This window comes from Aquarana catesbeiana, linkage group LG13, assembly GCF_042186555.1.
Source record: "Aquarana catesbeiana isolate 2022-GZ linkage group LG13, ASM4218655v1, whole genome shotgun sequence".
Lineage (NCBI taxonomy): Eukaryota > Metazoa > Chordata > Amphibia > Anura > Ranidae > Aquarana > Aquarana catesbeiana.
The window spans coordinates 221,175,448-221,247,536 of record NC_133336.1 but is presented as its reverse complement, the minus strand read 5'-3'; the positions used below and the strand labels follow the sequence as shown (position 1 = coordinate 221,247,536).

Here is a 72,089-nt window from a genome sequence, read left to right as displayed (position 1 = left end):
CTTTAGACGATCCCTGAAAACCCTTCTCTTTAAAGAAGCTTATGCTGCTTCTAACTAATACACCGTTTCACTTTCTCCATCAGCTCCTCCCCCACAGCTATTACCTTTTGTATCAATTGACTCCCCTCCTAGATTGTAAGCTCTAGCGATCAGGGCCCTCTGATTCCTCTTGTACCAAATTGTAATGTAACTATAATGTCTTCCTTGATTTTGTTAAGCGCTGCGCAAACTGTTGGTTCTATATAAATCCTGTATAATAATAATAATATAATAATAATGTTCAGCAGCCAAAACGAGTACTGTCTAGTTCTTGGTTGTCAGCGGCTGGAATATCTCATATCTATATTCAGACTGGGAGGAAGCTGTATAAGACAAAAGCACTCAAGCGGAGTGTGGGACGTTTCCTTACAGTTATATTCTATTTTATTCTGTTCTATTCCTTTATTTGCTATTCTATTTTAATCTGTTTTACTCTATTCTTTTATTTGCTATGCTGTCCCCTTTTTTTCTATTCAATTTATTTATATTCTTTTATTTTGTATTCTGCTCTGTTTTACTCTATTATATTCTATTCTATTATTTCCTATTATATTCTTTTCTATTCCTTTATTTTCTATTCTCTTCAGTAATTCAAATACTATTTAAATTTGGATTTCGTCGGAAATTTAGGTTCGTCATATTGGTTTAAATTCATTAATTATTGTAATTCGGAAATTCAGATACATCCAAATTTCAGAATAACGAACAATTTCCCCCGAATCTCAATTCGGAGTGAAACGATCCGTACATGTCCATTAGTAAATAAATGTGAATGCAGACACAGAATAGGTCAAGATGATGAGTATGTCTATAGGACAGGGAATCCTCGCAGTGAGGATATATCAGATCAGAAAGATATGGTTAGTATTGTACCCTATAAATAAACAGGCAAACAAAAGATCCACAGTAACTCCCCGAGTAAACACCAAAATTACAAAAGTGACCAATTATGGTCTATGGCTGCAGGTCCTTCTGCCAAAACTGCACCACATAGAAGGTTCCAGAGTCCCCCCAACTACCGGCAATTATTTCTATCTTATCGGTAATAAATCTCCATGTGATGTTGGTTGATTTTAACATCACAATGTTATCAGAAGATCAAAATGAGGGCTTCGGATTTCAGAACTGAGAGTTGGATGTCATTCAATCTCCCCGATCTCACCCTCTGGAAATAATAATTATCTGATGATTGAACTTTCCATCAATGGCCCGGGGGGGACATCTTCCTGACCTTTTACAAAGTTCACTCCCAATAAGTTGATAATTACTCCTCTCTGTATTCATGAGAAGAGGACCGGCCACCACAAAGATGGTTATTCAAAGACCCAAACGTTGTACAATCAGATTACATAGTGTATGGTCTTACTGAAAGGAATCTTTCTGTGAGAGCTGAGAATGGTCTTCTCCATTAGGGAGATTCCTCCTCTATATTTGCCCTGGTGACCATGATCATTGAAAGTAACTTCGCAAAATTTTGGGTTGTCACCAGAACAAGAATAGAGGGAAAATCTTCCAATGGGGACACTGAGGATATTCTCTCACATCCTGTTTTGGATATGGAACAGGAAGTGAAGGGAAATCTTACCAATAGGATGAAGCCCCTCCCCCTTATTTTATCCAAAAACATAACAGAAAAGGTTTTGCCTTTAGTTCTCCTTTATTGAATTTGTAATTTTCATTCATTATTAATTTTCATTCCTTTGTATTTTATACGGTGGATTTGGTTGTTGCCGGGAGACGTAGTGGCACCTTCCGTAGCCGACCTCACTTTTGGGGTTAAGGGTGATTTAATGTGCCGATGTGTTGCATCAGAAGACTCACATCTTCGCTGCATTCTAATTCTCCGTCTTGGTTTTTATACAAAGATTACAAATTCCTCTCAACAAAATGCGGATCCTGAAGCTGAGAAGACACAAAGTATCATTCCTCCAATATACTGAATACACAACGTTACATTGCACCCTTTTCATCCACCGAGCCTGGGAACTGCAACATAGAAAGGGGGCTTCTCCGCTGAAGAGTTCAACTAGAGGCCCCAGAACAATGACACCCTGACACTTCGGGGTCCCAGAACAATGAAACTCTGAGACTTGGGGGTCCCAGAACAATGACACCCTGACACTTGGGGGTCCCAGAACAATGACACCCTGACACTTGGGGGTCCCAGAACAATGGCACCCTGACACTTGGGGGCCCCAGAACAATGACACCCTGACACTTGGGGGTCCCAGAAGAAGGACTCCCTGACACTTGGGGGTCCCAGAGCAATGACACCCTGACACTTGGGGGTTCCAGAACAATGACACCCTGACACTTGGGGGTCCCAGAACAATGACACTTGGGGTCCCAGAACAATGACACCCTGACACTTGGGGGTTCCAGAACAATGACACCCTGACACTTGGGGGGCACAGAACAATGACACCCTGACACCTGGGGGTCCCAGAACAATGACACTTGGGGGTCCATATTATAATGTAAATGATTTTCTTACTTTGAGGATCGCTAGAGTATTCTGATATTCCTCCAGCTCATTTTGATTCAAAGTTTTCATATTTCCTTCCTTGTTTGCTTTCTCATTTAATTCTTCTACCAAACTCTGTATACTCCTCTCCAGCAACAGGGCCTGTACAAACATATGAGGAGGTTCCATCATCTGATCTCCAACCTCCCCATCCACTAATATTATTATTATACATTTATATAGCGCTGACATATACCGCAGTGCTATACAGAGATCACTGAGCCAATCACATCAGTCTCTATACCAGAGGAGCTTACACTCTAATGTCCCCTCCACAGTCACAGTTTTCTATGCCTCCTATTAATAACAATTGTATTATTGTCCTCCGCAATGAGGAAAGGTAGGTACTCCCCCTGGTTACGAGGAGAGGTAGGGACTCCCCCTGTATAATGAGGAAAGGTAGGTACACCCCCTGTATAATGAGGAAAGGTAGGTACTCACCCATGTATAATGAGGAAAGGTAGGTACTCCCCCTGGTAGTGAGGAAAGGTAGGTACTCCTCCTGTATAATGAGGAAAGGTAGGTACTCCCCTTGTATAGTGAGGAAAGGTAGGTACTCCCCTTGTATAATGAGGAAAGGTAGGTACTCCCCTTGTATAATGAGGAAAGGTAGGTACGCCCCCTGTATAATGAGGAAAGGTAGGTACTCACCCATGTATAATGAGGAAAGGTAGGTACTCCCCCTGGTAGTGAGGAAAGGTAGGTACTCCTCCTGTATAATGAGGAAAGGTAGGTACTCCCCTTGTATAGTGAGGAAAGGTAGGTACTCCCCTTGTATAATGAGGAAAGGTAGGTACTCCCCTTGTATAATGAGGAAAGGTAGGTACTCACCTTGGTGCTGTAGGCAGAGAAGAGACTCAGAAAGATCAGAAGACAGAACATTTTGTTGGTGGGTTTGAGGATTGCAGTCTGGGGAGAAGAGAACACAATGATGATGGGTGAGGACGGGTAATATAAACTCTCTATAGGTAATATAACTTACCATGGTGATCGATGTGACGGCACACACTATGCTGGGTACAGGTGTGAGGAGACTTTTATATGAACTGAAATCTGGTCAGTCCCTCCTCTCCCCTCCTCTCCCCTCCTCTCCCCCCTCTTTATGTGTATTATATTCCTTATGTGGATACACCCAGCTCTGTACTGATACCTCTATACAGGTGATCCACACTCCAATGACTTGGGACTTCAAAGTCACATGACAAGTCGTTCCCCATGATTTCCAATGGCAACCATTCATATTAGTATGACTTCAAGTCATGCCGACTTCAAAGTAGTCCCTGCACTTCTTTGGTCCGACTTTGATGCGAGTTATACAGGCATTCCCTAAAATTGCATGACTTTTGAGTTGCAGTAGTGTGAAAGGGGCCTAACTAGCTTGCTAAAACATTCTTCTCACCATTGAGTCCAGCTCTATCTCCATGGGAAGGAACCTTTTATAGTGTGGGGTGAGACTATGAGCACTGAGCCATGATTGGACAAAGTCATAACTTTTCCCAATCAGAGCTCTCACAGTGCTCTTTGCCCTGACTGGGCAAAGCCTTGCACCTGACCGCTGGTCAGGTGAATTGCTTCAGCCAATCAGAGCTGTTAAAAACACACTGTGCGGCACACAGGTGCATTGTGGGTCGCTCGGTGGGAGAACATGCAAACACCCGAAAGGGCAATGTTTGGGGCTGAACTGATGCTTGGCCCGAACAGCTCATCTAAACACCATGGTCTACAGAACAAGCAGGAGAATAAGAGAGCTTGGTTTGGGTCAATTGACATCCAGTTGGCTTGCGTTCCAGTGGTGGTGTCTTTTCTTTTGCCGGCAGCCACATCTGGGTTTTACCTGGAGTGTGATGGCTGCATCATATGACACATCACCGGTAGAGTTGCCACCTCACCCCTTTAAACCTAAACACCTTTGAATTACATAGGTTCTGAGGCTAATTAAATGAAGATAAGGCACAAAGTGAGTTTAATTATCACCTTAATCAGCCACAGAACCTGTGTAATTAAAGTGTGTTTGGGTTTAAAGGGATGAGGTGGCAACCATAATCACGGGACTGCATCCTCTATTTGAAATCAAGTGGGACGTTGTGTCAGTGCTTGAGCATGGAGTCCATGTTCCTCTAGAACTTTTGTGCCTGCAACTCCCCTAAAAGGTACTGAAGCGTTCCCCTACAACTGTAAGACCTTTAAACCTCCGTAGCCCCCTGCAACTTCCACTAATCTACACAGCAGTCCCTTTTGCGTCTTGGCATTCCCATCTGCCATCCATTCTCTGCAGCACCACCTCTGTACCCGCAGTCTCTACTACATCCACAGTCTGAACCTGGACTACACCCAATACCAGGGCAAGGCCTTCTAGAACCCAAAAAAATTAAGCCAAAATGTGCAGTGGGACTACCAAGACTACACCGTATGACGTCAGCCTAATGAGGATGTTTTTTGCTCGGGATGTATGATTTTTGCAAAGGGCTCAATAAATCTTTATATGAGCATCTTGCTGTACTCAAAGTTCTACCGCCTGCTCCTGTTCTCCATTCCATAAGATAAATAAAACCAGTACTTACTGGGAATTAATGAATTGTTCTGCCTGCTCTTCCAATAATGAATGCCGGAGATTTGGCACCTCAGGCGAGTTCTGAACAATCGGTGATCTTTACCTGAACAAACTAATAGTCACAGTACAGGCCGGCCTCACAGTACATCTCATCCTCATTGAACTGTTTATCTGCGTTTGTCAACATCAACGTCATGCCACATGCCGATGTTTGTCTTTAACCCGTAATGTGGCCTGTATATAATAGAATGCATCTAAAAACCCAAGAGAATATGGGGCATTACTTTAACAAAAGGTTATAAGCCCTGTCACTTGGGGGTCCCAGAACCATGGCACCCGGGCACCCAGGGGTACCAGAACAATGACACCCGGGGGTCCCAGAACAATGGCACCCGGACACTTGGGGGTCCAAAAACAATGACACTTGGGGGTGCCAGAACAATGACACCCGGACACTTGGGGGTCCCAGAACAATGACACCCGGACACTTGGGGGTCCCAGAACAATGACACCCGGACACTTGGGGGTCCCAGAACAATGACACCCGGACACTCAGGAATGTTGGTATTGTATTATGGTCATTGGTATTCTATAGATATATTGATGCAGAAAAACAGAAGCATTTAAAGCATAAATTTCAAGTTTATTGAGATGTCAGTCTTTGTACAAGGGTCTCCTCCATGGCGGTGAAATGAACGATCAGAGTGCCTCAGCTGCTCTCGCAGAAGAAGGTGTTGCAGGCCAAGGTCAAAGAGGCCACCAAGATGAAGAACTCCTGAAAGTCCACCTCCCCATCTTTGTTCTCATCCAGCTCCTTCAGGATCTTGTCCACGGAGGTGGCGTCTTTTTGCTCCTAGAGAAGAAAGACTTATTCAACCATTGTTTTCCCACCTTTACCGGTTCCTGCCTACATTATACCGAGATTCCATTCTAGAAGCGTATCCCACAGGAAATAAAAAAGTGTATTTAGTTTGGAAATTTGAGGCTTTCGTAAAAATTCTACACGTCTGTTTTTTTCATCTTTGTAGTTTGTGTATCAAGATGATGTGGTCCTCTTTAGAATTAGTCAACGCTATGCAACCCTCAATATATTTTTTAGATAATGATTTTTGAATGTCAGGTATCAGCAAAAAGACTTTTCAGAGGGTTCCCCAATCATCAATTTGGCTGTTGATTGTGTGTGACTTGCTTTAGAAAGTAACTACATGCAATATCTGGAGTAGAGTTAAAAGATATTACTTTTTATTTAATTATTTATTTATTTATTTATTCTGGAGTCCTTGTCCCTTTAGAGCCGGTTCACACAGGGGGGCTTCAAAGTCGCCTGACTCTGAAACCACCCCGTACAGCACAACTTGCAAAACTACTTCTGTATAGAAGTCAATGCAAGCGGCTCTGAAGTTGCCCCAAAGTAGTACAGGAACCTTTGAGTTGAGTTTGACTTGAGTCGCTCCTATTAGAACGGTTCCATTGTAGAGAATGGAGAGCGACTTGTCAGGCCGCTAAGTCACCTGACAGGTCGCCCCTGTGTGAACAATGGCTTTCTTCTTGCCACTCCATAAAGGTCAAATTTGTGGAGAGCACAACTAATAGTTGTCCTGTGGACAGATTCTCCCACCTGAGCTGTGGATCTCTACAGCTCCTCTAGAGTTGCCATGGACCTCTTGGCTGCTTCTCTGATGAATGCTCTCCTTGCCCGGCCGGTCAGTTTTGGTGGACGGCCATGTCATCGTGAGATGTTCAAAGCTTGGGATATTTCTTTATAACCTAACCCTGCTTTACACTTCTCCACTTCTCCACAACTTTATCCCTGACCTGTCTGGTGTGTTCCTTGGCCTTCATGATGCTGTTTGTTCACTAAGGTTCTCTAAGAAATCTCAGTGGGCTTCACAGAACAGCTGTATTTATACTGAGATCAAATGACACACAGGTGGACTCCATTTACTAAGTACAGTACCTGACAGCGAGATTGTGTTTCCAGCGCGATCCCCGCCACTATCTTCTGCCGCTCTTTTGCTAGCAGTGGCCCGGTCTTCTGCTCTGTCTTGTCCCCTCTTCTCTTCTTCCGATGTTGACACGACGCTCTCTCCTGCTGGAATGCTGTGTGCGAGCTGTGCAATCATTTATATAGGCGGTGACCCTGCCCCCTGGTGACATCACAGTCCCAGCATGTGCAGGGACTGTGGCGACATCACCCAGTGACCACGCCCAATGCCTATATAAGTGATTGCGCACCACTCACACAGCATAACAGTGGGAGACAGCGTCGTGTCAACATCGAAAGAAGAAGAGAAGAAGAGAAGAAGAAGAGAAGAAGAAAAGAAGGAACAAGACGGAGAAGACCGGGCCACTGCTAGCAAAAGAGCGGCAAAAGAGCAGAAGATAGCGGAGGAGCCCGGCAGAAGAACCGGACACCGGGAGAAGAGGCCAGAGAGCAGGAGAAGAACCGGACACCGGGAGAAGGGGCCTGGAGAGAGCGGAGAAGTGGGAAGAAGACCCCTGAAGTCAGAAGAAGACCCCAAAGTCAGAAGAAGACCCCCGAAGCTGCCTAATAAATTACTTTTAAAACCTGTGTAGTGTGTTTTTTTATTGACAAATTTTTTCCTAGGTGAATGGGTAGGGGTACCATGTACCCCATACTCATTCACATAGGGTGGGGGACCGGGATCTGGGGGTCCCCTTATCAAAGGATTTTATGAAAGGATTTTGCTCCATAGTGACATGATAACATCACACAGTTGCTGCAGATTTGTTGGCTGCACATCCATGATGCAAATCTCCCGTTCCACCACATCTAAAAGGTGCTCTATTGGATGAGATGTGGTGATTGTGGAGGCCATTGGAGGACAGTGACCTCATTGTCCAGTGGTGAGATGATTGGAGCTTTGTGACATGGTGCATTATCCTGCTGGAAGGAGCCATCAGAAGATGGGGACACTGTAGTCATAAAGGGATGGACATGGACACCAACAATACTCAGGTAGGCCATGGTGATTAAACCCCATCCCCCACACCATTACACCCCCACCACCAGCCTGAACCGGTGATATCCCATCCCCCACACCATTACACCCCCACCACCAGCCTGAACCGGTGATATCCCATCAACCCACACCATTACACCCCCACCACCAGCCTGAACCGGTGATATCCCATCCCCCACACCATTACACCCCCACCGCCAGCCTGAACCGGTGATACCCCATCCCCCACACCATAACACCCCACCACCAGCCTGAACCAGTGAGATCCCATCCCCCACACCATTACACCTCCACCACCAGCCTGAGCTGGTGATACCCCATCCCCCACACCATTACACCCCCACCACCAGCCTGAACCAGTGATACCCCATCCCCCACACCATTACACCCCCACCACCACCAGCCTGAACCAGTGATACCCCACCCCCCACACTATTACACCCCCCCACCAGCCTGAACCGGGGATACCCCATCCCCCACACCATTCCACCCCCACCACCAGCCTGAACCGGTGATACCCCATCCCCCACACCATTACACCCCCACCACCTGCCTGAACCAGTGATACCCCACCCCCACACTATTACACCCCCCCACCAGCCTGAACCGGTGATATCCCATTCCCCACACCATTACACCCCCCCACCAGCCTGAACCGGTGATATCCCATCCCCCACACCATTACACCCCCACCACTTGCCTGAACCGGTGATACCCCATCCCCCACACCATTACACCCCCACCACCAGCCTAAACCGGTGATATCCCATCCCCCACACCATTACACCCCACCACCAACCTGAACCGGTGATATCCCATCCCCCACACCATTACACCCCCACCATCAGCCTGAACCGGTGATACCCCATCCCCCACACCATTACACCCCCATGACCAGCCTGAACCAGTGATATCCCATCCCCCACACCATTACACCCCCACCACCAGCCTGAACCGGTGATAGAAGGCAGGATGGATTCTTCCGCCAAATTCTGACCTCACCATCTGAATGTCGGAGCTGAAATCCAGACTCATCAGACCAGGTAACATTTTTCCAATCTTCTATTGTCCAATTTTGGCGATCCTGTGCCAATTGTAGGCTCAGTTTCCTGTTCTTAGCTGATGGGAGTGGCACCTGGTGTGGTCTTCTGCTGCTGTAGCCCATCTGCTTCAAGGTTTTATGTGTTGTGTGGTCAGAGATGGTATTCTGCATACCTTGGTTGGTTATTAGAGTCACTGTTGCCTTTCTATCATCTCCAACCAGTCTGCCCATTCTCCTCTGACACCAACAAGGCATTTTCCTCCACACAACTGCAGCTCACTGGATATTTTCTCTTTTTCCCACCATTCTCTGTAAACCCCGAGACATAGTTGTGTGTGAAAATCCCAGAAATACTCAGACCAGCCCGTCTGCCACCAACAACCACGCCACGTTCAAAGTCACCGAGATCCCCTTTCTTCACCATTCTGATGTTGGGTTTGAACTTCAGCAAGTCATCTTCACCACGTCTAGATGCCTAAATGCAATGAATTGCTGCCATGTGATTGGCTGATTAGCAATATTTGCTACCAAGCAATTGAACAGGTGCACCTAATAAAGTGGTATATATATATATACAGTATATAGTACATTCACACCAGTCACTGCCCTCAAGGATCTTACAGTCTAAGGTCCCTAACTCATATTAATACATACATTGGGGCTAATTAACCTCCCAGCGTGTCTTTGTAGTATGGGAGGAAACCCACACAGGCACAGGGAGAACATGCAAACTCCAGGCAGGTAGTGCCCCCTGGTTGGGATTTGAAGTGATGACCCCGAGTGCTGCCAGGTAGAAGTGCTAACCACTTATCAACATCGGAAAAGACTAAGAAATTCCAAAAAATGGACTTTGTAGGCACACACGTAGGATACAAAAATATTTTAATTTTTAATTGGATAAAGTTAACCACTTAAGGACCGGAGCATTATGCTGCTTAAGGACCAGAGGACTTTTTCCAATTTGGCACTGCGTCGCTTTGACTGCTAATTGCGTGGTCATGCAATGCTGTACCCAAACTAAATTTGCGTCCTTTTCTTCCCACAAATAGAGCTTTCTTTTGATGGTATTTGATCACCTCTGCCGTTTTTATTTTTTGCGCTATACACGGAAAAAGACCGAAAATTTTGAAAAAAAAATGATATTTTCTACTTTTTGTTGTAAAAAAAATCCAATAAACTCAATTTTAGTCATACATTTAGGCCAAAATGTATTCGGCCACATGTCTTTGGTAAAAAAAAAATGTCAATAAGTGTATATTTATTGGTTTGCGCAAAAGTTATAGCGTCTACAAACTAGGGTACATTTTCTGGAATTTACACAGCTTTTAGTTTATGACTGCCTATGTCGTTTCTTGAGGTGCTAAAATGGCAGGGCAGTACAAAACCCCCCAAATGACCCCATTTTGGAAAGTAGACACCCCAAGGAAATTGCTGAGAGGCATGTTGAACCCATTGAATATTCATTTTTTTTGTCCCAAGTGATTGAATAATGACAAAAAAAAAAAAAAAAATTACAAAAAGTTGTCACTAAATGATATATTGCTCACACAGGCCATGGGCATATGTGGAATTGCACCCCAAAATACATTTAGCTGCTTCTCCTGAGTATGGGGATACCACATGTGTGGGACTTTTTGGGAGCCTAGCCGCGTACGGGGCCCCGAAAACCAATCACTGCCTTCAGGATTTCTAAGGGCGTACATTTTTGATTTTACTCCTCACTACCTATCACAGTTTTGAAGGCCATAAATGACCTTATGGCACAACCCCCCCCCCAAATGACTCCATTTTGGAAAGTAGACACCCCAAGCTATTTGCTTTGAGGCATGTTGAGTCCATGGAATATTTTATATTTTGACACAAGTTGCGGGAAAGTGACAAATTTTTTTTTTTTGCACAAAGCTGTCACTAAATGATATATTGCTCACACAGGCCATGGGCATATGTGGAATTTCACCCCAAAATACATTTAGCTGCTTCTCCTGAGTATGGGGATACCACATGTGTGGGACTTTTTGGGAGCCTAGCCGCGTACGGGGCCCCGAAAACCAATCACCACCTTCAGGATTTCTAAGGGTGTAAACTTTTGATTTTACTCTTCACTGCCTATCACAGTTTCGGAGGCCATGGAATGCCCAGGTAGCACAAACCCCCCCCCCAAATCACCCCATTTTGGAAAGTAGACACCCCAAGCTATTTGCTGAGAGGCATGATGAGTATTTTTCAGCTCTCATTTGTTTTTGAAAATGAAGAAAGACAAGAAATTTTTTTTTTTTCAATTTTCAAAACTTTGTGACAAAAAGTGAGGTCTGCAAAATACTCACTATACCGCTCAGCAAATAGCTTTGGGTGTCTACTTTCCAAAATGGGGTCATTTGGGTTTTTTTTTTTGCCACCTGGGCATTCCATGGCCTCCGAAACTGTGATAGGCAGTGAAGAGTGAAATCAAAAATTTACGCCCTTAGAAAGCCTGAAGGCGGTGCTTGGTTTTCGGGGTCCCGTGCGTGGCTAGGCTCCCAAAAAGTCCCACACATGTGGTATCCCCATACTCAGGAGAAGCAGCAGAATGTATTTTGGGGTGTAATTTCACATATTCCCATGGCCTGTGTGAGCAATATATCATTTAGTGACAACTTTGTGCAAAAAAAAAAAAAAAATGTGTCTCTTTCCTGCAACTTGTGTCACAATATAAAATATTCCATGGACTCGACATGCCTCTCAGCAAATAGCTTGGGGTGTCTACTTTCCAAAATGGGGTCATTTGGGGGGATTTGAACTGTCCTGGCATTTTATGCACAACATTTAGAAGCTTATGTCACACATCACCCACTCTTCTAACCACTTGAAGACAAAGCCCTTTCTGACACTTTTTGATTACATGAAAAAACTATTTTTTTTTAGCAAGAAAATTACTTTGAACCCCCAAACATTATATATTTTTTTAAAGCAAATGCCCTACAGATTAAAATGGTGGGTGTTTCATTTTTTTTTTCACACAGTATTTGCGCAGCGATTTTTCAAACGCCTTTTTTGGGGAAAAAACACACTTTTTTAAATTTTAATGCACTAAAACACACTATATTGCCCAAATGTTTGATGAATTAATAAAGATGAGATTAGGCCGAGTACATGGATACCAAACATGACATGCTTTAAAATTGCTTACAAACGTGCAGTGGCAACAAAATTAATACATTTTTAAAAGCTTTTAAAAGCCTTTACAGGTTACCACTTTAGATTTACAGAGGAGGTCTACTGCTAAAATTACTGCCCTCGATCTGACCTTCGCGGTGATACCTCACATGCATGGTGCAATTGCTGTTTACATTTGACGCCAGACCGACGCTTGCGTTCGCCTTAGCGCGAGAGCAGGGGGCGACAGGGGTGCTTTTTTTTTTTTTTCTTTACTATTTTTTTTGCTTTATTATCTTATTTTTAAACTGTTCCTTTCATTTTTTAAAAAAAAAATAATTTTTATTGTTATCTCAGGGAATGTAAATATCCCCTATGATAGCAATAGGTAGTGACAGGTACTCTTTTTTGAAAAAATTGGGGTCTATTAGACCCTAGATTTCTCCTCTGCCCTCAAAGCATCTGACCACACCAAGATCGGTGTGATAAAATGCTTCCCCAATTTCCCAATGGCGCTATTTACATCCGGCGAAATCTAAGTCATAAAATGCTCATAGCTTCCGGTTTCTTAGGCCATAGAGATGTTTGGAGCCACTCTGGTCTCTGATCAGCTCTATGGTCAGCTGGCTGAATCACCGACTGCATTCTCAGGTTCCCTGTTGAGACAGGAGAGCCAGAGAAAAACACGGAAGACGGTGGGGGAGGGGGGCATTCCCTCCCACTGCTTGTAAAAGCAGTCTAGAGGCTAATTAGCCACTAGGATTGCTTTTATATGAAAGCCGACCGCTGGCTGAAAAGAATGATACCAAGATGATACCTAAACCTGCAAGCATCATTCTGGTATAACCACTCAAAGTCGTGAATGGCGTACCTGAAGACAAAAAAATGGTTAACAATAAAGCACAGTAAACGGTAAAGTATAAAAAATTGCATACCTGAAAAGCAAACATGATAAAACATAATAACAATAAAACATTGCAGAATAGAATACAGTAAAAAAGCAGAACAATAGAGAGAGAATAGAGAGAGAGAGAACAATAAAACAACTATTTTTTTTTATTTTATATTTTTGTTTGTTTGTTTTTTTTTTTTTACACTTTTTTTGTAACTAACTTTTATAACTGTAACCGGTTCCAGGTTCGGGTCTCTCAAAATGCGATGGCATCTTGGGAGACCCTGTGAAAGTGTGCCTAGTCTGTGCAATGCTGTACCCTAATACTCAACTAATGAATGGTAGCGTTCAAAACATTCACCAATGCAAAGACCAGGATTGTCAGGACAGGAGGGACAATAATAGCGGGTGTCACGCCTATATCCGCGTTTGCTGCAGACACGACATCTTTTTTGGGGGGGTTCGTTGGGTAGGGGTACTCGGGAGGACATAAAAATGCCTCTCATGCAGCCGACTGCATTTGGTTGGGGATGTGAATGGGGGAAGTACGGGCGCTGCAGAAGTGGTGGGTTCCCAATTAGGATTGGCGAATGCAGCAGGAAGGGCATTATGGGCACGACGGGCCTGTGTTTGTCTTTTTGGTGGCAGCGGGACACTACTTGTGCTTGCCACCTCACCAGCTTGAACTGCACTTATGGGACTCGCCACGTCACCACGTGTTACTGCAGTGCTGGTTTGACTACGACCGGGGTGTACTAGGCCGCTGGTGCTTGCCAGTTCACCAAAATGCTACCAAGAAAACTGTTAGCGATCGCAGGGATCAGGCCTGACTCTGCGAACGCTGCAGTTATTTGTTTAGTGTTTTGTAAGTGACAGTGATCGATCGATACTGCACTTGGGTGGGCTGGGCCGGGCGGAGGGGCAAAACGCAGATGCTAGCAGGTATCTGGGCTGATCCCGCTAACACTGCGTTTGTGGGAACCCTAAACTGCTGGGGACGCTAGTATAGATCTGATTGGATCAGATATTGATCCGTTCAGATACTATACCACTAAGGGAGGCGTATGCTGCGTGCGCGGGTGTTAGCGGTACTGGCGCTAATCTGACGCTGCCTGGGGCGATGCATATCACCGCCGGGCGATCAGGGGGCTAAACCTTTATTCGGTAAGGGCGGGTTCCCTGACACTATAAAAAATAAACGAACTAACCAGCGTCACCCGTAACAGTTATACGGTGATCAGTGGTGAAAGGGTTAACTAGGGGGCAATCAAGGGGTTAAAACATTTATTAGGTAGTATATGGGGGTCCCTGTCGCTATAAAACGCTGACGGCAAACCTAAATATTTATCTCACTAACTAGCGTCACCAGCGACACTAATACAGCGATCAGAAAAAGTATCGCTTAGTGACACTGGTGACGGGGGGTGATCAAGGGGTTAAAACTTTATTAGGGGGGTTAGTGGGGTACCCTAGACCTAAAGGGGGCTAACACTAACTGCCCTACCACACTAACTGTCACAAACTGACACCATGAAGTAATCAGAAAAAAAAAACTGCTTGGTGTCAGTGTGACTGGGGGGGAGGGGTGATCGGGGGTGATCGGGGGGGATCGGGGGGTAAAGGGGGGTGTAAAGTATGCCTGGCATGTTCTACTGGGATGTGTGTGTGTTGTGCACTCACATTACAGTCTTCTCTCCTCGGCGCCGGAACAGAAACTGCCGAGCCGAGGAGAGATGACATCACATCCTCTGCCTCTGTGTACTACACAGAGGCAGGGGAAGATTCCGATTAGCTGGGAGCAATCGCGAGGGGGGGGCCACGAATGGATGGCCCTTCCCCTCATCTCTGATCGCTGCCAGACCAAAGCCGACCGCCTCAGGCACCAGGGGGGTCCGATCGGACGCTACGCCCATGGGAAGGAAATCACGTACCAGGTACGTGATTTTGCCTGCCCGTGCCATTCTGCCGACGTATATCATCGTTAGGCGGTCGGCAAGTGGTTAAAAAATTCTTTAAAATCACAATAAACATTTACAAGAATTACGTATTACTTCTTTTGACATGTACAACCACTTCTTACTCTACATGTTTCGCTCAAAGGAGCTTCTTCAGGAGGTTTTTGAAAGTGTTGCATGAAGTAATATATACTATAAGAAAAACAACAATTGTAAATGATTATGTTTGAAAATTTCCATGAATAAAATTGCATGGCATGTCAATAGGACATGCCTATGTATATTTAATAGAGAAATATTCATACATTATACAAAATACATTTTATACAAAATAATGATGAACTGAAGATGAATGCCTACCGGATGCTTGTGTTCAAGAAGTATTCATTTTTGATTCCTAAACTGAAGCCAGGATTTACAAAATGAGAAGACCTTTGGTAACCAGAGAGAGAGGATAAAATACAAACATGTTGGATATGGTTGTCAGATATGGGAATTTACCGAGGCTGAGATGCTGAGAGCGGTAACCTCTTGCGACTAAGCGCACTCCACTCCTGGAGATGGTACAGGGGGTGAAGGGCACAAAGAGGCACGAGTCACCAGCAGGCAGGGCAGGTCTTGTGTGAAGGTCACCGGGAAGGAGACAGCTGTGCAGGACTGGGAGATGCTGAAGCTCAGGGAGGTAGATGAGCAGCTAGTCCAACAACAGGCCAGGGGTCAAACACCGATGACTGGCAAGAGTCTCTTAGATGGGCAGAACAGTCTTGTGCTGGAGACTGATAGCAGGTCTGTAAACAGGCTGATGATTAAATGCTGAAGACTGATAGGAAATCCATAAAACAGGCAGAGGGTCAAACACAGATAACTGCAGGCAAAGTCTGTGAGCACGCCAGGGGTCAAGCACTGGAGACAAATAGCAGAGTCTGAGAGCAGGCCGAGGGTCAACCACTGGTACAGGAAGGGATAACCTTAGACAGGCCGAGGGTCAAACACAGGAGGCAAGTTGGTCCAAGAGGCAAGATGAAGGTCAGAAGCAGGAAGAGATCAGTATAAATCAAGGTCAATCCGGATCACAACGGGTAATCAAGAATCAGGATACAAGCAGGAAACACACAGGAATCTGAAAGACAAACCAGCAAATTGGCCATGGCACAGAGTGGCTTTTATAGGCAGTGGGAGGCTCAGGTTGTGCGTGCGCTATTGCGTACGTGCATTCGCCGTTCCGCTGAATTGCACACACGCATTTGCCATTTCCCTGAATTGCGCATGCGCATTAGCCTTTCAGCTGTATTGTGCCCAGAGATGCGCCAGGGTACCGCTCTACTGCGCATGTGCGTAGGAAAGCGGTAATATTGGCGAGGCTGGTACTTGCTTCTTTCCTGACAATGGTTCAAAATAATAATACTAAAAAGTATAGGGTAGTGAGTAGGGCAAAAATGTTTACCTCAATTCTAGATAATGAAAAAAATAGAACCAATTTGATCTTCCATCCCTAAAATGAGGGGATGATCGGATGATTCGGACAGTAAACAGGAGGACCGAGAATGGTGAATGCCGCCCCTTATTTTTATCCCCACAGTGCCCAGACACGCACCCGTGGCACGCTTGCTGTTGGGTTCTACTGTTTAGGGAAATAACCTGTATTATCCTATAAGTAAGAAAAAAATGGAATTCATTTATGATGTTGTTGGTAATTCCTATATAGATTTAGTGTTTCTAATCGTTGTGGGCGATTAACCAAGGGGTCAGTTTGAAAGAGGGGACAGTAAAGGCAGAGCCCACGAAGATCAGATGGCATTTCAAATCTTTCAAGGCTCTGCAAACAATCCCCTCCTTGAGCTGCATAAGCAGATCACCAGTGGCGTGTCCAGCTTTCATATTTAGGGGGGGCACATGGGGGGACAGGGATAAAAGTAGGGGGGCAACCATAAAATGCAATATATATATATATATATATATATATATATATATATATATATCCTGGGACCCTTTACTACGACCCCACAACAGCCCTTTCACATGTTCTGCAGTGAGCTCCCTTCCTACTGTATTGGGCCCCCCCAGGGTGGCAGAAAACAAGAGATATATGTCACCAGCATACCAAGAAAATATAAGGGTCCAAAGCAGTGGGAGAACTATCAGGGTTGCAAAGGTTGTCTTACCACCGGGCCCTGGTGTTCTGCCACTGTGGGGTTCCCCAGCCTCCTCTTATTATCCTGCCCCTGCTATTGACAGTGCTGGTCTGGCATCTCTTGGAATTTATAGGCTGGTTCTCCTGTCCTAAGGACAGGAGAAATCAGTCTGTCTTTTCAGTAACTGAGAGTCCTGGTGGAGTCCTTCCTGCAACTCGCTCTTCTCCCTGCCAATGAGGATGCAGAGGTAGGAGCAGATTGGGTGGCCGTAGTTGTGTGAGTGCTCAAATTATGCAGTGTCATCGAGCAGAGGGAGGGGAGAGGAATCACCCGCAGGAGCTGACTGGGGACGCTCTCCCTCTTAGACATTGCCTTTTTGCAAAAAAAAAAAAAAAATGTAATGGGGGGGCACATGGTGGGGCATAGCATAATGTTGGGGGAGACAGGGCCCCCTCTGCCCCCCCTAGGGACGCCATTGCAGATCACTGAACAGCAAGGAAATTCAGTCCCCACAATGAAAGGCTGAACACAAGCATAAGTTCCAAAGAGTACTTACTAGTGTAGAGGAGGTCCAGAAAAGAATGACTGAAGGAGGGAGAAGGCAGCGGGATGGAGAGAGGCATAAATGGTGTCATTCGTACACCTTACTCTGATAGGGAAATATTACATGAGAGAGAGAGAGAGAGAGAGAGAGAGAGAGAGAGAGAGAGAGAGAGAGAGAGAGAGAGAGACTGCTTCGCTGTCTCCCCCCTTCTCCCTCCTTCAGCCATTCTTTTTGGGACCTCCTCTACACTAGTAAGTACTCTTTGGAACTTATACTTGTGTTTAGCCTTTCATTGTGGGGACTGAAATTCCTTACTGTTCAGCAGTGTTTCCAACCTACCAGATTGAAATTTACTGACACAACACCCATAATTTACTGGCACCGTCACGTTTTTACTGGCATATCCAAAAATTACAAAATTACAGTTTTAAGTGCAAATTTCAGTATTTAGGCTACAATCAAGTACAATATGTAATTAGCAAAGTGATTTAAGGTAGATATTAAGGCAAAAACATATTTCTTATTTTATTTTCGATATAGTAAGTAGCTCAGGGACAAGAATCGAGAGGGCAAGAAATTAGAATGGGCGGCACACACACATGAAATTGACTCTCAAAATGACACTGACATTTTGCAGCAGCTCAGATGATGATGATGGCACCTCACCAACATGACACGCAGTGGCATCGCTAGGGGGTGCAGGCCACACCCGGGTGACACCCACCAGAGGGGTGATTCACGGCACTGGATTGAGAGAGGTTTGGGGAGGGAGGAGAAGAAAGAATGGTGAGGCAGAGGCAGACAGCTCTGCAGTCCCATAGCCCAGTGCCCCCGGCACCCACATGTCCTCCAGGAACCGGCACTGCCTATTATTGTGAGTGACAGGCAGGCAAGGAGAGGTGCTGGCTGCCTATCACAATTACACTCCTCAGAGCCGACAGAGCCCCGTAGAAGATGTCACGTATGATGAAACATGTAGGGCGTGGCCTCGCAGTGCTTGCCATCACGTGTTTTGAATTTCTTATTTGCACGGGCGTTCTGCCTTTGTTTTATGCCGGCTTTTTTAGAGAAATATTCTTTTTTATTGGAACTGTCTATATGTACATCTGTGGTTTATTTTAACCAATAAATCCCCAACGTTATTACACTATTGGAGTTCTTCCCCTTGCTTTTTTTCTTGGTATGGACTCTTCCACTCCTGAGTCCCCCCTCTGATGTTGGAGCTGTTGGATTGGCCGGACCATATTGGAGTCGGTGGTGCACGCTGACAAGACCCGGATATCAACATCCCATCTGTCCCCGCAGAGGGCTATATCTGCAAGCCCATACGACCTTGCCATAGAGGAGGTCCAACGATTGGGGTAAGCGTACATCCACCACTGCTTTTTCTGCAATCAATATGTATTCGGGAATAGTCTTTCCAGCTCATTATACTCCTGATTTTGTGATGAGATATACCAAATGAACTTTTTCCTTTTTATTTTGCTTAGCTTATTCACGGACTGATCATAGGTTCTTTGGATGTGCGATTATTTATAATTTATTTTCATAATATGCAAATATTCTTTTTGGATCTTTGAGAGAGGATTTTATGCACTTGTTATTATTATTTTTGCTGGGATTCATATATAAATTGTGTCTCCTAGGCATTTTTTCCAATTATATTATTGCCAGCGCACAAATTTTGAGTTATATAGTATGGAGGTGGAGCCTGGCACTCAGCATCAGCAGCAGTCTTTAAGGGATCAGTCCCAAGAAACACATGGACTTGTACGTGGCTGGGAGGAGGTGGCTGCGGACCATGTCGTCCTTAGTGATCCAGAGGACTCCGGACCGAATGCCTCAGCAAACCTACGCTGCATGGCCTCCCTGATCCCGCAAAGCCTGCGTAAGGATCCTCGTATTCGTGGTATCAAGGAAAAGGACCAATACTGGCTGGCAACCCTCCTTGATCCACGTTACAAGGGTAAGGTTGCAGACCTTATCTTGCCATCGCAGAGGGAGCAGAGGATGAAACATCTTCGGGAGGCCTTGCAGAAAGGTCTGTGCAACCTGTTCCCAGAGACTGGGAGGTTACAAACTCCTGTTTCTGGACAACGTGTTGCTGAGGCTTCGGTCAGTCAAAGAAGGAGCGGTGGAGAAGGTGGCCGTCTGACCGATGCGTTCAGACAATTTTTTGGTCCGCAGCCCCAAGGTATGATCGGTTCCAGCAACCATCGCCAGCGTCTGTTTTACATGGTGCAGGAATACCTAGGGGCAAGATCAGACTTGGACACCTTTCCCACCGAAAATCCTCTGGGTTACTGGGTCTTGAGGATGGATCACTGGCCAGAGCTTGCACAGTATGCAATTGAGCTATTGGCCTGTCCTGCATCCAGCGTTCTTTCGGAACGCACATTCAGTGCTGCTGGAGGCATGGTAACCGATCACAGGGTGCGTCTGTCCACTGACTCGGTCGATCGACTGACCTTCATAAAAATGAATCAGTCTTGGATCACCACCAGCTACCAAGCACCTGATGCTGATGTAACCGAATAATTTTTTTTGAAATCTCAGATCCCTTCAAAGACTGCCTATGCTGATGCTGAGTGACTATCCCTGAGTAATTATCCTCTTCCTCCTCAATCATCACGCTGATAGCTTGTAAGAACATTTTTGGTTCTGGGCGCCACCACCAGTGCCTAAGGCACAATTTTTCAGCCCCTGTTTAACAGGGGCGTGTAATTACAATTTTTGATGCAATACTTTGCAGCAGGGCTCGTTCCTGCATTCCAAATAGAGTGTCTGTGAGGGGTTGCAGTGTTGTGGCACCAGCACCAGTGCCTTAGGCCCAATTTTTCAGCCCTTGTTTAACAGGGGCGTGTAATTACAATTTTTGATGCAATACTTTGCAGCAGGGCTCGTTCCTGCATTCCAACTAGAGTGTCTGTGAGGGGTTGCAGTGTTGTGGCACCAGCACCAGTGCCTAAGGCCTAATTTTTCAGCTCCTGTTCAACAGGGGCATGTAATTACAATTCTTGATCTAATATTTCACAGCAGGGCCCTGTGAGGGCTTACAGTGTTGTGGCCACAACAACACCTAAGGCCCAAATTTCTGCTGAGTATATAGGGCAGGACCCTACTTTCAAACATCTAACTTACAAACGACTCCTACTTGCAAACGGAAGGAGACAACAGGAAGTGAGATGAAATCTACCCCTAGGAAGGGAAATTCTCTCCTTAAGAGTTAATATGGGAAAAACATTTCTCCTTTCCACTAATGCTTTCCAATCCTTGTTCCACAAAAAAACCCAAATTTTCAAAAAACATTTTTCATTGGGACAAAAAGTGAGGTGAAATCTTCTGAAGAGGAGGAAAGACAACAAAACAAATGTCACAGGGGTGATAACCCTTCCCTATGTTTTCCAAAAAGCTTAGAAAAGATTTTTTGGCTGGAGCTAAACACGTTAAAAATGTACCCGTTCAAAATTACAAAGAGATTCTACTTAACAACAAACCTACAGTCCCTGTCTTGTTTGCACCGCCTGTATACTGCTGTTCAGAGTATATAGGGCCTGGTGGCCCCACACCTTTCCTTATTTTAATTTGGGTGCGGGGTTCCCCTTAATATCCATACAAGACCCAAAGGGCCTGGTAATGGACTGGGGGGTACCCATGCCGTTTGTCTCACTGATTTTCATCCATATTGCCAGGACCCGACATTACATTAAACCCGCAAGCAGTTTTAAATGAGATTTTTTCCTTTAAAAATGACATTTGGTGCAGGGACTGTTCTAAACATGGGAAACACGCGTCACTTTACAGGCATACTATAGACACCCCCCAGGTACGATATTTAAAGGAATATTTCACTTTTTTTTTTCACTTTAAGCATCATTAAAATCACTGCTCCCGAAAAAACGGCCGTTTTTAAAAGTTTTTTTTGCATTGATACATGTCCCCTGGGGTAGGACCCGGGTCCCCAAACCCTTTTTAGGACAATACCATGCAAATTAGCCTTTAAAATGAGCACTTTTGATTTCGAACGTTCGAGTCCCATAGACGTCAATGGGGTTCTAACGTTCGTGCGAACTTTCGGTCCGTTCGCAGGTTCTGGTGCGAACCGAACCGGGGGGTGTTCGGCTCATCCCTACTCTCTATCTATATCTATATCTCTCTATCTATATCTCTCTGTCTATATCTCTCTATCTATATCTCTCTATCTATATCTATATCTATATCTCTCTATCTATATCTCTCTATCTATATCTATATCTATATCTCTCTATCTATATCTCTCTATCTATATCTATATCTCTCTATCTATATCTCTCTAACTATATCTCTCTATCTATATCTATATCTCTCTATCTATATCTCTCTAACTATATCTCTCTATCTATATCTATCTCTCTATCTATATCTCTCTGTCTATATCTCTCCATCTATATCATTCTATCTATATCTATCCATATCTATATCTCTCTATCTATATCTCTATATCTATATCTCTATATCTATCTATATCTCTATATCTATCTATATCTCTATATCTCTCTATCTATATCTCTATATCTCTCTATCTATATCTATATCTCTCTATCTATATCTATATCTCTCTATCTATTTCTATCTATATCTCTCTATCTATATCTCTATATCTCTCTATCTATATCTCTATATCTCTCTATCTATATCTATATCTCTCTATCTATATCTCTCTATCTATTTCTATCTATATCTATATCTCTCTATCTATATCTCTGTATCTCTCTATCTCTATCTATATCTATCTATATCTATATCTCTCTATCTATATCTATATCTCTCTATCTATATCTATATCTCTCTATCTATATCTCTGTATCTCTCTATCTCTATCTATATCTATCTATATCTATATCTCTCTATCTATATCTATATCTCTCTATCTATATCTATATCTCTCTATCTATATCTATATCTCTCTATCTATCTCACTATTACTATTGATATTGATATTGCTACTACTATTGATATTGCTACTACTACTACTATTGATATTACTACTATTGATATTGATATTACTACTATTGATATTGACAGACATGGGGGTAAGTCACACATGTGCAAGTCACAAGCAAGTCTCAAGTCTTAACCTTCAAGTCATAAGCAAGTCCCAAGTCACTGTGGCGAAAAGCAAGCAAGTCAAGTCGAGTCCCTGCTAGAAGTCAAGCAAGTCAAGTCAAGTCATTTATTTTGGTCAAGTCACAAATTAAGTCAAAATACTGATCTACCCCATTTCCATCCTTTAAATGAGTTAAAAGTCAGTTTTCAGGAAAGGTTTTGTTTTATTTTCAACATTAACAAAACAGCTTAGTGCTTTTTTCTTGGCATATTAAAGAAACACTTTGAATGCCCAAATAGCAGACAAGGAGCAGAACACTCAGCAATTAAATGGCCAACAAGCCTGAAAAAAATGTAGTCCTTGCTGAGGGGGAAAATAACTAAGCTCAAAGTTTGAACTTGACACAATGCCAATATCTGGACACTTGAATGGTGATGAGAATAATAGTATTCCCATCACCATTCTTCAAGTGTCCAGATATTGGCAATTTGGCATTGTGTCAAGTTCAAACTTTGAGCTTAGTTATTAGAATAGAAAAAAGACAGAGAAACACCCGCGCAATGGGATGCATGCAATGGAATAAAAATTTAAAAATTAAAGAATGTTGTTGGAACTGCTGTCACTACCGATTACTTCCACTAGGTGGAGTAAGATATTAGAGAAAAGGAATAGAAGTAAATAGCGCTGTTTCCAAGCCTGGTGAATTCAAATGTGTTATAAAGGTCCTGGATGTGCATAAGTCAAGTTGGTTGTCTGACTTAATAAAGTGCAGTGTGTGCTCTAAAAAAGATATAACTTAATCCGTATAAACATAATATATCCATATATAAATGAACCCTATTTTTAAATTAAAAATATTTGTGCAAAATTATGTGATCCATAACGTAAATCGATAATGTACATATGAAGTGAACAAACAAATATATATAATCAAGTGCTTTCAGTGCTGCTAGGATCTGGTGAGTGCAATCAATCACTATTAGAACACGGATTAAGGCACGCACTGAAAGGTTTACTTATTGGAATATCCATCAGAATCCAGGGGTTTTTTTTGTAGCAGCACTGAAAGCACTTGATTATACATATTTGTTTGTTCACTACATATGTACATTATCGATTACGTTATGGATCACATAATTTTGCACAAATATTTTTAATTTAAAAATAGGGTTCATTTATATATGGATATATTATATTTATACGGATTAAGTTATATCTTTTTTAGAGCACACACTGCACTTTATTAAGTCAGACAACCAACTTGACTTATGCACATCCAGGACCTTTATAGTAATTCCACGGGATAAACATTCACTAACTATAGGCAACATCTTTACAATCTTTCCCACTCCAGTCCATACTGCCCTCCCACTAAGGGAATAACACATTTGAATTCACCAGGCTTGGAAACAGCGCCTAACTTCTATTCCTTTTTTCTTAGTTATTAGAATAGCCACTTAAAATGCATTGCATTTGCAAAAAATAGTATTCTCACTTCTCAGAATACTATTTTTTGCAAATGCAATGCATGTTAAGTGGCTATTCTAAGAATAGCCACCTAAAATGCATTGCATTTGCAAAAAATTAAATTTGAAAGTACTTTCTCGCTCAGTTGTGAGCGATGGGGTCGCATTATCACCCCACCATGGCTAAACACACGTTCAACAGGTGCGCTTGATGCAGGGACTGACATTACTCTTACCGCTACCCTGAACAAAGAGGGGAGCATGTGCCTGTTCATGGCCCAAAACTGAAGGCAGCTCTGTCCATCACAAATGTCTAAATACTGGTTCAGCTGAATTTGGGGACTGGAACATGAATCTCTCTTCTGTTTTTTGCGGTATGCTGTGAACAGCCCAGATTGACTCTCTGACTCTGCCACTGGCATTTGCTCGTCTTCATCGGTGGTTGTTGGGGTGGGCTTGCAGTCCTCTTTGAGAATCAAGTCTGAAAAACACAAGCATAAAACAGTGACTCAATGCACTCAGGTGTTATTACTGCAAACGGGTTATTACCAAAAACATAACATACTTTTTATCATCGCAGACACAGCCTCCTTGACATTTTCGGTAGCCAAAACATCATGGGTCAACCACATGGTGCCAAATGAAGGATCCAGCAGAGCAGCTTTTAGGTATAGAGGGTCAGAGAAGGGTAAGGTTGCTACATCATTCTGTTCATCTGCCATCCTCACATTGACAAAGATCCCTTCGAATCGTCTTTGGAGTGATTCTTGCAGGCTACGGATCAAGCCACCAAGGTAGCGCACGCTCTCTTTATGATTTTCCAAGTGGTGATTCAGAGAAAGGATACAGGGTACAACAGCACTTATTGTCACAAGTTTTTCTCCCTGTGAGAGGTCTGTGGCTTCTCCAAAAGGTTGAAGGACATCCACGAGTTCCTTAATCTGATTCCACTCTCTAGCTGTGAATACAGTCTCTTTGTGTCCCCCATCTTCAAGCATTCTAGTCAGTTTCAGCTGGTCACAGCTGACCACTGATTTCAATTGCCTCAGTGTGGAATTCCAGCGTGTGGTAACAGAGGCAGGGATTCCACGCTGTCCAAACTCCTCCTCAAATTTTTCCTTGAAAGAGGTGCTTGTGTGTAACAAGGAGCTCAACCTGGAAGCTTTGGCGAGAGCTGCATTGACTAATTTAGTCTCTTTAAGTCCATCACCTATTACCAATTGAAGCGTGTGTGCAAAACATTGAAGTCTAGTCTGGGTTTTTGCACTCAAATAATTGTCAAACATCTCCTGTTCTTCCACTGACAGGTCATTCCAAATGTCTGAATCATCAAGGTCATCGTCTTCATCTAGCTGTCCTGGAAAACATGTAGTGAATGCTTTTTTCATGTTTGCGGCGTTGTCACAAATGATGTGGTCTACCTTTTTTTTAATCTTGTACTCTTCACATATATGCTCAAATTCCTCACAAATTCTTTCCCCTGTATGGGGACCTTTGAAGCGGTTGCACGCAAGCAACTGTGATTTTAACTGAAGACGGTCATTCTCAATGTTGATCCAGTGCACTGTGACTCCAAGAAAGCCTCTCATCCTGCGGTCTGACCATATATCTACAGTCACTGACAGATGATCTACCACTTCGAGTTCATTTTTCAGCTTCATTTTCCTATCTGCCACCAGATTGTCAAGCTTGCCAGTAATTGTTCTTCTACTTACTGGAGAGTACTTGTTGTCTACTATTGACAAAAAGCGACGAAAGCTTTGATGTTCAATGATGGACAGTGGCATGTTGCAGTTTATAATGAGGTCTGACAGGATTGAGTTTGTAATTGCCTTTTGCTGCTGGTGGTTGCAGTGGTATTGCTGCACAGTCCCCTGTGCGATGAATTGTGAGATTTGAGGCTGGGTATCATCAAAAGTCCCTTTGGTATGGATGTACTCTTCATATCTATCAGTAAACAGAAGAGAGATAGAAAAAAAAGTTAGCTATGTGATTTATTGATTTGAACAACAATACACTCTGCTCCCACCTAAAGTGGGATGTAGGCCTAATTTTTGCATATATATATATACACACATACACGTGACATTACTGTACCTACTTTTCTTTGTGGGTTTTGTAGTGACGGATGAAGTTGGATGTTGTGGTGGACGTGTCTCTTATTTTTGAGTTGCAGACCTTGCATATCGCCGTTCTCTTCTTTTCACAAACATCTAAAACATAATCCTTAAATCCAAATTTAATTATTTTTGGAATCGCTCCCTCCATTATAGCTGCCTTGTGCGTTGATCTGTCAGGGGTGGATCCAGAGTTTGCTGTCGGGATGGCCTGGGCACTGCCAGAAAATAAGGTGTTGCTGCTTAGTACACTAGTACTTACAGAACTATTTTTAATGTATTATATATATACGGTCCTAACCTAACCTTGTTTAAAACAGTGACACGTTTATCATTCCAGATTAGAATATTACATTAGTGACTCATAGCGACACTTTTGGGCACCAGTGACACCAATACAGTGACCAGTGCTAAAGTTTGCATTGATTTCAGCATGCATGGAGCATTGCAGTACATGAACTTTCACTGGATGTGGACTGTTTAATGAGTTTGTAGTACGCATGGAGAACTTAATTCAGCAATATGATTTTTATGTAATATACACGTTGAGCACTTTGTACTTCGCACAAGTAATAGTTAATTAGTGAAGGACTCAGGGAGGAACTGGTCTGGGACTGAGGGTCAGTGCAGTGGCCGTCGCAGCGCAGGAGAAAAAAAGCACGAGGAGGAGGAGAAAACAAGGAAAGAAGGTTTGTACCTACCTAGGTTTCATAGTTTTAGCATGTGCGCAATGATATTGATGATTGATTGCATCTGCAATCATATCTGCGTCCTGTAATCATTCAGTACAGGCCAGGCCAGGGCCCTGCTAGCTGCTACATCACTAGTGCAGATTTGCAGAAGCTGCAGGTCTGTTTGATGCAGTGCCAAGCAAGCTAATGCTTCCCTGCAAAGTTTGCAGGGAAGCATTTGCTTGGCACTGCATCAAACAAACCTGCAGCTTCTGCAAATCTGTTTCCTCCTCCTTGGCTCCGGGCTCTGTGCTTTTTCTTCTGTGCTGCGACGACCACTGCACTGTCCCCCATTCTCAGACCAGTTTCTCCCTGAGTCGTGTGACTGTCCCTGCTCCAGTGCCCCCTCAGTAGAAGAATAATAGTCTGCCATGACTTACTCTATGGCTGCTGGACTGGACTCCACTCAGATTCAGTCAGTCGGCTAGGCTTGGCTGGCTCCTTGGGCAACTTCCAGTTCCTTCTTCCTCCCCCACGTGAGGCCCGCGACTCACGCTGCTGGCTCTGCACACTTGCACAGAAGCCCAGCCCCTCCCTCAGAGATCACTCCGCAGTAGGAGGGGGGTGGCGCCGCGGCCTGGCCGGACGGAATACAGAGACCTGTACAGCCTAGGAGGAGAGACTGGACTGCAGCGCAGTCATCATCAAATAAAAAAAAAGTCTGCGGCGGCCGCGAACACTGCAAGCGCCGCTCGCGGACACCTATGCGATCCCCGCCCACAATGTTAGCAAGCTGTATTTGTGCGGGCAGAAGCCGGGACTCGGGGGAGATTTCTTTTGTGGGGGGGGCGGCTTTTGCCTAGGCCAAGACACAGCACTGGTGGTGCCAAGTCATTGCAAGTCATTGCAAGTCAAATAGCCCAAGTCAAAGTCAAGTCGCAAGTCATTAGTGGCAAGTCAAAGTCAAGTTGAGTCATTTATTTAATTTTGTCAAGCAAGTCGCAAGTCCTCAAACAGGTGACTCGAGTCCGACTCGAGTCAAGTCATGTGACTCGAGTCCCCCACCTCTGGATATTGATACTACTACTATTGATACTACTACTTTTGATATTGATACTACTATTGATACTACTACTACTATTGCTATTGATACTAATACTACGGATACTACTACTACTGTTACTACTACTGCTACTACTATTGATATTGATACTACTACTACTGGTATTAATAACACATAAAAATAAATATGAATAATATGAAATACATGGGTTTATATTAAATCCTACTACAGATCCCAGCGGTGTATACATGGAGCATCAGTATATAGGAATATCTATCTATCTATCTATCTATCTATCTATCTATCTATCTATCTATCTATCTATCTATCTATCTATCTATCTATCTATCTATCTATCTATCTATCTATCTATCTATCTATCTATCTATCTATCCCACCCAGTCTCTGTCTGTCTATCTCTCCCACCCATCTATCTGTAGGCCATAATGTGGGCGAGTGACGGGGGGGGGGGGTGTGGTGGTATGGGGTTGGTTGGGGCTTTGTTTGTGCCCCCCCAAAAAAAGGAGCACCAGTTGCCACTGGTATATATATATATAGATATATATATAGATATATATATATCTATATATATACAACACCTGGGATGCATATACAGTATATACACAATACACTGTAAGTGCAGCTAACTGACTGACTGTCCCGCCTAATCTATCTAACTCAAATCACTGTCTGTCTCTCTGTCTCTCAACGCAGGAACACACTACACAGGGCCGACACGCAGGCGGCCTTATATAGTGTGGAGCGTGTACTAAACCCCCTGAGCCATAATTGGCCAAAGCCACCCTGGCTTTGGCCAATTACAGCTCTCTGTACAGGCGGCGCTGTGATTGGCCAAGCATGCGGGTCATAGTGCATGCTTGGCCAATCATCAGCCAGCAATGCACTGCGATGCCACAGTGAATTATGGGCCATGACGCACCACTCGAATTTGGCGCGAACGGCCCATATCATTCGCAATTCGGCACATGGGTTCGACTCGAACACGAAGCTCATCCCTAGTTACAAGAAGCAAAATGGAGGAAGAGGGGGCAGGTGGGACTTTTAAGGTACCAAGGGATAGAATAAGCAATCAATTCAGCAAAATATACCATTTATTTAAATAATTCTTTAAAATCACAATAAACATTTACAAGAATTACGTATTACTTCTTTTGACATGTACAACCACTTCTTACTCTACATGTTTCGCTCAAAGGAGCTTCTTCAGGAGATTTTTGAAAGTGTCGCATGAAGTAATATATACTATAAGAAAAACAACAATTGTAAATGATTATGCTTGAAAATTGCCATGAATAAAATCGCATGGCATGTCAATAGGACATGCCTATGTATATTTAATAGAGAAATATTCATACATTATACAAAATAATGATGTACTGAAGATAAATGCCTACCGGATGCTTGTGTTCAAGAAGTATTCATTTTTGATTCCTAAACTGAAGCCAGGATTTACAAAATGAGAAAACCTTTGGTAAACAGAGAGAGAGGAAAAAATACAAACATGTTGGATATGGTTGTCAGATATGGATACTCACCAAGGAAGAGATGCTGAGAGCGGTAACCTCTTGCGACTAAGCACACTCCATTCCTGGAGATGGTACAGGGGGTGAAGGGCACAAAGAGGCACGAGTCACCAGCAGGCAGGGCAGGTCTTGTGTGAAGGTCACCGGGAAGGAGACAGCTGTGCAGGACTGGGAGATGCTGAATCTCAGGGAGGTAGATGAGCAGCTAGTCCAACAACAGGCCGGGGGTCAAACACCGATGACTGGCAAGAGTCTCTTAGATGGGCAGAACAGTCTTGTGCTGGAGACTGATAGCAGGTCTGTAAACAAGCTGATGATTAAATGCTAAAGACTGATAGGAAGACCATAAAACAGGCAGAGGGTCAAACACAGATAACTGCAAGCAAAGTCTGTGAGCAAGCCAGGGGTCAAGCACTGGAGACAAATAGCAAAGTCTGAGAGCAGGCCGAGGGTCAACCACTGGTACAGGAAGGGATAACCTTAGACAGGCTGAGGGTCAAACACAGGAGGCAAGTAGGTCCGAGAGGCAAGCTGAAAGTCAGAAGCAGGAAGAGATCAGTATAAGTCAAGGTCAATCCGGGTCACAATGGGTAATCAAGAATCAGGATACAAGCAGGAAACACACAGGAAGCTGAAAGACAAACCAGCAACTTGGCCATGGCACAGAGTGGCTTTTATAGGCAGTGGGAGGCTCAGGTTGTGCATGCGCTATTGCGTACGTGCATTCGCCGTTCTGCTGAATTGCACACACGCATTTGCCATTTCCCTGAATTGCGCACGCGCATTAGCCTTTCAGCTGTATTGTGCCCAGAGATGCGCCAGGGTACCGCTCTACCGCGCATGTGCGTAGGAAAGCGGTGATATTGGCGAGGCTGGTACTTGCTTCTTTCCAGACAATCTTTCAAAATAATAATACTAAAGAGTATAGGGTAGTGAGTAGGGCAAAAACATTTACCTCAATTCTAGATAATGAAAAAAATAGAACCAATTTGATCTTCCATCTCTAAAATGAGGGGATGATCTGATGATTCGGACAGTAAACAGGAGGACCGAGAATGGTGAATGCCGCCCCTTATTTTTATCCCCACAGTGCCCAGACACGCACCCGTGGCACGCTTGCTGTTGGGTTCTACTGTTTAGGGAAATAACCTGTATTATCCTATAAGTAAGAAAAAAATGTAATTCATTTATGATGTTGTTGGTAATTCCTATATAGATTTAGTGTTTCTAATCGTTGTGGGCGATTAACCAAGGGGTCAGTTTGAAAGAGGGGACAGTAAAGGCAGAGCCCACGAAGATCAGATGGCATTTCAAATCTTTCAAGGCTCTGCAAACAATTCCCTCGTTGAGCTGCATAAGCAGATCACCAGTGGCGTGTCCAGCTTTCATATTTAGGGGGGCACATGGGGGGACAGGGACAAAAGTAGGGGGGCAACCATAAAATGCTATATATGTATATATATATATATATATATATATATATATATATATATATCCTGGGGCCCTTTACTATGATCCCACAACGGCCCTTTCACATGTTCTGCAGTGAGCTCCCTTCCTACTGTATTGGGGCCCCCCCAGGGTGGCAGAAAACAAGAGATATATGTCACCGGCATACCAAGAAAATATAAGGGTCCAAAGCAGTGGGAGAACTATCAGGGTTGCAAAGGTTGTCTTGCCACCGGGCCCTGGTGTTCTGCCACTGTGGGTTTCCCCAGCCTCCTCTTGCTGTCCTGCCCCTGCTATTGACAGTGCTGGTCAGTGGCGTCTCCAGCTTTCATATTTAGGGGGGGCACATGGGGGGACAGGGACAAAAATAGGGGGGCAATATAAAATGCAAATATATATATATATAGATAGATAAAATATATATAGATAGATAGATAGATATATCTATCTATCCTGGGGCCCTTTACCCCTTTACTACGATCCCACAGTGGGCCCTTTCACATGTTCTGCAGTGAGCTCCCTTCCTACTGTATTGGGGCCCCCCAGGGTGGCAGAAAACAAGAGATATATGTCCCCAGCATACCAAGAAAATATAAGGATCCAAAGCAGTGGGAGAACTATCAGGGTTGCCAAGGTTGTCTTGCCACCGGGGCCCTGGTGTTCTGCCACTATGGGGTTCCCCAGCCCCCTCTTGCTGTCCTACCCCTGCTATTGACAGCATTGGTCTGGCATCTCTTGGAATTTACAGGCTGGTTCTCCTGTCCTAAGGAAAGGAGAAATCAGTCTGTTTTTTCAGTAACTGAGAGTCCTGGTGGAGTCCTTCCTGCAACTCGCTCTTCTCCCTGCCAATGAGGATGCAGGGGAAGGAGCAGATCGGCCGGCCGTGGTTGTGTGAGCGCTCGCATTATGCAGTGTCAGCAAGCAGAGGGAGGGGGGAGGAATCACCTGCAGGAGCTGACTGGGGACGCTCTCCCTCTTAGACATTGCCTTTTTGTAAAAAAAAAAAAAAAAAAAAAATTAATAGGGGGGGGGCACATGGTGGGGCACAGCATAATGTTGGGGGAGTCAGGGCCCCCTCTGCCCCCCCTAGGGACGTCATTGCAGATCACTGAACAGCAAGGAAATTCAGTCCCCACAATGAAAGGCTGAACACAAGCATAAGTTCCAAAGAGTACTTACTAGTGTAGAGGAGGTCCCAAAAAGAATGACTGAAGGAGGGAGAAGGCGGCGGGACGGAGAGAGGCATAAATGGTGTCATTCGTACACCTTACTCTGATAGGGACACATTACATGAGAGAGAGAGAGAGAGAGAGAAGAGAGAGAGAGATAGAGAGAGAGAGAGAGAGAGAGAGAGAGAGAGGGGAGATGCTTCGCTGTCTCCCCCCTTCTCCCTCCTTCAGCCATTCTTTTTGGGACCTCCTCTACACTAGTAAGTACTCTTTGGAACTTATACTTGTGTTTAGCCTTTCATTGTGGGGACTGAATTTCCTTGCTGTTCAGCAGTGTTGCCAACCTACCAGATTGAAATTTACTGACACAACACCCAAAATTAACTGGCACCATCAAGTTTTTACTGGCATATCCAAAAGTTACAAAATGACAGTTTTAAGTGCAAAGTTCAGTATTTAGGTTACAATCAAGTACAATATGTAATTAGCAAAGTGATTTAAGGTAGATATTAAGGCAAAAACATATTTCTTATTTTATTTTCGATATAGTAAGTAGCTCAGGGACAAGAATCGAGAGGGCAAGAAATTAGAATGGGCGGCACACACACATGAAATTGACTCTCAAAATGACACTGACATTTTGCAGCAGCACAGATGATGATGGCACCTCACCAACATGACACGCAGTGTTGTCGCTAGGGGGTGCAGGCCGCACCCGGGTGACACACGCCAGAGGGGTGACGCACGACACTGGATTGAGAGAGGCGCCATGGCTATCTCCTCTTCCTCCTTCCCCTGTGCACTCCGGTATCTCTGCTGTGGCTCCTTAGCTCCCTGCAATGTTTGGGGAGGGAGGAGAAGAAAGAATGGTGAGGCAGAGGCAGACAGCTCTGCAGTCCCATAACCCAGTGCCCCCGGCACCCATATGTCCTCCGGGAACCGGCAATGCCTATTATTGTGAGTGACAGGCAGGCAAGGAGAGGTGCTGGCTGCCTATCACAATTACATTCCTCAGAGCTGACAGAGCCTAGATGGAGGGACATTTGTGTGGACAGAGCCACGCTGATCTGAGGTCTGTAAATGTAGGGAGGGGAGATATACACGGGGGGTTACATTAGGGGGATTACACAGGGCGGGTTACATTAGGGGGATTGCACAGGGGGGTTACATTAGGGGGATTACATGGGGGGAGGGTTACATTAGGGGGTTACATTTCAAAGAAGTGCATTCCAGCACCAGGGTGGCTCCCGGTGATCGCATGGTGGCTGCTCGGGGGTATAGTACAACTGCCAGGAGCAACCCAGGACCTAAGAATCCAGGGAACCAGGGGGAACCCTGTGAGGTTCGCTGTTGGTCCTGCCATCAACTGGGTCATCTGGTGGCCCAGTGCCCAAGTTGGGAAGAATCAACGGAGTGCGACATGGGTCACCATCGCTCCATTTATGCCCATGCATTATATGCTGCAACCTGCCTGAATCCACATGAGTGTGTTGTGTGGGTCAATGGATAGGAGGTGGTAGCGCTCCTTGACTCTGGGAGTGTCATCACCCTGCTCCAATTGGACGGGTTGCCAAGAAAGCTGGTACCAAGGGAACAGGTCGGAGTCACCTGTGTGCATGGTGATTAGGGATGAGCTTCAAGTTCGAGTTGAACTCATGATCGACTCGAACATCGGCTGTTCGCTGAACAGTGAACAATTTGGGGTGTTCGTGGCAAATTCGAAAGCCGCGGAACACCCTTTAAAAGTCTATGGGAGAAATCAAAAGTGCTCATTTTAAAGGCTTATATGCATGATATTGTCATAAATAGTGTTTGGGGACCCGGGTCCTGCCCAGGGGACATGGATCAATGCAAAAAAGTTTTAAAAACGGCCGTTGTTTCGGGAGCAGTCATTTTAATAATGCTAAAAGTGAAACAATAAAAGTGTAATATTCCTTTAAATTTTGTACCTGGGGGGTGTCTATAGTATGTAAGAAGTCATTTAAAACTACTCACGGCTATTAATGAATTGCCGGTCCGACAATACACATAAAAGTTCATTAATAAAAACGGCATGGGAATTCCCCACAGGGGAACCCCCGAACCAAAATTTTTTTAAAAAATGACGTGGGGGTCTCCCTAAATTCCATACCAGGCCCTTCAGGTCTGGTATGGATATTAACCACTTGAGCCCCTGACCATTATGCTGCCTAAGGACCAGAGGTCTTTTTCCAATTTGGCACTGCGTCGCTTTAACTGCTAATTGCGCGGTCATGCAATGCTGTACCCAAACGAAATTTGCGTCCTTTTCTTCCCACAAATAGAGCTTTCTTTTGATGGTATTTGATCACCTCTGCGGTTTCTATTTTTTGCGCTATAAACGGAAAAAGACCGAAAATTTTGAAAAAAAATTATATTTTCTACTTTTTGTTATAAAAAAAATCCAATAAACTCAATTTTAGTCATACATTTAGGCCAAAATGTATTCGGCCACATGTCTTTGGTAAAAAAAATGTCAATAAGCGTATATTTATTGGTTTGCGCAAAAGTTATAGCGCCTACAAACTAGGGTACATTTTCTGTAATTTACACAGCTTTTAGTTTATGACTGCCTATGTCATTTCTTGAGGTGCTAAAATGGCAGGGCAGTACAAACCCCCCCAAATGACCCCATTTTGGAAAGTAGACACCCCAAGGAAATTTCTGAGAGGCATGTTGAACCCATTGAATATTTTTTTTTTTTGTCCCAAGTGATTGAATAATGACAAAAAAAAAAATATTTACAAAAAGTTGTCACTAAATGATATATTGCTCACACAGGCCATGGGCCTATGTGGAATTGCACCCCAAAATACATCCTGCTGCTTCTCCTGAGTACGGGGATACCACATGTGTGGGACTTTTTGGGAGCCTAGCCGCGTACGGGACCCCGAAAACCAAGCACCGCCTTCAGGATTTCTAAGGGTGTAAATTTATGATTTCACTCTTCACTGCCTATCACAGTTTCGGAGGCCATGGAATGCCCAGGTGACACAAAACCCCCCCAAATGACCCCATTTTGGAAAGTAGACACCCCAAGCTATTTGCTGAGAGGCACATTGAGTCCATAGAATATTTTATATTTTGACACAAGTTGCGGGAAAGTGACACATTTTTTTTATTTTTATTTTTTTTGCACAAAGTTGTCACTAAATGATATATTGCTCACACAGGCCATGGGCATATGTGGAATTGCACCCCAAAATTCATTTATCTACTTCTCCTGAGTACGGGGATACCACATGTGTGGGACTTTTTGGGAGCCTAGCCGTGCACGGGACCCCGAAAACCAATCACCGCCTTCAGGATTTCTAAGGGTGAAAATTTTTGATTTCACTCTTCACTGCCTATCACAGTTTCGGAGGCCATGGAATGCCCAGGTGGCACAAAACCCCCCCAAATGACCCCATTTTGGAAAGTAGACACCCCAAGCTATTTGCTGAGAGGCATGGTGAGTATTTTGCAGCTCTCATTTGTTTTTGAAAATGAAGAAAGACAAGAAAAATGTATTTTTTTTTTTTCTTTTTTCAATTTTCAAAACTTTGTGACAAAAAGTGAGGTCTGCAAAATACTCACTATACCTCTCAGCAAATAGCTTTGGGTGTCTACTTTCCAAAATGGGGTCATTTGGGGTGGTTTTGTGCCACCTGGGCATTCCATGGCCTCCGAAACTGTGATAGGCAGTCAAGAGAGAAATCAAAAATTCACGCCCTTAGAAAGCCTGAAGGCGGTGCTTGGTTTTCGGGGTTCCGTACGCGGCCAGGCTCCCAAAAAGTCTCACACATGTGGTATCCCCGTACTCAGGAGAAGCAACAGAATGTATTTTGGGGTGTAATTTCACATATTCCCATGGCATGTTTGAGCAATATATCATTTAGTGACAATTTTGTGCAAAAAAAAAAAAAATTTGTCTCTTTCCCGCAACTTGTGTCGCAATATAAAATATTCCATGGACTCGACGTTTCATTTTTTTTTTCACACAGTATTTGCGCAGCGATTTTTCAAACGCATTTTTTGGGGAAAAAACACACTTTTTTAAATTTTAATGCACTAAAACACACTATATTGCCCAAATGTTTGATGAAATAAAAAAGATGATCTTAGGCCGAGTACATGGATACCAAACATGACATGCTTTACAATTGCGCACAAACGTGCAGTGGCAACAAAATAAATACATTTTTAAAAGCCTTTAAAAGCCTTTACAGGTTACCACTTTAGATTTACAGAGGAGGTCTACTGCAAAAATTACTGCCCACGATCTAACCTTCGTGGTGATACCTCACATGCATGGTGCAATTGCTGTTTACGTTTGACGACTAACCACCGCTTGCGTTCGCCTTAGCGCGAGAGCAGGGGGCGACAGGGGTGATTTTTTTTTTTTCTTTATTATTTTTTTGCTTTTTTATCTTATTTTTAAACTGTTCTTTTCATTTTTATTTTTTTTTTAATCATTTTTATTGTTATCTCGGGGAATGTAAATATCCCCTATGATAGCAAAAGGTACTCTTTTTTGAAAAAATTGGGGTCTATTAGACCCTAGATCTCTCCTCTGCCCTCAAAGCATCTGACCACACCAAGATCGGTGTGATAAAATGCTTCCCCAATTTCCCAATGGCGCTATTTACATCCGGCGAAATCTAAGTCATAAAATGCTCGTAGCTTCCGGTTTCTTAGGCCATAGAGATGTTTGGAGCCACTCTGGTCTCTGATCAGCTCTATGGTCAGCTGGCTGAATCACCGGCTGCATTTTCAGGTTCCCTGTTGAGACAGGAGAGCCAGAGAAAAACACGGAAGATGGTGGGGGGGGCATTCCCTCCCACCTCTTGTAAAAGTAGTCTAGAGGCTAATTAGCCGCTAGGATTGCTTTTACATGAAAGCCGACGGCTGGCTGAAAAGAATGATACCAAGATGATACCTAAACCTGCAGGCATCATTCTGGTATAACCACTCAAAGTTGTGAATGGCGTACCTGAAGACAAAAAAATGGTTAACAATAAAGCACAGTAAACGGTAAAGTATAAAAAATTGCATACCTGAATAAACAAGATAAAACATAATAACAATAAAACATTGCAGAATAGAATACAGTAAAAAAGAGCAGAACAATAGAGAGAATAGAGAGAGAGAGAACAATAAAACGACAACTATTTTTTTTTATTTTATATATATATATTTTTTTTTTTTTTACACTTTTTTTGTAACTAACTTTTATAACTGTAACCGGTTCCAGGTTCGGGTCTCTCAAAATGCGATGGCATCTTGGGAGACCCTGTGAAAGTGTGCCTAGTCTGTGCAATGCTGTACCCTACGCTAATACTCAACTAGTGCATAGTAGTGTTCAAAACATTCACCAATGCAAAGACCAGGATTGTCAGGACAGGAGGGACAATAATAGCGGGTGTCACGCCTATATCCGCGCTTGCTGCAGACACAACATCTTTTTTGGGGGGGTTTGTTGGGTAGGGGTACTCGGGAGGACATAAAAATGCCTCTCATGCAGCCGACTGCATTTGGTTGGGGATGTGAATGGGGGAAGTACGGGCGCTGCAGAAGTGGTGGGTTCCCAATTAGGATTGGTGAATGCAGCAGGAAGGGCATTATGGGCACGACGGGCCTGTTTGTCTTCTTGGTGGCAGCGGGACACTACTTGTGCTTGCCACCTCACCAGCTTGAACTGCACTTATGGGACTCGCCACGTCACCAAGTGTTACTGCAGTGCTGGTTTGACTACGACCGGGGTGTACTAGGCCGCTGGCGCTTGCCAGTTCACCAAAACGCTACCAAAAAAACTGTTAGCGATCGCAGGGATCAGGCCTGACTCTGCGAACGCTGCAGTTATGTGTTCAGTGTTTTGTAAGTGTCAGTGATCGATCGATACTGCACTTGGGTGGGCTGGGCCGGGCAGAGGGGCAAAATGCAGGTGCTAGCAGGTATCTGTGCTGATCCCGCTAACACTGCGTTTTTGGGAACCCTAAACTACTGGGGACGCTAGTATAGATCTGATCGGATCAGATATTGATCCGCACAGATACTATACCACTAAGGGAGGTGTATGCTGCGTGCGTGGGTGTTAGCGCTACTGGCGCTAACCTGACGCTGCCTGGGGCTGGTGCTTGCCAGTTCACCAAAATACTACCAAAAAAACTGTTAGCGATCGCAGGGATCAGACCTGACTCTGCGAACGCTGCAGTTATGCGTTTAGTGTTTTGTAAGTGACAGTGATCGATCGATACTGCACTTGGGTGGGCTGGGCTGGGCGGAGGGGCAAAACGCAGGTGCTAGCAGGTATCTGGGCTGATCCCGCTAACACTGCGTTTTTGGGAACTCTAAACTGCTGGGGACACTAGTATAGATCTGATTGGATCAGATATTGATCCGTACAGATACTATACCACTAAGGGAGGCGTATGCTGCGTGCGTGGGTGTTAGCGGTACTGGCGCTAATCTGACGCTGCCTGGGGCGACGCATATCACCGCCGGGCGATTAGGGGGCTAAACCTTTATTAGATAATAAACGGCGGGTGCCCTGACACTATAAAAAATAAACGAACTAACCAGCGTCACCCGTAACACTTATACGGTGATCAGTGGTGAAAGGGTTAACTAGGGGGCAATCAAGGGGTTAAAACATTTATTCTGTAGTATATGGGTGTCCCTGACGCTATAAAACGCTGACGGCGAACCTAAATATTTACGTCCCTAACTAGCGTCACCAGCGACACTAATACAGCGATCAGAAAAATGATCGCTTAGTGACACTGGTGACAGGGGGTGATCAAGGGGTTAAAACTTTATTAGGGGGGGGTTAGGGGGGTATCCTAGACCTAAAGGGGGGTAATACTAACTGTCCCAACACTGTAACTGTCACAAACTGACACTATGCAGTAATCAGAATAAAAAAAATGCTGGTGTCAGTTTGTGACAGGGGGGGTGATCGGGGAGATCGGGGGGGCGATCGGGGGGGGAGATCAGGGTGTTTAGTGTGCCTGGCATGTTCTACTGTGTGTGTGTAGTGTTGTGCACTCACTCACATGTCTTCTCTCCTCGGGCCGGAACGGAAATTACCGAGCCGAGGAGAGATGACATAATTTCCTTTGCTGCTGTTTAGCATACAGCAGCAAAGGAATGATTTGATTGGCCGGCGGCGATCGCGAGGGGGGGGCCACGAACGGATGGTCTCCCCCTCACCTCTGATCACCGCTGGACAAAAGACGACCGCCTCGGGCACCGGGGGGGGGTCCGATCGGACCCCCCACCCGCGGAAGGCAAATCACGTACATGTACGTGATTTTGCCTGTCCGTGTCACCTTGCCGACGTACATCGGCGTGAGGCGGTCGTCAAGTGGTTAAGGGGAACCCCGGACAAAATTTAAAAAAAAATGGCGTGGGGTCCCCCTCAAAATCTATACTAGACTTTGGGTCTGGTATGGATTTTAAGAGGAACCCCGTGCCAAAATTTAAAAAAAAATGGAGTGGGGTCCCCCCAAAAATCCATACCAGAACCTTTAAGAAATTGCTCATCCAAAGTCATCGCACGGGAGTTGTTTCAGATGTTCATGAGAACAGGGCTCCTTCCCGAGATCTTGACAGACCAAGGTACCCCATTCATGTCAAAAGTGATGAAGGAACTCTGTAAACTGTTTAAGATTAAACACTTGTGGACTTCAGTGTATCACCCACAAACTGATGGGTTAGTGGAGCGGTTCAACAAAACCTTAAAGGGAATACTAAAGAAAGCAGTAGAGGAGGATGGTCGGGATTGGGATTGCTTGTTGCCTCCCATGTCTAATTTTATTTGTTTTCTTTATTTAACGCACAATAAAAAAATTGTGGAGAATAATACTTGGCTATGTGTTTTACTTCAAATGACAGTTTGGGAGTAGGCAGTTACATTTAAAAAAATACAATATAAAATTAACAAGGGACACCAACATAGTTGTATCATTCATCTTAAAAACTACAGGATAATGGTGTTGTGGTAACTTGCCCAAAAAAATAAAAGCATAATAATATTATTCTTGATATCACTAGAAAAAAAAAGACTTTGAAAATTTGTTTGAAATAACTCCATCAGTATCACCAGCAAAGCAGCTTCATTATTATCCCATTAAATAAGAAGAGAATTGTGCGCTGTATTTTGACATTTCATAATTTGCCACGTCACGAATGTTAATTCTCCATTATGAACTCTCGTTTACAAGACCGACCGCCTCTGGCTCATCCTTGCTTCTGAGCATGCGTGTTTGTACTTTGGACTTTTGTCCGACGGACTTGTGTACACATGCTCAGAAAATCCGACAACAGACATTTGTCTGCGGAAAATTTGAAAACCTGCGATCCAACATTTGTCCACGGAAAATCTGACAATTGTCAGATGGAGCATACACACGGCTGGATTTTCCTCCAACAGTCTATTATCACACATTTACAGTCGGAAAATCCGATCATGTGTACGAGGCTTAAGAGTATGTTGGACCTTGGGATCATTGAGGAGTCTTCAAGTAGCTGGTCCAGCCCTATAGTCCTTGAACCCAAGCCAAATGGAAACTGGCAGTTGTGCAATGACTTTCACAAGTTAAATGAAGTCTCCAAGCCAGACGCGTATCCCATGCCCCAGGTGGATGAGTAAATCGAGAGATTAGGACCGGCCCGGTACATCACCACTCTTGACTTGACTGAGGGATACTTGCAGATCCCACTTTCCCCAGAGGATAAAGAAAAAAACAGCATTTGCCACACCAGAGGGGTTATGGCAATATGCCTGAATGCCATTTGGGTTAAATGGGGCCCCAGCCACTTTCCTGGAATTCTCAGGAGCCTACCTTGATGACATTGTCATCTTTAGTCAGGACTGGGAGAGTCACTTACTGAAGGTCCAGTTGGTCTTGGTTGCGCTCCCAAGGGCGGGGTTCACAGTGAACCCTGAAAAGAGCAAGGTTGGGTTGGAGGAGGCCCGCTACCAGGGGTATGTTGTAGGCAGGGGTGTGATTAAACCCCAGCTAAACAAGGTGGAGGCTATCCAGAAATGGGCCCCGTAAACTCACAAAGAAACAGGTGCGTTCTTTCCTTGGCATTGTCAGCTATTATAGGAGGTTTGTTCCCAACTTTGCCAGTCTAGCAGCGCCTCTGACTGATCTCACCAAGAGAAAGAACGCAACTGTTGTTCAGTGGAGTGTAGAAGCAGCGTTGTGCCGGTTGAAGCAAGCTTTGTACCAGGAAACAGTGTTGGTAGCTCCCGACTTCCAAAAAGAGTTCCCGGTACAAACAGATGCCTCAAAGTTGGGTCTGGGTGCAGTACTGTCCCAGATGGTTGGGGGGATGAGCACCCCATTGTGTACTTGAGCCAGAAGCTCATGCTAGCTGAGAGGAAATATTCCATTGCGGAAAGGGACTGTCTCACACATGGGCGTACCTAGTGCATTTGGCACCCCTGGGGGATCCTATATCTGGCACCCCCTCACCTTAAAATGTATACACAGCACCTCTGGACCCCTTTACATTAAACAGTACCTTGCACCTAAGGACCTCCTTACATTACACATCCCTTGTACCTCTGGACCCCTTTACATTACACAGCACCCTGCACCTCTGGACCCCTTTACATTACACAGCACCCTGCACCTCTGGAATACTTTACATTACACAGGCCCCACATCTCTGGACACCTGTATGTTAAACAGACACCCCCCTAACATCTCTGGACCACCTGCATGTTACACAGACCCCCCTACAGTGCAGACACCCCCATTCAGTACAGACCCCCTACAGTGCAGACCCCCCACAGTACAGACCCCCCTACAGTACAGACCCCCCCTACAGTACAGAACCTCCCCTACAATACAGACCCCCCTAAAGTGCAGATCTCCCTACAATACAGACCCCCCTACAGTGCAAACCCTCTACAATACAGACCCCCCTACAGTGCAGACCCCCCTACAGTGCAGACCCCCCTACAGTGCAGACCCCCCTAAAATACAGACCCCCCTACAGTGCAGACACCCCTACAGTGTAGGCCCCCCTACAATACAGACCCCCCTACAGTGCAGACCCCCCCTTCAGACCCATAATGTACCTCGGGCCTTGGTTTAGATAATCAGCCTGGGACCTTATGCACAATACGTGTAGACTACACGGAGGAGGGGAAGGCGGCTTCACTCTGCTCAGGTGTGTAAGACAGATCAGAGCCGCTGCGCCGCCACGAGAGAAGGGGATCATTATGGGTCTCGCGTGCACCGACGGATGTCACATGGGTGTCACTTGGGTATGGCAAAACCCCCCCATTTGCAAAGCCATTACACGCTCTCCATGTGTGTATTGTGTTCTTACCTGCCTGTCACCACGCCGTGTCGCTGAACTGCTTAAATCCGCCCGCCATCTCTGCTTCAGTCACGGAGAGGGGGGGCACCGGCCTGACACCCCCCCAGTGTGTGGCACCCGGGGCGGCCCACCCCCTATGCCCCCCCACTTAGTACGCCACTGGTCTCGCTATAAAATGGGCTTTGGATACACTCCGCTACTACTGGTTGGGCCGACCCTTCAAGTTAGTTTCAGATCATGCACCCCTTATGTGGATGGCCCAAAATAAAGACAAAAACTCCAGAATCACCCGGTGGTTCCTTCCTCTACAGGACTTCAAATTTGTAGTGGTACATAGACCAGGAAAGGTACATCAGAATGCGGGTCTATTGCCACTTGATTCGTGGTGTCCAGACCCCTGGCCTGGAACGGGGGGGGAGATATGTAGAGGGTCAGCCTGTATTTCTCCTGAGGTTACCTGTGGGTTTTTTCTTTGTATCCTGAACAGTTCCTGTGGCAGTTGTGGCTGAAATTTTTCTTGATTCTTGATCTACCTGACCTTGGCTTGGTATCAAGAGATCCCCAAATTTTCCACTCCTTATTAAGTGATTGAACAGTACTGACTGGCATATTCAAGGCTTTGGATATCTTTTTATATCCTTTTCCATCTTTGTAAAGTTTCATTACCTTGTTACGCAGGTCTTTTGACTGTTCTTTTCTGTTCCCCATGGCTTAGTGTCTAGCCTGCTTAGTGCATCCATGTGAGAGTTAACAAACTCATTGACTATTTATACACAGACACTAATTGCGATTTAAAAAGCCACAAATGTGGGAAATTAACCTTTAATTGCCATTTTTAACCCGTGTGTGCCACCTTTTGTGTCTGTAACAGGGCCAAACCTTCCAGGGTATGTAAACTTTTGATCAGGCCATCTGGGTGATTTCTGTTATAATTACGATATAAAAAGGATCCAAAAATATAATGTGATAATAAATGGCTTCATGTGATTGCTATGCCTAAAAAAAATCTGAAAATCTGATCAGTCATATTTTCCAATATTAATGCCAACATTTCACAATTTCTGCCAGGGTATGCAAACATTTGAGCACAACTGTATATATTGTATATTGTCTCATACTATGGTGTGCTCTCTGATGGGTCATTTGGGGGTGTGGCTGTATTCCATTGTTCTATTGTGTCTGTCTGCCTTGGGGGAAAGTATTATGGGATGTGTATGTGTATTTGCTGTGAGGAGGGAGGGGGGAATTCCTCCAACAGCTCTCCCTGCTGATTGGACAGTCTACCCTGCCCTGAATGCAAAGGGAGGGGGGGATTGTCCCGAGTGTTACCTCTATGTACCTGTGTTTCAATAAACAGTTCATGTTCAGGATTTCTCCAGAGCTTCTCCCATCCTTTGGAACTCTCTACCCCAATCTGTCCAGCTGTCCCCTAATCTATCCATCTTTAGATGATCCCTGAAAACCCTTCTCTTTAAAGAAGGTTATGCTGCTTCTAACTAATACACTGTTTCACTTTCTCCATCAGCTCATCCCCCACAGCTATTACCTTTTGTATCAATTGACCCTCCCTCCTAGATTGTAAGCTCTAGCGAGCAGGGCCCTCTGATTCCTCTTGTACCAAACTGTAATGTAACTATAATGTTTGCCTTCATTTTGTTAAGCGCTGCGCAAACTGTTGGTACTATATAAATCCTGTATAATAATAATAATATAATAATAATGTTCAGTAGCCAAACGAGTACTGTCTAGTTCTTGGTTGTCAGCGGTTGGAATATCTCATATCTATATTCAGACTGGGAGGAAGCTGTATAAGACAAAAGCACTCAAGCGGAGTGTGGGACGTTTCGTTACAGTTATATTCTATTTTATTCTGTTCTTTTCCTTTATTTGCTATTCTATTTTAGTCTGTTTTACTCTATTCTTTTATTTGCTATTATGTCCCCTTTTTTTCTATTCAATTTATTTCTATTCTTTTATTTTGTATTCTGCTCTGTTGTACTTTATTATATTCTATTATTTTATTTTCTATTATATTCTTTTCTATTCCTTTATTTTCTATTCTCTTCGGTAATTCGAATACTATTTGAATTTGAATTTCGTCGGAAATTTTGGTTCGTCATATTCATTTAAATTCATTAATTTTTGTAATTCTGAAATTTAGACACATCCAAATTTCAGAATAACAATTTTCCCCCAAATTTCAATTCAGAGTGAAATGATCCGCGCGTCTCCATTAGTAAAAAAATGTGAATGCAGACACAGAATAGGTCAAGATGATGAGTATGTCTATAGGACAGGGAATCCTCGCAGTGAGGACGGATCAGATCAGAAAGATATGGTTAGTATTGTACACTTTAAATAAACAGGCAAACAAAAGATCCACAGTAACTCCCCGAGTAAACACCAAAATAACAAGAGTGACCAATTATGGTCTATGGCTGCAGGTCCTTCTGCCAAAACTGCACCACAGAGAAGGTTCCAGAGTTCCCCCCAACTACCTGCAATTATTTTTGTTATGATTAGTAATAAATCTCCATGTGATATTGGTGGATTTTAATGTCACAATGTTACCAGAAGATTAAAATGAGGGCTTTGGATTTCAGAACTGAGAGTTGGATGTCATTCAATCTCCCCGATCTCACCCTCTGGAAATAATAATTATAATTATATGATGATTGAACTTTCCATCAATGGCCCGGGGGGGACATCTTCCTGACCTTTCACAAAGTTCACTCCCAATAAGTTGATAATTACTCCTCCCTGTATTAGTGAGAAGAGGACTGGCCACCACAAAGATGGTTATTCAAAGACCCGAAGGTTGTACAATCAGATTACATAGTGTATGGTCTCACTGAGAGGAATCTTTCTGTGAGAGCTGAGAATGGTCTTCCCCATTAGGGAGATTCCTCCTCTATATTTGCCCTGGTGACCATGATCATTGAAAGTAACTTCGCAAAATTTTGGGTTGTCACCAGAACAGGAACAGGAGGGAAAATCTTCCAATGGGGCCACCGAGGATATTCTCTCACATCCTGTTTTGGATATGGAACATGAAGTGAAGGGAAATCTTACCAATAGGATGTAGCCCCTCCCCCTTATTTTATCCAAAAACATAACTGAAAAGATTTTGCCTTTAGTTCTTTATTGAATTTGTAATTTTCATTCTTTATTAATTTTCATTCCTTTGTATTTTATACGGTGGATTTGGTTGTTGCCGGGAGACGTAGCGGCACCTTCCGTAGCCGGCCTCACTTTTGGGGTTTGTGCTTCTGATTGTATATGGCCATGAGATGTTGCATCGGAAGCCCCAAATATTCTCTGTATTGTAATCCTCCATATCGGTTTTTATCCAAGGGTTCCCAAACTCAGATTCTGATTCTGACCCTGAGAAGACACAAAGTATCATTCCTCCAATATACTGAATACAATGTTACATTGCACCCTTTTCATCCACCGAGCTTGGGAACTGCAACATAGAAAGAGGGCTTCTCTGCTGAAGAGTTCACTTGGGGCACCAGAACAATGACACCCTGATACTTGGGGGCCCCAGAACAATGTCACCCTGATTATTTGGGGCCCCCAGAACAATGACACCCTGACACTTGGGGGTCCCAGAACAATGACACCCTGGCACTTGGGGCCCCCAAAACAATGACACCCTGACACTTTGGGGCCCCAGAACAATGACACCCTGACACTTGGGGGTCCCAGAACAATGACACACTGGTACTTGGGGGTTCCAGAACAATGACACTCTAAGACTTGGGGGTCCCAGAACAATGACACCATGACACTTGGGGGTCCCAGAACAATGACACACTGGCATTTGGGGGTCCCAGAACAATGACACCCTGACACTTGGGGGTCCCAGAACAATGACACCCTGACACTTGGGGGCCCCAGAACAAGGACTCCCTGACACTTGGGGGTCCCAGAACAATGACACCCAGACACTTGAGGGTCCCAGAACAATGAAACCCTGACACTTGGAGTCCCCTAACAATGACACCCTGACATTTGGGGCCAAAACACAATGACACCCAGACACTTGGGGGTCCCAGAACAATGACACACTGGCATTTGGGGGTCCCAGAACAATGACACCCTGAGACTTGGGGGTCCCAGAACAATGACACCCTGACACTTGGGGGTCCCAGAACAATGACACCCAGACACTTGAGGGTCCCAGAACAATGAAACCCTGACACTTGGAGTCCCCTAACAATGACACCCTGACACTTGGGGCCAAAACACAACGACACCCTGACACTTGGGGCCACAAAACAATGACACCCTGACACTTGGGGTCATAGAACAATGACACCTTGACACTTGGGGGCCCAAGAACAATGAAAACATGACACTTGGGGGCCCCAGAAAAAATGACACCCTGACACTTGGGGGCCCCAGAGCAATGACACCCTGACACTTGGGGGTCCTAGATCAATGACACCATGACACTTGGGGGCCCCAGAGCAATGACACCCTGACACTTGGGGGTCCTAGAACAATGACACCCTGACACTTGGGGGCCCCAGAACAATGACAACATGACACTTGGAGGCCCCAGAACAATGACACCCTGACACTTGGGGGCCCCAGAGCAATGACACCCTGACACTTGGGGGTCCTAGATCAATGACACCATGACACTTGGGGGCCCCAGAGCAATGACACCCTGACACTTGGGGGTCCTAGAACAATGACACCCTGACACTTGGGGGCCCCAGAACAATGACAACATGACACTTGGAGGCCCCAGAACAATGACACCCTGACACTTGGGGGGTCCCAGAACAATGACACTATTAGAATATTATTCCAAATTCATAATTCGGCACTTATAGGTGTTATATTATATTCATGGCAAGCTTGCAAAACATATTTGTTTTTATGATTAATCATGATAAATAGAGTATGTGTGAATGACCTTGATCAATAGATTTGACATGATTCTTCTTCTAAAGCTGAGCATTGCTGGATTTTTCTGGTGTAGCCAATTTGAGTATGACATATAAGGTATCTTAGTGTGGAATGTCATGAGAAGACAAAAATAGACACGTGTCCACGTAGCTAAAGGAATATACATTGTGGATTATATCCTGTTAAGTTAAGTTAGTTTGTAGTTCAGTCATATTAATAAGTACTAATATATAGTTACTTAATGTAAAGTTGGTAAAATGTGTTCATATTATGTAGATGTTTGGTTATATGACATTACATGATCAGCCCATTACTTCAAGTATGGAGTGTTACATGTGGGCTATGCTATATATGACTCCGAGTTAGAGTCTTCTCTTGGATAGCATATTGCTGAAGTTAGCAGAAATGAATATGTGCCATACAAGGTTCTAAGTTGGTCGAGGTTATGACGTTCACACGTTCACATGTAACATATAAAGCCAACGTTTCCATATTGAAGGATACACAGTCAGACACAGACAGACACATAGTCACTAGGATAGATGATACTGACATGTACACAAGACACTTTGATAAGTTGGGACAGCTGCCAGAAGTCTGAGAACGTCATTTCCTGTTTCTTCTTGGACGACACACAAGACAGCACAGCAGCCATGAAGCACACATGCTTTCATAAGCTTATTACAGCTTTATAACTTTTTATTCTATTTCATATATTTTTACCTACACTGAACTATTATATTTTTACATTGTATTTATGATGCCAATTGTGTGACAATAAACTCACACTTTGTTTTAAGTCAGTTTGACTATCAATGCTATTCATCCAGAAGCGCCTCTGAGATACAAGAATATTAGATATTAATAATATTCTTCAGACACCCAGACACCTGGGGTCCCAGAACAATGACACCCTGACACTTGGGGCCACAAAACAATGACACCCTGACACTTGGGGCCACAAAACAATGACACCCTGACACTTGGGGCCATAGAACAATGACACCCTGACACTTGGGGTCATAGAACAATGACACCCTGACACTTGGGGTCATAGAACAATGATACCCAGACACTTGGGGGCCCCAGAACAATGAAAGGGATGACACTTGGGGGTCCCAGAACAATGACAACCTAACACTTTGAGGGTCCCAGAACAATGACAACCTGACACTTGGGGGCCCCAGAGCAATGACACCCTGACACTTGGGGGTCCCAGAACAATGACATCCCGACACTTGGGGTCCCAGAACAATGACACACTGGCACTTGGGGGCCCAAGAACAATGACACCCTGACACTTGGGGGTCCCAGAACAATGACATCCTGACACTTGGGGTCCCAGAACAATGACACCCTGACACTTTAGGGCCCTAGAAAAATGACAACCTGACACTTGGGGGCACCAGAACAATGACAGTCTGATTCTTGGGGGTCCCATAACAATGAGACACTGACACTTGGGGGTCCCAGAACAATGACATCCTGACACTTGGGGTCCCAGAAAAATGACACCCTGACACTTGGGGGCCCCAGAACAATGACACCCTGACACCTGGTGGTCCCAAAACAATGACACCCTGACACTTCGGGGTCCTAGAACAATGACAACCTGAAACTTGGGGGTCCCAGAAAAATGGCACCCTGACACTTGGGGGCCCTAGAACAATGACACACTGACACTTGGGGTTCCCAGAACAATGACACCCTGACACTTGGGGGTCCTAGAACAATGACAAGTAGAAACTTGGGGTTCCTAGAAAAATGACACCTTGACACTTGGGGGCCCAAGAACAATGACATACTGACACTTGGGGTCCCAGAACAATGACACCTTGACACTTGGGGGTCCCAGAACAATGACACCCTGACACCTAGGGGTCCACAAACAATGATACCCTGACACTTGGGGGTCCTAGAACAATGACAACCTGAAACTTGGGGTTCCCAGAAAAATGACACCTTGACACTTGGGGGCCCAAGAACAATGACACACTGACACTTGGGGATTGCAAAACAATGACACCCTGACACTTTGGGGACCCAGAACAATGACACCCTGACACTTGGGGGTCCCAGAACAATAACACCCTGACACTTGGGGGTCCTAGAACAATGGCATCCTGACACTTGGGGTCATAGAACAATGATACCCAGACACTTGGGGGCCCCAGAACAATGACAACATGACACTTGGGGGTCCCAGAACAATGACAACCTGACACTTTGAGGGTCCCAGAACAATGACATGCTGACACTTGGGGGCCCCAAAACTATGACACCCTGACATTTGGGGGTCCAGGAACAATGACACTATGACACTTGGGGTCCCAGAACAATGACACCCTGATACTTGGGGGTCCAAGAACAATTACACCCTGACACTTGGGGTCCTAGAACAATGACACCCTGACACTTGGGTGAGCAGAACAATGACACCCTGACACTTTGGAGCCCCAGAACAATGACACCCTGACACTTGGGGCCCCATAAAAATGACAACCTGACACTTGGGGGTCCCAGAACAATGACACCCTGACACTTGGGAGCCCAAGAACAATGACACCCTGAAACCTGGGGGCCCCATAACAATGACACCCTGACACTTGGGGGTCGCAGAACATTGTCACCCTGACACTCGGGGGTCCCAAAACAATGACACCCTGACACTTTGGGGCCCCGGAACAATGGCACCCTGACACTTGGGGGGCTCCGGCACAATGACACCCTGACATTTGGGGGGCTTCGAACAATGACACCCTGACACTTGGGGGGTCCCAGAACAATGACACCCTAACAACTGGGGTCCCAGAACAATGACACCCTGACATTTTGAGGCCCCGTAATAATGGCACCCTGACACTTGGGGGCCCCGGAACAATGACACCCTGACACTTGGGGGGTCCAGAACAATGACACCCTGACACTTGGGGGTCCTAGAACAATGACATCCTGACACTTGGGGTCATAGAACAATGACACCCGGACACTTGGGGGCCAAGAACAATGACAACCTGATACTTGGGGTTCCTGAACAATGACACCCTGGCACTAGGGGGGTCCCAGAACAATGACACCCTGACACTTGGGAGCCCCAGAACAATGACACCCTGACACTTGGGGTCCCAGAACAATGACACCCTGACACTTGGGGGTCCAAGAACAATGACATCCTGACACTTGGGGTCATAGAACAATGATACCCAGAAACTTGGGGGCCCCAGAACAATGACAACATGACACTTGGGGGTCCCAGAACAATGACATCCTGACACTTTGAGGGTCCCAGAACAATGACATGCTGACACTTGGGGGCCCCAGAACAATGACACCCTGACACTTGGGGGTCCCAGAACAATGACACCCTGACACTCGGGGGTCCCAGAACAATGACACCCTGACAATTGGAGTCCCAGAACAATCACACCCTGACACTTTGGGGCCCCAGAACAATGGCACGCTGACACTTGGGGGGCCCCGGAACAATGACACCTTAACACTTGGGGTGCTTCGAACAATGACACCCTGAAACTTGGTGGTCACAGAACAATGACACCCTGACATTTTGGGGCCCCATAATAATGACACCCTGGCACTTGGGGGGCCCAGAACAATGACAACCTGACACTTGGGGACCCCAGAACAATGTCAACCTGACACTTGGGGGCCCCAGAACAATGACACCCTGACACTTGGGGTGCCAGAACAATGACACCCTGACACTTGGGGGCCCCGGAACAATGACAACATGACACTTGGGGGTGCAAAACAATGACACACTAACACTTGGGGGCCCCAGAACAATGACACCCTGACACTTGGGGGCCCCAGAACAATGACACCCTGACACTTGGGGTGCCAGAACAATGACACCCTGACACTTGGGGTCATAGAACAATGATACCCAGACACTTGGGGGCCCCAGAACAATGACAACATGACACTTGGGGTCCCAGAACAATGACAACCTGACACTTTGAGGGTCCCAGAACAATGACATGCTGACAGTTGGGGGCCCCAAAACTATGACACCCTGACATTTGGGGGTCCAAGAACAATGACACTATGACACTTGGGGTCCCAGAACAATGACACCCTGACATTTGGGGGTCCAAGAACAATGACACTCTGACACTTGGGGTCCCAGAACAATGACACCCTGATACTTGGGGGTCCAAGAACAATTACACCCTGACACTTGGGGTCCTAGAACAATGACACCCTGACACTTGGGTGAGCAGAACAATGACACCCTGAAACTTTGGAGCCCCAGAACAATGACACCCTGACACTTGGGGCCCCATAAAAATGACAACCTGACACTTGGGGGTCCCAGAACAATGACAACCCTGAAACTTTGGAGCCCCAGAACAATGACACCCTGACACTTGGGGCCCCATAAAAATGACAACCTGACACTTGGGAGCCCAAGAACAATGACACCCTGAAACCTGGGTGCCCCATAACAATGACACCCTGACACTTGGGGGTCCCAGAACATTGTCACCCTGACACTCGGGGGTCCCAGAACAATAACACCCTAACAATTGGAGTCCCAAAACAATGACACCCTGACACTTTGGGGCCCCGGAACAATGGCACCCTGACACTTGGGGGGCTCCGGCACAATGACACCCTGACATTTGGGGGGCTTCGAACAATGACACCCTGACACTTGGGGGGTCCCAGAACAATGACACCCTAACAACTGGGGTCCCAGAACAATGACACCCTGACATTTTGAGGCCCCGTAATAATGGCACCCTGACACTTGGGGGCCCCGGAACAATGACACCCTGACACTTGGGGGGTCCAGAACAATGACACCCTGACACTTGGGGGTCCTAGAACAATGACATCCTGACACTTGGGGTCATAGAACAATGACACCCGGACACTTGGGGGCCAAGAACAATGACAACCTGATACTTGGGGTTCCTGAACAATGACACCCTGGCACTAGGGGGGTCCCAGAACAATGACACCCTGACACTTGGGAGCCCCAGAACAATGACACCCTGACACTTGGGGTCCCAGAACAATGACACCCTGACACTTGGGGGTCCAAGAACAATGACATCCTGACACTTGGGGTCATAGAACAATGATACCCAGAAACTTGGGGGCCCCAGAACAATGACAACATGACACTTGGGGGTCCCAGAACAATGACATCCTGACACTTTGAGGGTCCCAGAACAATGACATGCTGACACTTGGGGGCCCCAGAACAATGACACCCTGACACTTGGGGGTCCCAGAACAATGACACCCTGACACTCGGGGGTCCCAGAACAATGACACCCTGACAATTGGAGTCCCAGAACAATCACACCCTGACACTTTGGGGCCCCAGAACAATGGCACGCTGACACTTGGGGGGCCCCGGAACAATGACACCTTAACACTTGGGGTGCTTCGAACAATGACACCCTGAAACTTGGTGGTCACAGAACAATGACACCCTGACATTTTGGGGCCCCATAATAATGACACCCTGGCACTTGGGGGTCCCAGAACAATGACAACCTGACACTTGGGGACCCCAGAACAATGTCAACCTGACACTTGGGGGCCCCAGAACAATGACACCCTGACACTTGGGGTGCCAGAACAATGACACCCTGACACTTGGGGGCCCCGGAACAATGACAACATGACACTTGGGGGTGCAAAACAATGACACACTAACACTTGGGGGCCCCAGAACAATGACACCCTGACACTTGGGGGCCCCGGAACAATGACACCCTGACACTTTGGGGCCCCAGAACAATGGCACACTGACACTTGGGGGGCCCCGGAACAATGACACCTTGACACTTGGGGGGCTTCGAACAATGACACCCTGAAACTTGGTGGTCACAGAACAATGACACCCTGACATTTTGGGGCCCCATAATAATGACACCCTGGCACTTGGGGGGCCCAGAACAATGACAACCTGACACTTAGGGACCCCAGAACAATGTCAACCTGACACTTGGGGGCCCCAGAACAATGACACCCTGACACTTGGGGTGCCAGAACAATGACACCCTGACACTTGGGGTCATAGAACAATGATACCCAGACACTTGGGGGCCCCAGAACAATGACAACATGACACTTGGGGTCCCAGAACAATGACAACCTGACACTTTGAGGGTCCCAGAACAATGACATGCTGACAGTTGGGGGCCCCAAAACTATGACACCCTGACATTTGGGGGTCCAAGAACAATGACACTATGACACTTGGGGTCCCAGAACAATGACACCCTGACATTTGGGGGTCCAAGAACAATGACACTCTGACACTTGGGGTCCCAGAACAATGACACCCTGATACTTGGGGGTCCAAGAACAATTACACCCTGACACTTGGGGTCCTAGAACAATGACACCCTGACACTTGGGTGAGCAGAACAATGACACCCTGAAACTTTGGAGCCCCAGAACAATGACACCCTGACACTTGGGGCCCCATAAAAATGACAACCTGACACTTGGGGGTCCCAGAACAATGACAACCCTGAAACTTTGGAGCCCCAGAACAATGACACCCTGACACTTGGGGCCCCATAAAAATGACAACCTGACACTTGGGAGCCCAAGAACAATGACACCCTGAAACCTGGGTGCCCCATAACAATGACACCCTGACACTTGGGGGTCCCAGAACATTGTCACCCTGACACTCGGGGGTCCCAGAACAATAACACCCTAACAATTGGAGTCCCAAAACAATGACACCCTGACACTTTGGGGCCCCGGAACAATGACACCCTGACACTTGGGGGGTCCCAGAACAATGACACCCTAACAACTGGGGTCCCAGAACAATGACACCCTGACATTTTGGGGCCCCGTAATAATGGCACCCTGACACTTGGGGGGACCCGGAACAATGACACCCTGACACTTGGGGGGTCCCAGAACAATGACACCCTAACAACTGGGGTCCCAGAACAATGACAGCCTGACATTTTGGGGCCCTGTAATAATGGCACCCTGACACTTGGGGGGCCACAGGACAATGACAACCTGGCACTTGGGGGGTCCAGAACAATGACACCTGGATACTTGGGAGCCAAGAACAATGACACCCTGACACTTGGGAGCCAAGAACAATGACAACCTGATACTTGGGGTTCCTGAACAATGACACCCTGGCACTAGGGGGGTCCCAGAACAATGACACCCTGACACTTGGGAGCCCCAGAACAATGACACCCTGACACTTGGGGGTCCCAGAACAATGACACCCTGACACTTGGGGGTCCCAGAACAATGACACCCTGACACTTGGGAGCCCCAGAACAATGACACCCTGACACTTGGGGGTCCCAGAACAATGACACCCTGACACTCGGGGGTCCCAGAACAATGACACCCTGACAATTGGAGTCCCAGAACAATGACACCCAGACATTTTGGGGCCCCAGAACAATGGCACGCTGACACTTGGGGGGCTTCGAACAATGACACCCTGAAACTTGGTGGTCACAGAACAATGACACCCTGACATTTTGGGGCTCCATAATAATGTCACCCTGGCACTTGGGGGGCCCAGAACAATGACAACCTGACACTTGGGGACCCCAGAACAATGTCAACCTGACACTTGGGGGCCCCAGAACAATGACACCCTGACACTTGGGGTGCCAGAACAATGACACCCTGACACTTGGGGGCACAGAACAATGACACCCTGACACTTGGGGGCCCCGGAACAATGACACCCTGACACTTGGGTGGTGCAAAACAATGACACACTGACACTTGGGGGCCCCAGAACAATGACACCCTGACACTTAGGGGGCCCCAGAACAATTACAACCTGACATTTGGGGGTCCCAGAACAATGACACCCTGACACTTGGGGTCCCAGAACAATGACATCCTACAACTTGGGGGCGCAGAACAATGACACCCTGACATTTGGGTGGCCCCTGAAAAATGACAACCTGACACTTGGGGGTCCCAGAACAATGACAACCTGACACTTGGGGGGTCCCTGAACAATGACAACCTGACACTTGGGGGTCCCAGAACAATGACACCCTGACACTTGGGGGTCCAAGAACAATGACATCCTGACACTTGGGGGTCCCAGAACAATGACAACCTGACACTTGGGGGGTCCCTGAACAATGACAACCTGACACTTGGGGCTTCCCTAAACAATGACTACCTGACACTTGGGGGTCCCAGAACAATGACATCCTGACACTTGGGGGTCCCAGAACAATGACACCCTGACACTTGGGGGTCCCAGAACAATGACACCCTCACACTTGGGGGCCCCAGAACAATGACACCCTGACATCTGGGGGCCCCAGAACAATGACACCCTGACACTTGGGGGTCCCAGAACATTGACACCCTGACACTTGGGGGGGTCCCAGAACAATGACACCCTGACATCTGAGGGCCCCAGAACAATGACACCCTGACACTTGGGGGCCCCAGAACAATGACACCCTGACATCTGGGGGGCCCAGAACAATGACAGCCTGACAATTGGGGGTCCCAGAACATTGACACCCTGACACTTGGGGGCCCCAGAACAATGACACCCTGACATCTGGGGGCCCCAGAACAATGACACCCTGACACTTGGGGGTCCCAGAACAATGACACCCTGACATTTGGGTGGCGCAGAACAATGACACCCTAACACTTGGGGGCCCCAGAACAATGACACCCTGACACTTGGGGGGCCACAGGACAATGACACCCTGGCACTAGGGGGGTCCCAGAACAATGACACCCTGACACTTGGGAGCCCCAGAACAATGACACCCTGACACTTGGGGGTCCCAGAACAATGACACCCTGACACTCGGGGGTCCCAGAACAATGACACCCTGACAATTGGAGTCCCAGAACAATGACACCCAGACATTTTGGGGCCCCAGAACAATGGCACGCTGACACTTGGGGGGCTTCGAACAATGACACCCTGAAACTTGGTGGTCACAGAACAATGACACCCTGACATTTTGGGGCTCCATAATAATGTCACCCTGGCACTTGGGGGGCCCAGAACAATGACCACCTGACACTTGGGGACCCCAGAACAATGTCAACCTGACACTTGGGGGCCCCAAAACAATGACACCCTGACACTTGGGGTGCCAGAACAATGACACCCTGACACTTTGGGGCCCCGGAACAATGACACCCTGACATCTGGGGGCCCCAGAACAATGACACCCTGACACTTAGGGGGCCCCAGAACAATTACAACCTGACATTTGGGGGTCCCAGAACAATGACACCCTGACACTTGGGGTCCCAGAACAATGACATCCTACAACTTGGGGGCGCAGAACAATGACACCCTGACATTTGGGGGCCCCGGAACAATGACACCCTGACACTTGGGTGGTGCAAAACAATGACACACTGACACTTGGGGGCCCCAGAACAATGACACCCTGACACTTAGGGGGCCCCAGAACAATTACAACCTGACATTTGGGGGTCCCAGAACAATGACACCCTGACACTTGGGGTCCCAGAACAATGACATCCTACAACTTGGGGGCACAGAACAATGACACCCTGACACTTGGGGGCCCCGGAACAATGACACCCTGACACTTGGGTGGTGCAAAACAATGACACACTGACACTTGGGGGCCCCAGAACAATGACACCCTGACACTTAGGGGGCCCCAGAACAATTACAACCTGACATTTGGGGGTCCCAGAACAATGACACCCTGACACTTGGGGTCCCAGAACAATGACATCCTACAACTTGGGGGCGCAGAACAATGACACCCTGACATTTGGGTGGCCCCTGAAAAATGACAACCTGACACTTGGGGGTCCCAGAACAATGACAACCTGACACTTGGGGGGTCCCTGAACAATGACAACCTGACACTTGGGGGTCCCAGAACAATGACACCCTGACACTTGGGGGTCCAAGAACAATGACATCCTGACACTTGGGGGTCCCAGAACAATGACAACCTGACACTTGGGGGGTCCCTGAACAATGACAACCTGACACTTGGGGCTTCCCTAAACAATGACTACCTGACACTTGGGGGTCCCAGAACAATGACATCCTGACACTTGGGGGTCCCAGAACAATGACACCCTGACACTTGGGGGTCCCAGAACAATGACACCCTCACACTTGGGGGCCCCAGAACAATGACACCCTGACATCTGGGGGCCCCAGAACAATGACACCCTGACACTTGGGGGTCCCAGAACATTGACACCCTGACACTTGGGGGGGTCCCAGAACAATGACACCCTGACATCTGAGGGCCCCAGAACAATGACACCCTGACACTTGGGGGCCCCAGAACAATGACACCCTGACATCTGGGGGGCCCAGAACAATGACAGCCTGACAATTGGGGGTCCCAGAACATTGACACCCTGACACTTGGGGGCCCCAGAACAATGACACCCTGACATCTGGGGGCCCCAGAACAATGACACCCTGACACTTGGGGGTCCCAGAACAATGACACCCTGACATTTGGGTGGCGCAGAACAATGACACCCTAACACTTGGGGGCCCCAGAACAATGACACCCTGACACTTGGGGGGCCACAGGACAATGACACCCTGGCACTAGGGGGGTCCCAGAACAATGACACCCTGACACTTGGGAGCCCCAGAACAATGACACCCTGACACTTGGGGGTCCCAGAACAATGACACCCTGACACTCGGGGGTCCCAGAACAATGACACCCTGACAATTGGAGTCCCAGAACAATGACACCCAGACATTTTGGGGCCCCAGAACAATGGCACGCTGACACTTGGGGGGCTTCGAACAATGACACCCTGAAACTTGGTGGTCACAGAACAATGACACCCTGACATTTTGGGGCTCCATAATAATGTCACCCTGGCACTTGGGGGGCCCAGAACAATGACCACCTGACACTTGGGGACCCCAGAACAATGTCAACCTGACACTTGGGGGCCCCAAAACAATGACACCCTGACACTTGGGGTGCCAGAACAATGACACCCTGACACTTTGGGGCCCCGGAACAATGACACCCTGACATCTGGGGGCCCCAGAACAATGACACCCTGACACTTGGGGGCCCCAGAACAATGACACCCTGACACTTGGGGGCCCCGGAACAATGACACCCTGACACTTGGGTGGTGCAAAACAATGACACACTGACACTTGGGGGCCCCAGAACAATGACACCCTGACACTTAGGGGGCCCCAGAACAATGACATCCTACAACTTGGGGGCGCAGAACAATGACACCCTGACATTTGGGTGGCCCCAGAAAAATGACAACCTGACACTTGGGGGTCCCAGAACAATGACACCCTGACACTTGGGGCTTCCCTAAACAATGACTACCTGACACTTGGGGGTCCCAGAACAATGACATCCTGACACTTGGGGGTCCCAGAACAATGACACCCTGACACTTGGGGGTCCCAGAACAATGACACCCTGACATTTGGGTGGCGCAGAACAATGACACCCTCACACTTGGGGGCCCCAGAACAATGACACCCTGACATCTGGGGGCCCCAGAACAATGACACCCTGACACTTGGGGGTCCCAGAACATTGACACCCTGACACTTGGGGGGGTCCCAGAACAATGACACCCTGACATCTGAGGGCCCCAGAACAATGACACCCTGACACTTGGGGGCCCCAGAACAATGACACCCTGACATCTGGGGGGCCCAGAACAATGACAGCCTGACACTTGGGGGTCCCAGAACATTGACACCCTGACACTTGGGGGCCCCAGAACAATGACACCCTGACATCTGGGGGCCCCAGAACAATGACACCCTGACACTTGGGGGTCCCAGAACAATGACACCCTGACACTTGGGGGGGTCCCAGAACAATGACACCCTGACATTTGGGTGGCGCAGAACAATGACACCCTAACACTTGGGGGCCCCAGAACAATGACACCCTGACACTTGGGGGCCCCAGAACAATGACACCCTGACATCTGGGGGCCCCAGAACAATGACAACCTGACACTTGGGGGTCCCAGAACAATGACACCCTGACACTTGGGGGGGTCCCAGAACAATGACACCCTGACACTTGGGGGTCCCAGAACAATGACACCCTGACACTTGGGGGCCCCAGAACAATGACACCCTGACATCTGGGGGCCCCAGAACATTGACACCCTGACACTTGGGGGGGTCCCAGAACAATGACACCCTGACACTTGGGGGCCCCAGAACAATGACACCCTGACATCTGGGGGCCCCAGAACAATGACAACCTGACACTTGGGGGTCCCAGAACAATGACACCCTGACACTTGGGGGGGTCCCAGAACAATGACACCCTGACACTTGGGGGCCCCAGAACAATGACACCCTGACATCTGGGGGCCCCAGAACAATGACACCCTGACACTTGGGGGCCCCAGAACAATGACACCCTGACATTTGTGTGGCGCAGAACAATGACACCCTAACACTTGGGGGCCCCAGAACAATGACACCCTGACATCTGAGGGCCCCAGAACAATGACACCCTGACACTTGGGGGCCCCAGAACAATGACACCCTGACATCTGGGGGTCCCAGAACAATGACACCCTGACACTTGGGGGTCCCAGAACAATGACACCCTGACACTTGGGGGCCCCAGAACAATGACACCCTGACATCTGGGGGCCCCAGAACAATGACACCCTGACATCTGGGGGCCCCAGAAAAATGACACCCTGACACTTGGGGGCCCCAGAACAAGGACTCCCTGACACTTAGGGGTCCCAGAACAATGACACCCAGACACTTGAGGGTCCCAGAACAATGAAACCCTGACACTTGGAGTCCCCTAACAATGACACCCTGACACTTGGGGCCAAAACACAATGACACCCAGACACTTGGGGGTCCCAGAACAATGACACACTGGCATTTGGGGGTCCCAGAACAATGACACCCTGACATCTGGGGGTCCCAGAACAATGACACCCTGACACTTGGGGGCCCCAGAACAATGACACCCTGACATCTGGGGGTCCCAGAACAATGACACCCTGACACTTGGGGGTCCCAGAACAATGACACCCTGACACTTGGGGGCCCCAGAACAATGACACCCTGACATCTGGGGGCCCCAGAGCAATGACACCCTGACACTTGGGGGCCCCAGAACAATGACACCCTGACATCTGGGGGCCCCAGAACAATGACACCCTGACACATTGAGGTCCCAGAACAATGGCACCCTGACACTTGGGGGTCTAGAACAATGACACTTGGGGGTCCATATTATAACGTAAATGATTTACTTACTTTGAGAGGAATCAGATTTCCCAGCACATTCAGAGGGTCCGTATTTCCATCCATGTTTGCGATCTTTTTAATTTTTTCCACCAAACTCGATATTCCCCCCTCCAGCAACAGGGCCTGTACAAAAATATGAGGAGGTTCCATCATCTGATCTCCAACCTCCCCATCCACTAATATTATTATTATACATTTATATAGTGCTGACATATACCGCAGTGCTGTACAGAGATAACTGAGCAAATCACATCAGTCTCTGTACCAGAGGAGCTTACACTCTAATGTCCCCTCCCCCACAGTCACAGTTTTCTATGCCTCCTATTAATAACAATTGTATTATTGTCCTCAGCAATGAGGAGAGGTAGGTACTCCCCTTGTATAATGAGGAAAGGTAGGTATTCTGAGGAAAGGTAGGTACGCCCCCTGGTAATGAGGAAAGGTAGGTACTCACCTTGGTGCTGTAGGCAGAGAAGAGACTCAGAAAGATCAGAAGACAGAACATTTTGTTGGTGGGTTTGAGGATTGCAGTCTGGGGATGGGGAGAAGAGAACACAATGATGATGGGTGAGGACGGGTAATATAAACTCTCTATAGGTAATATAACTTACCATGGTGATCGATGTGATGGCACACACTATGCTGGGTACAGGTGTGAGGAGACTTTTATATGAACTGAAATCTGGTCAGACCCTCCTCTCCCCTCCTCTCCCCTCCTCTCCCCACCCCCTTTATGTGTATTATATTCCTTGTGTGGACACACCCAGCTCTGTACTGATACCTCTATACAGGTGATCCACACTCCAATGACTTGTCCTGCGACTTGGGACTGCAAAGTCACATGACAAGTCGTTCCCCATCATTTCCAATGACAACCATTTTTATTAGTACGACTTTAAGTCGTGCCGATTTCAAAGTAGTCCCTGCGACTTTAATGGGAGTTACACAGGCATTCCCTAATATCGCGGCCGCAAAATCGTGGCAAAATTGCGTGACTTTGGACTCACGGTAGTGTGAAAGAGGCCTAACTAGCTTCCTAAAACATTCTTCTCACCACTGAGCCCAGCTCTATCTCCACAGGAAGGATCCTTTTATAGTGTTGGGTGAGCTCTGAGCCATAATTGGCCAAAGTCATAACTTTGCCCAATCAGAGCTCTCATGGTGCTCTTTGCCCTGAATGGGCAAAGCCTTGCACCTGACCGCTGGTAAAACCGCTGGTCGGGTGCATTTCTTCAGCCAAGAAGAGCTGTTAAAAACGCATTGTGCGGCACACAAGTGCATTGTGGGGCGCTCGGTGGGAGAACAAGCAAACACCCGAAAGGGCGATGTTTGGGGCTGAACTGATGCTTGGCCCAAACAGCTCATCTAAACACCATGGTCTACAGAACAAGCAGGAGAATAAGAGAGCTTGGTTTGGGTCGATTGACTTCTAGTTGGCTTGTGTTCCAGTGTTGGTGTCTTTTCTTTTGCCGGCAGCCACATCTGGGTTTTACCTGGAGTGTGGTATCTGCATCATATGACACATCAAGGGTAGAGTTGCCACCTCATCCCTTTAAACCCCAACACCTTTGAATTACACATGTTCTGAGGCTAATTAAATGCAGATAAGGCACCAGGAGGATTTAATTACCATCTTAATCAGCCACAGAACCTGTGTAATTAATATGGGTTCGGGTTTAAAGGGATGAGTTGGCAACCATAATCATGGGACTGTATCCTCTATTTGAAATCAAGTGGGACGTTGTGTCAGTGGTTGAGCACGGAGTCCATGTTCCTCTAGAACTTTTGTGCCTGCAGCTCCCTTAAAAGGTACTGAAGCGCTCCTCTACAACTGTAAGACCTTTAAACCTCCGTAGCCCCCTGCAACTTCCACTAATCTACACAGCAGTCACTTTTGCGCCTTGGCATCCCCATCTGCCATCCATTCTCTGCAGCACCACCTCTGTACCCGCAGTCTCCACTACATCCACAGTCTGAACCTGGGCTACACCCAATACCAGGGCAAGGCCTTCTAGAACCCAAGAAAAATGAAGCCAAAATGTGCAGTGTTGAGGCAGGTGAAGCTTTATATTTGCACCTAGAGTGGCCAGGACGGCACAGGGAACATAATTGGCCATCACTGTCCACCAGGCCTAGTCTTGACACTTTGTGGTCCATGGAAAACTGAATAGAAAAGGGAAAAAGATGTGACACGGTTCCACCAGTGTTGTTTAGCTATCAGGAGCTTTGGGAAGCCAGGTTTTCATTAACGTTATTGGAACCAATTTTGGTTTTATCTGTAAACTAGTTATAACTCATAAAAAGTGCAAATTGTATTCTTTTGTAAAGTCACTAGAATGAGGTCTGTGGTACAGATTCTGGTTCTGTCTATTTTTGTTATGTGACAGATCACTGTGCTGGTTCTGTTCCCCCAATGCCTATTATGACTAAATCTCAATCATGTAACTATGATAGACCACCCCCATCCCATCCTGCAGATATACAAGCCTTCTCCGTCTCACCGTGAGGGACTACAAGGATTACACCGGGACTACACCATATGACATCAGCCTAATGAGGATGTTTTTTACTCGGGATGTATGATTTTGGCAAACAGGCCCAATAAATCTTTACATGAGGATCTTGCTGTACCCAAAGGTCTACCGCCTGCTCCTGTTCTCCATTCCACAAGATAAATAAAACCAGTACTTACTGGGAATTATGAATTGTTCTGTCTGCTCTTCCAATAATGAATGCCGGAGATCCGGCACCTCAGGCGAGTTCTGAACAATCGGTGATCTTTACCTGAACAAACTAATAGTCACAGTACAGGCCGGCCTCACAGTACATCTCATCCTCATTGAACTGTTTATCTGCGTTTGTCAACATCAACGTCACGCCACACGCCGATGTTTGTCTTTAACCCGTAATGTGGCCTGTACATAACAGAATGCATCTAAAAACCCAAGAGAATACGGGGCATTACATTAACAAAAGGTTATAAGCCCTGTCACTTGGGGTTCCCAGAACCATGGCACCCGGGCACCCAGGGGTACCAGAACAATGACACCCGGACACTTGGGGGTCACAGAACTTTGTGACATGGTGCATTATCCTGCTGGAAGGAGCCATCAGAAGATGGGGACACTGTAGTCATAAAAGGATGGACATGGTCAGCAACAATACTCAGGTAGGCCGTGGGGTTTAAACCCCATCCCCCACACTATTACACCCCCACCACCAGCCTGAACCAGTGATATCCCATCCCCCACACCATTACACCCCCACCACCAGCCTGAACTGGTGATACAAGGCAGGATGGATCCATGCGCCAAATTCTGACCCCACCATCTGATTGTCGCAGCTGAAATCCAGACTCATCAGACCAGGCAACATTTTTCCAATCTTCTATTGTCCAATAAAAGAGAAAAACTGTCCTAATGAATATAATTAAAAAAACAACCTAGTGAAAACAATGTATAAATAAGTTAAAATCAATAAGTGAATAAAAGTATGTCAGTATGTGGCCAAAAAAAATCATAGAGACAGAAAAGTCCAGACACAGAAGCACAAATCCCTCAGTTAATCCCAGTGAAGGCTATGTAGGAAACATTGGATGAAAAACCACCACTCATTGTGATCCACCACCACATAGATGTCGCTCTTACCAGAAGGCAAGCTTGATAAGCCTATATGTAGACCGGACATCCGGACGCCAAAGCAGTGGCGCTAATTCTCTGTGCTCAGCGTGAAATTGGAAGTACAGCAGGTACCGAACCATACATCAACTCAGGCTCAGGATCATGGAGGTAAAAGAAAGCCAGCCGTAGTGTGAATCCGCATAACAGGTTTGATAATATAAAAGGAATTGCACTTACAAGAATATGCAGTATAAAACATCCATAAAAACAGTTTGCCGGCTGGCATTGCATACACCCACTCACATCAGGGTCGCGATGACGTCAGCGCGTCAACCTCCCGACGTACGTTTCGTCTATAACTGACGTCGTGTGAGCAGGTGTATGCAACGCCAGCCGGTGAACTGTTTTTATGGATGTTTTATACTGCATATTCTTGTAAGTGCAATTTCTTTTATATTATCAAACCTATTATGCGGATTCACACTATGGCTGGCTTTCTTTTACCTCCATGATCCTGAGCCTGAGTTGATGTATGGTTCGGTACCTGCTGTACTTCCAATTTCACGCTGAGCACAGAGAAGTAGCGCCACTGGTTCGTCCGAATGTCCAGTTTACATATAGGCTTATCAAGCTTGCCTTCTGGTAAGCGCGACATCTATGTGGTGGTGGATCACAATGAGTGGTGGTTTTTCATCCAATGTTTCCTACATAGCCTTCACTGGGATTAACTGAGGGATTTGTGCTTCTATGTCTGGACTCTTCTGTCTCTATGATTTTTTTTGGCCACATACTCACATACTTTTATTCACTTACTGATTTCAACTTATTTATACATTGTTTTCACTAGGTTGTTTTTTTAATTATATTTATTAGCGCAGTTTTTCTCTTTTATTGTTGTTTTTTTGTGTATATCTCACAATTTAGCTGCTGCTGGTAGGGATTTGGTAGCGCGGTATTTTTTCCATTTCTATTGTCCAAGTTTGGTGATCCTGTGCCAATTGTAGCCTCAGTTTCCTGTTCCTAGCTGATGAGTGGCACCCATTGTGGTCTTCTGCTGCTGTAGCCCATCTGCTTCAAGGTTGTGCGGTCAGAGATGGTATTCTGCATGCCTTTGTTGGTTATTTGAGTCACTGTTGTCTTTCTATCATTTGGAACCAGTCTGCCCATTCTCCTCTGACCTCAACAAGGCATTTTCCTCCACACAACTGCCACTCACTGGATATTTTCTCTTTTCCCCACCATTCTCTGTAAACCCTGAGAGATGGTTGTGTGTGAAAATCCCAGAAATACTCAGACCAGCCCGTCTGCCACCAACAACCACGCCACGTTCAAAGTCACCGAGATCCCCTTTCTTACCCATTCTGATGCTCGGTTGGAACTTCAGCAAGTCGTCTTCACCACATCTAGATACTTAAATGCTTTCAGTTGCTGCCAAGTGATTGGCTGATTAGCAATATTTGCTACTAAGCAATCGAACAGGTGTTCCTAATAAAGTGGTATATATATATATAGTATATAGTACATTCACACCAGTCACTGCCCTCAAGGAGCTTACAGTCTAAGGTCCCTAACTCATATTAATACATATATTGGGGATAATTAACCTCCCAGCGTGTCTTTGCAGTATGGGAGGAAACCCACACAGGCACAGGGAGAACATGCAAACTCCAGACAGGTAGTGCCCCCTGGTTGGGATTTGAAGTGATGACCCCAAGTCCTGCCAGGTAGAAGTGCTAACCACTTATCAACATTGGAAAAGACTAAGAAATTTCAAAAAATTGACTTTGTAGGCACACACATAGGATACAAAAATATTTGAATTTTTAATTGGATAAAGTTAAAAAATGATGACATAGAATACATGACCCCGGGACTCCAATAACACCTCCAAATATTATAATCTAATCCAGTGGGATGAGAAATAAGATCCGGTATAACCAGTAGCGGCATCCAAGAGGAATAAAGTGCATGGAGTAGTTGAGTCGCAGTGTGATGTCACAGGAGGATTTTCCCCTCTACATGTTTCGCACAATTGTGCTTCTTCAGGAGATTACAGATCTGATAAACATGGAAAAAACATCAAATAAGTATATATATATATATATAACATACTATCCAGTACATAAAGCAATATAAACAATGAAATGGTCATTTCAATGGGATCTAGCAGGATGGAGCCCCAGTCCGGTGACCACCGGGGGAGGGGGGGAAGTAACAATCCTCCCATGGGGACGCAGCCACACATTACACAAACTAATAAATTAACCACTTCAGCCCCGGACCATTTGGCTGGCCAAAGACCAGAGCACTTTTTAGCGATTCGGCGCTGCGTCGCTTTAACTGACAATCGTGCGGTCGTGTGCGGCGTGGCTCCCAAACAAAAGTGACGTCCCTTTTTTCCCCCACAAATAGAGCTTTCATTTGGAGGTATTTGATCACCTCTGTGGTTTTAATTTTTTGCGCTATAAACAAAAAAAAATAGAGCAAAAATTTTGAAAAAAAAAATATTTTTTTACTTTTTGCTATAATAAATATCAACCAAAAATATATATAAAAAAAAACATTTTTGTTCCTCAGTTTAGGCCGATACGTTTTCTTCTACATGCTTTTGGTAAAAAAAATTGCAATAAGCGTTTATTGATTGGTTTGCGCAAAAGTTATAGCGTCCACAAAATAGGGGATAGATTTATGGCATTTTTATTCATTTTTTTTTTTTGACGGCGATCAGCAATTTTTATCGTGACTGCGACATTATGGTGGACACATTGGACACTTTTGCCGCTATTTTGGGACCATTCACATTTATACAGAGATCAGTGCTATAAAAATCCATTGATTACTGTGTAAATGTGACTGGCAGTGAAGGGGTTAACCAGGAGGGGGCGCTGAAGGAGTTAAGTGTGTCCTAGGGATGTGTTCTAACTGTGGGGGGAGGGGCTATGTGTGACACGACCAGAGGCGGCTCTAGGCTTGTTGCAAAACTTAGACCTGAGGCCTCACTTACACCCGTAATGAGAAAAATAATTAAATCAATTAAAATTAACGATATAAATTACATACAGTGGGTATAGAAAATAATCCCCTCCCCCTTTAAAATAATCCCATTTTTTTGCTTTGCAGCCTGAAATTAAGACAGACACTGTTTTTGTTTAATCTAGCTGGATTTACTAGAGCAACTTATAACATCAAATTGAAAGATTTATAACACCAACATGTCAGAAAAAAATTGTGTGAAAGAGATTGGTCTGTCACTGCAGAGGACCCTGGGCCGTGGGATGCATAAAACAACTGAAACAGGCGGCATACCACGCTGGCACCGACCACAAGCCCCTCCCCCTTCCTCCCACCCATGAACCTCCCTGCCACTTTATTACCCTTTTATTGAGTCCCACAAACCCTCATGACAAACCTGCCGACTTATCTCCCCTCCCGTAACCGGCATCCCTTCCAACGGGATCTCTGAAAATCTGTGATTCTCTCCCTTTCCGCCAGCACTTGTAATTTTGTACATTTTACCTTTTTTAACTTTATCCAATTAAAAATTCAAATATTTTTTATCCTACGTGTGTGCCTACAAAGTCCATTTTTTGCAATTTCTTAGTCTTTTCCATTGAATATCGGGACGTTGGCATATTGTTATCAGTGTGTCCACAGTGTCACCCTGTGAGGATACACGTTAAATTCCGTTATTTTTTTTACACTTATCAACATTACTCTCTATACTTTGTCTATCACAGCTAAAGCCCATTGTAATATGGCTACTGTGATCTCACCTTTTATTGTGAGGGGGGCTGGCTTATCCAAAAGCCCTTTTATTGGCCCTTCCAAGCCAGTTGACCTAAGCTCAAAGGCCAGGCAGTGCATTTTGATTATTATGGTAAAGTCCGGCATTATTTTGCTGGGTCCGCGAACCTCGAACACGTAAGAATTTGCTGTGAACCCATGATGGCAACCAACCCAAACCTCATCCTTACTCATTGACAAAGGTTGTTTATTTTAAATTAGTCCCAATAACTTCCATATACAGTAAGTGTGTATTTAAAGAATGTATATTAGTATGTACTTCTTAAAAGGAAAAAAAAATCACATTAATTGATGAACGTACCTCACCAAACTTGTCAATGAATCCATTGATGTGAGATCTTGTGTGTCTCCATTCATGTGCAGCTTTCAGTTGACTTCATTGCACCTTCAGCATCTCTACCTTGTCCGTGTCCTCCACCTCTGGTTCAGAAGTTTCTGACCTGAGATCACGTTACATAGTAACATGTTAGTACAAACAACTTCCATTAGTTCTGCACAACCCTTCAATCACAATCATACTTTCACATTCCAGCTGTCATTTTGAAAAGTAGGATTTGATTCTGATTGGTGCCTTTGAGGTGATGTCAATGGTTGGTAGAGAGGTGGATCTATGAGACCCATAGAGGACAAAGCACATATTTGGACCACAGGATTTAAAGGGGAAACTCCACCCACAACTGGTTTCTTCCAGTTGGGAAGCAGTAAAGAAAAACCTGTTCAGCTTCCCCGAGAATGAATTAATCCGTTGTGGGGTCTCAGTCAAGATAGTGTGCAGTTTGTACATTTTTTTTCTTCTAAAATATTAAAAACAATATACATAATGTTCTTAATGGACAGCAAACACAATCCAGGTAGTTATTTTGTTTCCTGAACGTTCTTCTTATATAAACTGAATGTGTCCTGTGTTGGGCTACACAGGTGATAAGTACAAGAGGGTTAGTGTGAGGATTGCAGATCAGATTAGTATTGGGGTTACAAGAAGCAAAATGGAGGAAGAGGGGGCAGGCGGGACTTTTAAGGTACCAAGGGATAGAATAAGCAATCAATTTAGAAAAATATACATTTTATTTAAACAATTCTTTAAAATCGCAATAAACATTTACAAGAATCACGTATTATTTATTTTGACATGTACAACCACTTCTTACTCTACATGTTTCACTCAAAGGAGCTTCTTCAGGAATTTTTGAAAGTGTGGCATGAAGTAATATATACTATAAGAAAAACAACAATTGTAAATGATTATGATTGAAAATTGCCATGAATAAAATCGCATGGCATGTCAATAGGACCTGCCTATGTATATTTAATAGAAAAATATTCGTACATTATACAAAATACATTTTATACAAAATAATGATGAACTGAAGATGAATGCCTACTGGATGCTTGTGTTCAAGAAGTATTCATTATTGATTCCTAAACTGAAGCCAGGATTTACAAAATGAGAAGACCTTTGGTAACCAGAGAGAGAGAGGATAAAATACCAACATGTTGGATATGGTTGTCAGATATGGGGACTCACCGAGGCTGAGATGCTGAGAGCGGTAACCTCTTGTGACTAAGCGCACTCCACTCCTGGAGATGGTACAGGGGGTAAAGGGTACAAAGAGGCACGAGTCACCAGCAGGCAGGGCAGGTCTTGTGTGAAGGTCACCGGGAAGGAGACAGCTGTGCAGGACTGGGAGATGCTGAAGCTCATCATAGAACCAATTTGATCTTCCATCCCTAAAATGAGGGGATGATCTGATGATTCGGACAGTAAACAGGAGGACCGAGAATGGTGAATGCCGCCCTTTATTTTATTTTTACTCACAATTTAAAAACAAGTAGTAGGCGAAAAAAGCAGAGTTCTCGGTCAACCATCAGCTGTTCAATGTTGTTTTTGGGAAGCACAGATTAGGCCACGCCCTACGCGTTTCGTCATTGGACGTCCCTCCTTCAGCCATTCTTTTTGGGACCTCCTCTACACTAGTAAGTACTCTTTGGAACTTATGCTTGTGTTTAGCCTTTCATTGTGGGGACTAAATTTCCTTGGTGTTCAGCAGTGTTGCCAACCTACCAGATTGAAATTTACTGACACGACACCCAAAATTTACTGGCACAGTCAAGTTTTTACTGGCATATTCAAAAGTTACAAAATGACAGTTTTAACCACTTCCGGACCGCCGCACGACGATGTACATCCAAACTTTGAACGGGGATATCATTGTTATGGCAGCAGCTAGCTGCCATAACCCCGGTATCCCCGTTTCGTGCTGCGGCCGGCTTTCAGATAAAAGTGGTCCCTGCGGTGGATTCGCCACGAGATCACTTTTATCAGTGGCGGGAGAGGGCCCCCCCCTCCCGCTGCGATCCGGTGCCCTCCGCCGCTTACCGAAGCCGTCGGTAGCGGCGGAGGCGATCGCGTCCTGCTCTCTGGTGTGTCTGGAGACGAGTGAGGCTAAGATGGCGCTCACTCGTCTCCATGACACTGCTGGGCGGAAGCGACGTCAAAATGTCACTTCCGTCCACGCCTCTTAAAGGCATATTTTTTCAACTGTCATTTTTCTAAATGACTTTTTTTTTTTTATTGCATTTTAGTGTAAATATGAGATCTGAGGTCTTTTTGACCCCAGATCTCATATTTAAGAGGTCCTGCCATGCTTTTTTCTATTACAAGGGATGTTTACATTCCTTGTAATAGGAATAAAAGTGACACAATTTTTTTTTTAAAAAACAGTGTAAAAATAAATAAAATATTGTAAAATAAATAATAAAAATAAAAAAAAAAATTTTTAAAACCCCCCTGTCCCAACGAGCTGGCGTGCAGAAGCGAAAGCATACGCGAGTAGCGCCTGCATATGAAAACGGTGGTCAAACCACACATGTGAGGTATCACAGCGACCGGTAGAGCAAGAGCAATAATTCTAGCCCTAGACCTCCTCTGTACCGCAAAATATGCAACCTGTAGAATTTTTTAAACGTCGCCTATGGAGATTTTTGAGGGTAAAAGTTTGGCGCCATTACACGTACGGGCGCAATTTTCAAGCGTGACATGTTGGGTATCAATTTACTTGGCGTAACATTATATTTCACAATATAAAAAAAAAAATGGGCTAACTTTACTGTTGTCTTATTTTTTTATTCAAAAAAGTGAATTTTTTCTAAAAAAAGTGCGCTTTTAAGATCGCTGCACAAATACGGTGCAAAAAAAAGTATTGCAATGACCCGCCATTTTATTCTCTAGGGTGTTAGAAGAAAAACCATATATAATGTTTGGGGGTTCTAAGTAATTTTCTAGCAGAAAAACCTGTTTTAAACATGTAAACACCTAAAATCCAAAACGAGGCTGGTCCTTAAGTGGTTAAGTGCACATTTCAGTATTTAGGCTACAAACAAGTATAATATGCAATTAGCAAACTGATTTAAGGTAGATATTAAGGCAAAAAACATATTTCTTATTTTATTTTCGATATAGTAAGTAGCTCAGGGAAAGGAATCGAGAGGGCAAGAAATTAGAATGGGCGGCACACACATGAAATTGACTCTCAAAATGACACTGACAGCAGTGTGCAGCAGCACAGATGATGATGGCACCTCACCAACATGACACGCAGTGGCGTCCCTAGGGGGGTGCAGGCCGCACCCGGGAGACACCCGCCAGAGGGGTGACACACGGCACTGGATTGAGAGAGGCGCCATGGCTCTCTCCTCTTCCTCCTTCCCCTGCGCACTCCGGTATCTCTGCTGTGGCTCCTTAGCTTCCCGTGATGTTTGGGGAGGGAGGAG

At 45.7% G+C, this 72,089-nt stretch overlaps 1 protein-coding gene and 1 long non-coding RNA gene across 3 annotated transcripts; both read right to left on the bottom strand.

Annotated features, from left to right (window-relative positions):
• Nucleotides 1–1,677: 1,677 nt before the first annotated feature.
• On the bottom strand, nucleotides 1,678–3,229 carry LOC141116737 (uncharacterized). Of its 2 annotated transcripts, XR_012237053.1 has the most exons (4): nucleotides 3,215–3,229; nucleotides 3,005–3,065; nucleotides 2,534–2,665; nucleotides 1,678–1,941 (listed from the first exon to the last, which is right to left on the bottom strand). It is a non-coding gene; the product is annotated as an uncharacterized lncRNA (long non-coding RNA). The 2 variants fall into 2 exon arrangements; XR_012237052.1 differs by lacking the exon at nucleotides 3,215–3,229 and having other exon boundaries at nucleotides 3,005–3,127.
• Nucleotides 3,230–24,164: 20,935 nt separating this feature from the next.
• On the bottom strand, nucleotides 24,165–27,063 carry LOC141117576 (zinc finger BED domain-containing protein 4-like). Its single transcript, XM_073610490.1, has 3 exons — nucleotides 26,449–27,063; nucleotides 24,913–26,294; nucleotides 24,165–24,828 (listed from the first exon to the last, which is right to left on the bottom strand). Exons 1-3 carry the CDS (start codon nucleotides 26,613–26,615, stop codon nucleotides 24,440–24,442), a joined length of 1,938 nt encoding a protein of 645 aa, XP_073466591.1. The 5' UTR covers nucleotides 26,616–27,063; the 3' UTR covers nucleotides 24,165–24,439.
• Between the last annotated feature and the right edge of the window lie 45,026 nt (nucleotides 27,064–72,089).

What these genes read in the sequence shown, in the direction of transcription:
- LOC141117576 (XM_073610490.1), bottom strand. Translation starts at nt 26,615, where the DNA reads ATGGAGGGAGCGATTCCAAAAATAATTAAATTTGGATTTAAGGATTAT. An exon ending in TACAAAACCCACAAAGAAAA is followed by an intron (nt 26,295 to 26,448) that starts GTAGGTACAGTA and finishes GTTTACTGATAG; the next exon opens with ATATGAAGAGTACATCCATA. An exon ending in TGTGTCTGCGATGATAAAAA is followed by an intron (nt 24,829 to 24,912) that starts GTATGTTATGTT and finishes TGTGTTTTTCAG; the next exon opens with ACTTGATTCTCAAAGAGGAC.